We start from the raw sequence: 56,845 nt of genomic DNA, 5'->3' as shown, positions 1-56,845 counted from the left end.
AGAATATCTCATAATAAATGACAAAAAAGATATTCTCAATGTGCAGTTGTAATATCTACTAGGTAAAAATGTGGGAGCAACTTGTGGTAGATTATTCTTTTACAATTTAAATGATAATAATACTTTTGTTGGAAGTATCCATATGGAGGGTCTCCCAATACCTTCATCATCATCTAAGTTTTATCCTAGCTATATGGGATGGGCTAAAATCATCAATTAAGCCTAACAAGGTTCATAATATGCAAGCTTTTGCACTGTATATATTTATATTTATACTCTTTCCAAATTGAGTCATTAGTGTAAATGTTTGGGAGTACAAATAGGCTGAGTGTAAATTATGGTTTACTTTCACTTCCAATTCGACTTTGTTTTATTTGTTTGTAAGAAGTAAAATAATGCAATTTCCACCCAATAGAGACAATAAGAGGGTTATTTGTTTGGGAGTGAGGTAAGCATCAAGATCATGAGATGCCCACTTTATATGAAAAATAATTGATGTAAGAGGAAGTTGATACAGGTTTTGCATCAGTTTTTGAAATACAGAATTTATACTACCACAAAATGCAAATGAAACAAAAAAAAATACAAATTTTATATTAAATAAAATTGCAATTCATAGTTATAAACTAACAGGTACAAAACTTAATCAGATGCAAAATTTGTATCCAATTCAGATTTGCACGGCAAACAAATAAAGCTTACCAGTGTACCATCACAATAAAAGGGAGAGGGGAATTTTAACATACTGAGCAGAAGCTGAGCCAATCATAATACGTCATATTAATCTGACATATGGGCCCCATGCGTACGGAGTTTATATGGTATTTCACGATTGATCGAGTCCTAATGTAAAGAGTGTAGATGATTCGAATTCCTAGGCCCATAGCTCCCATACATTATACAGCAACCCAAGCCCAATCTTGAAAGCCCAAGCTAGCTCCAAGCCCAGCCTGTACGGCATCTTATGCCAGGGTTGAGCAAAGCCTGTTCTAAAGAACTGTTGGGTTGAGCTTAGGAAGCTCTATTGGGCTCTGATTTTGCAACCCCATCAATCTTTTACTCCATTTAACCGCATCTTTTGCTTTACCTATGCATTACCATAGTGCCGATAGTTGCCTGGGCTTCACATCCAAACCACCATGTGAAAAATCTAACACATTTATTTTTCTCTTTCACATAGAGATAGTGGGTCAGGTTATGTCGTAGACTTGCACTAACACGGCCTCTTGTCATTATAGCATTGAAATTTTTGTGCAATGGTTTTTTATTGAGTATGTTTTCACTGCATATGGGTCGGGTTCAATATTCTCTCTCTTTTTCTAAGTCGTGTTTGGGTTGAAATTGCATCAGTTGGGTTCGGGTCAAACCAGACCACGTCAAATCCGATTTGTTGACATCCCTATATCTGCACTCTATTCATCTCTCTTCTCTTGCACATTCCACTGGTTGATGCTTTATATAGTACTAGCGAGTAAAGATATGCAAATGCATGAACTTGAATAGAAATTTGGTTAGATTTGGATTGATAGGTTTGGGTTTTGATATGAATTTGGGTCCAGGTTAGGTTTTATATTTAAAGTTGGGTTGGCTCTTAACCTAACCCAAATCCATCTAATTTATACCCTTTTTATTAAGAGTGTCAAACGGGATTTATAGAGATTTAATGGGAGAGGAGAGATGTTACAAACATGAACTATTGGGGTGAGGGAGTTAATAATGATTTTATTAGAAAAAAAAAAAAAAGGAATTAAAACCTAAAAACCTAAGGGGGATTTAATTGTAACTTCTTACATTTCTTATAATTAAATTAAAAATAGATACTACATGTGAAGGCAGAGGATAGAGAGAAAGAGGGGGCAGAGGTAGGGGGAGTTACAGTCTTACACCCAAAGTCAAAACACAAATGCAACTAACTTGAACCCCATTGGATATACTAAACCCAATCCAACCTGATCCGTTTTCTCCAATGGGTGATACGACCCATGTTCTTTTCTTGACCCGCATCTGAAATGGATGGGTTTGAATGGGTCATAAGTGGGTTGGCTCAGATAGCCACCCTTAGGTGGAAGGGGATTGTAACATATAATACTGTATAAGAAGCAATCGCTTCTAATGGTAAATTACTTGCACAATTAGGTGTATAAAATAGATATTGTCTAACTTTTTAATAAAATAGTAAACTAAAAACATTGGAAGGAACTTAAGAAAATAATTTAAATAGAAATTCTTGGAGAATGAACTCCATGAAAGTGGAATAAAAGAAATCATATGTTAAGCAATTGGCCTTGTCGTTACACCTTGTTAATATATTAATATTAACTTTTACATATAAATATATCTATGTAAGGAAGTATTACATTGTGGATGTGCTAGCTGGGTGTAGGAATATGGCAGGATTCTTATAACAATAAATATATCAATGCACAATGTATCACCCTATTAAATACAAAGGCATCTGCCTAAATGATTGAGGGTGATGTTAAACTACAAGGATTCATATTTTAAGAATGTAGTGAAGTGTAAGCTTAGAGAAGCATCTAAAACCCTTGATGCGATCTAAAGTTGAAAACCAAATTTAGAGTTTAACTACTGTGCATGATACCGGTTATATGTTAAACCCAGATCTCAACCATTAATGACATCGTACTTTTCATTGCTTCATGTTTCATAAGGTGTACATTAACATTTAACACTGTGCAAATTGTTGCACAGTTCAGTAGATGCATCGTAGATTTTGCCCCAAAATTAATGATTATGATAGCGTATTGTGTTATATACAACCATATATAACCAGCTATTATGTAAATGGAATAAAAGAAGTGGATAAAGGGGTAATGAATGTTGATGATGACTTAATAGACACTGTTTCTTTTTCTTTTTCTTTTTTATTTTGGTACCTTCCACTTATATGATGATGACTTAATTTTCATGTCCATTAAGCATTGTTTTGTTATATTGATATAATACATTTCTTTTATACGTTCTTTGTGTTTTAACATGGCGTATGGAAGATATGGTATCTGGAAAAAAAATATTTGTTCATTCACTATTGAACCAAAAATTGACAAAATTGGAATGGATCGAATGAAGATACTTTTTATAAAGGGATAATATCTAAAACTCGCCATGAATTTTTCACATTCCTCTTAAACTCACTATAACTTTTCAAAACCTCTAGAGGGCCCTTTGTCAATGTGCTTTATCATTCAAAACTCACATTCTGATAAAATTTCCGTTAGATCACTATTATTGATCATTAATGGAAATTGTCTAATAAGCATTTAAGTATTTTACATGATCAAACTATCTCTTAATGACCAGTCAACCTTACTAAACATCTTTATGACAAAATTACCCTAATGCCAATATATAATATTTATATATATTCCTTTGTTTAATTAGGATTGGATGGGTTAAATTTAGGGGTGATCATGGGTTAGGTTGGGCTGGGCGATCTTGGGTCAGGTTTTGAACCTATGATAATTGCTATAGCCTAGGCCCAGCCCAACCTGGGTTCCAAACGTGAAACATAAGCCCTAGGCTCACATCTTTGACATATGAAATATTACTATGTAATATTTTATATTAAATTGCATATAAACTTATTTTATGCATTATTAAGGGTAATATGACATAAAACAGCATATATACATATTAACGTGCAGGCCTAATGTAGGCCCAAGCTAAGATCAAGGGTAATTTTGTTATGAAAATATTTAATAAGCTTGATTGTTCATTTACAGGGGCCTCTCTAGAGGTTTTGAAAAGTCATGATGAGTTTAAGAGAAATACTAAAAATTCACCATAGTATCCCTTTCTATCCATGATTTTGGGATCAAATATAAAAATAGCTTGTAGTAAGTCAGGTTGGATTGAGCAACTTGAGGAATTTAAGCTCATGATTTTCAAAGATATTTAAGATAGGTTTAGCGTGGAGATGAGGAATCCCCATATTGAGGTAGAAAAGCTACTTTAGATGATGTAACTTCAATTGGAATAAAGTAATAAATCAAATTTAAGGAAAGGCCAAAGCTTGCAAACCAATTGGGATTGTAATAATTAGGTTTTTTCTAGCTTTTGCATCCTCACTCCTACTTCAATTTCTCTTGATATATTATTGTTGAAGTTAATAACTGCGTTAGAAGCATATAGATTATTTTATCCGTTAAAGGATACTGCAATGACCTATTTATATTTAATCTATTTGCCTGTTAGCAAACGACTCCTTACGTGAAAGCAAACAAACTAACAAATTAAGGCATTTGTAGTAAACACTTCTTCTATTATTATAATAATAAATTGAAAACCTAACAGTATTACCAATAACAAAACCACCTTAGGCTGAATTTGGTATTCTTTATTTTAAGGACTCATCTCCTTTTGTAAGTTAAAAACTGAGTATTCATAGGAGCATTTTAACTATAACAAGAAGATGAGTCCTTAAAATAAGCAATGTCAAATACAAACTTATTGGCCTTTATCAAATATTCAACCTCACTGGCGTTCACCAAACATACAACCTCTGAAAGTTAAACTTTATGTACTAAATTCATAAGTTCATAGCTAACTAGTCTTATCCCTCTTCTAAAAACATCACAAATTGGGTTTTTGTTTCTTGGGTCAGACCTTACTTTTGGATGAGACAAGCATAACTTGTAGGGGGTGCAACTTGAGCGGGCCTAACACAAGCCCAGACCAATTCAGCCCAAATTTTCACATGTTGAGCTTAAATTTTCAGGCCTCAGGTTGGGATTGGGCCCAAGACTTCAGGCTTTTTAAATTTTGGGGCTGGGATTGGGCCTAGCCTTTGGGTAGCCCAAACCCAGCCCGAACATGACCCAACCTTATTTCAACCCAAGCCTGGCCCCAACTATATACATCCATACATACATACATATATAGATATATACTTATACTAGTAAATGCACATGTGACAATTATAGATAATGATAATGATAATAATAATACTATATCCAAAATTTTTTGTCTTGTGTATTTTTTATGTTTTTATTATTAATCAGATGCATATTGCAAAATCCAAATCGGATTTACATAAACACATCATCCAGACATGTGATAATCGAATCAAGTTGTGAAGTTTCAAGTATCACAATTGACAGGCCAATCTGCTTGGATATGCACTTCTTTTTGTAATGTTTTATATTTTTGGTGTATCTTATTCTTTTTTTTTTGTTCATTTATTAAAAAAAATGTAAGATTTAACTAGAGGGAATTGAATAAGGTGAAAAGTAGTAGTTCAATTCACAATTTAAACATTACAATTAAATAGAGACTAAATTCAAAAATGAATATTTTAGTTAAAAGAAAGTTCCACAATCTTATTCATATTTTTAATAAGAATTATAGATCTATTTTTTTTTTCTGTATTTTTGTGTGTAAAAATAATTATGTTATGTCACACTTACTTTTTGTTTAATATGATAAATATATGACATTATACATGTGTCTAAATGTCTTTTTGCAAAATTTATGTATTTTTTTCCATTATTATATTTTATACTTTATTATTTATTTAGGATAACACATTTAACCCAAAAGCTGAATTATTTATTATTAAATTTGATGTTTCATTTTTGGCTAGTTCTAAATTATGTATTTCATTTTCATTATTACTAAAAATAATTATTGTTTATTACACTTATTTTTTTTTAATTTTATTAATAAAAATATTATAAATGTGTCTAATTTTTTCTATATTTTTTTGCAAACTTTTATATTTATTTATATTTCAAAAATTTTATTACCTAACTATGACTTATAGGTTGATCAATTTGATCCAGATAGTTGAATTGCTTAACCACCACTTGGATAAAGAATGATTTTATTTTTAAGTCAACTTTAAAATATATGGTTTTATATTTTTAAAAATATTGACATATATATAATTAGTAGCCTTTATTAGTGAAAAATAACTTAAATATAGGATTTAATAAAAGAAAATGGGATTAATAAGTGGACATTAAATGATGTAGAAAGTAATAATTGAAGTTATATTTTCAATCCTTACAATTAGAGATTGACTAAATACATAAACATGAACATTTTAGTAGCCATTAAAGATGGCATTAAAGCTATAATAAAATTACTTTTATACCCTTTATCAAACAAATAAACAAAGGGTAATTTTAGTCCAAAAATAGTTTTATATTGCATCTACACTTTTATATATAATATAAATATATACATACATATTTTCATACATGTTTGCGTATATACATAACATGTGTAATTTTAGAGTGGATTCATTGATCAATATGAACTATCCTGAATCCAAACCCAACCTAAGTGCATCAAATTACAGTGCAGGGCTCAGCTCGAGAAGATTGGGTTTGACCTTGTGCTCAGTCTAAGTATGTGTCTTAGGCCCAAATCTTAGGATTACACCTGAGTTGACCCTAAACCCAGCCCAGCCCACCCAATTTGCACCACTAATAATTTCAACGCCATAAACTGGGCAAGAAAAGTGCACAGTTGAGATTGAGGCCAATATTGTTTGGGGTTATAAATAGGGGATAACCTTTGTTGGTCTGGATTTATCCAACCAACACCAACCTGGACCAGCTGTCCAATCTTCACGGGTTCTGGAGGAAGAAAACCCAAATATAAGTAGGCCATGTTAGCGCAGGCCTGGCCAAGAGTTGACATCATCAATTGGCTGATCATACCCAACAAAATCCAGCTTAGAGAATAATAAATTTAGCAGTCTACTATTTAGGAAATCAATGATTAAATTTATAAGTGGTAAAGGGGACCATAAATGTGGCCACTGGATCATGGATCTGGACCATCCAAGCTTTTAGTTCATCAAATTGTTTTGTAGCAAGTGATCCAGACGAATTAAGAGCTCATTGTTCCAATCAGAGATTCCATCTAACAACTCACTTATTAATCATGATCAGATTGTTAAATTGTCCACGTATAACAATGAAGTGTATTCTGAACTGTGTAAAGAGGCTGAAGCCCTAGACTCTACCCAATTACTGAGATCCAAACCCGTTATATTAACAGGTTGAGCTGTGTTAGATTAAGCTGAATAGGAGAAAATAATATAAATGGGAGGCTCCTTGGAGATGCTCAATGCAGGAAACCCAAACGTTGTAATTTTGACTATTGTATTGATCCAGGAAAAAAAAATGATGCTTTGTCTAGTTAAATGTACTTGTGCGGGGGAGGTGTTTATGTTTTGTTTTGATCATAAATTTTGCCAGATAAATTAAACAATTGACTATTTTTATTTATAAGGTTGTGTTTGGTTGTAATGCAAATTTATTTGCACTGATGCAAAATTATGGTAGTGAAAATGATTTTGGCAGAAATTATGACTTCTTTTTATTTCAAAATTTACTTTTTTTATACTGTTCGATTGCAGTAAAATAAACTTGAAGCAGAATAAAGAAAAGCTCAAAATAAAGTTAAGCCAAAATTTGCATCATTTTCATTTTCACAATGATACATTTATACTAGTGCAACTAAAAGTGCACTGCAACCAAACACAACTTAAGGTTCATTGTTATGAAGGCCAATTTTGTATGTTAATTTTTTGGCAACTTCCCCTGTGTGGAAAAGTTAGGGGCCGTTTGGTAAGTTTTCTTTGAAATATGTTCTATAAGCTCTGACAGTTAAAAGATGATGTAAACTTTTGTATCAAGATCTTAACAGCTTAAAGATCGTTTGATTAAGATGTGCTTGTCTATAAAAAGATGAATTGAAAAAAATGCGAAAAAACTTCATTTGGAATTTTCCGAAAATAGCCCGAAATAGGTTTTTCACATCTTTTCGGGGCTGAGGCTAAATCTTTTCCCAACCAAACGGGAAAAGACCAAAACGCGGATTGCCGAGCTTTTAAAAAGCTAACAACCCACACAAAAATACTCATCAAACGAAATCTTAATTTATCCATTTGAAAGATGGATATCACATAAAAATCGGTTTACTATGAGACCTACACCAACCTGAAAAAGTTGGTCACATACTTTTTACCCACCTTAAAACCTTTTCCATTTTAATGTGATCAGTATTTCACTATGATAAACCAGATTTGCTCATCACAAAGTGATCTCACACACCAGCCTCACAGTCAATTGGAAACATCTGATCCCTACGAATGATAATATAATAAGAATGGCTGAAAATGTGGTGAGATTGGTGTGAAAATCACTCTATAAGGAGCAAATCCGGATTCTTCACTATGGGTTCAATCCGGGTCTTTGGGTTCTTAGAAATGAAAATGATGGTTAACTAAATGGGTATCGGGGAAATAAAAAAGACAAACAGGTCCCAAATATCTACAATTTAGTGTTTATTAGAAAAGTCCAATGAAGGCGGAATCTTGGGTCTGGAGGAGTGATGACCTTTGGATGGGTTTACGTTTCCTATGTTTCAATTGTCCTGACATGCTTTGGATGTTTCCCTTGTACTATTAGACAGAGGACAAAAGTCCTTTTAATAAAAAGAGCTCATATAAAAAATAATACAAATGTCCAATTTGGATTTTTGAAATTCATCTAATCATGTGTATCCAATGTTTTAGGTGGGATCCATACCAATGTTGTGAAACCGGATAGAGAACCATTTTAGTCTCTGGGTCACGGGTTGAATGGTTTAACCATTTAATTTGTTCAAAGAAAAAAAATTGAAAAATAAGGTTTAAAAAATGAAAGTAATTGTAAATTCATTTTTCTTCATCAAAATAAATTAGGTACAACATGGGTGGGCCCAACCTAAGTTTAGACCGGGAGTTGATAATTTTACAATGGCTGGACTTGGATTTTTTGTATAACATGGGTACAACATACATAGCCCAAACCATATCCTACCATATCATATATATATATATATAATCACTTAATTAGTTACCACTTTTATGATGTTAGTAGGTAGGTTACAATTTTTTTCTGTTATTATAGTAAAAAAATGCTATATATTATAAACTTCATTTTTGGAAAGTTTGGAAAACCATGAACTGAAATTGAAAGAAATGAACTAGTTGATCGGTTTGATTTTAATTTTTTTTATATATAATATATATTATAAATATGTAATATAAATGCTATAAATACACATAATATATTGTATTATAAATAATAAATAATACATTATATATTTTATATATTTATCTAATGCATATATAGTTATTTGTAAGGTTCAACAATGACATTAGAAAGACATTCTATCTAAAAATTTTGTCACCAATCAACTGGTATTGGTATGGTAAAGTATTAACCAATCAATCAGGTGGGATTTATCAAAAATCACGGGTAAAAGCTTACTTGATGAAATATCACTAGCTGTCAATGGGTCAACTATACCTAATAGAACCAAATTGAGCGATTATGTCACTCCCAGTTTCTTGATTTTGTACCAATTAAGAATCACTTATTGATGTTCATAACTGATTATATATAAAAAATCCATCGATTCATTAATACGTAAGATATGTGTTGTTGCATATCTTTTATCAAAATATAAACAGTTTATTACATTAATTCAATTTTATTAAGGTTATATTATCAAAATTAGGTTTTAAATTATCATTACCATTGGTTATCATAGGTGTCAAGTATAATAGGGTCAGACCCAATTGTCCATATTAATAATTGGTTTGATTCGTGGTCCTTATTATTATTATCCCCATTAATAATCAAAGGGATTAGTACATTGATCCATTAATTAAATGATAGGTCCTAAGACCCATTTATCTCCTTGTTCCCCAAGATCCAACTTGCAGAATCCGTTTACCCGAGCCAGGGGTCCAAAGCCTTGGAAGTAGGCCCTACCAAACTAATATGGAGTTCATCACGTGCAACGGATTCCATTACCAACTCTCGTTGGAATTTTTTGGTCATGTTGATGTCCGGCTCATTTGGCCGTTGCCGTCCCAAATCTCCTACGTGGGCCCCAACTAAATGTTGGTCCCACATAACTTCCCAAATTCGGTTCATTTCATTTTAACAATCCGATAACTACTCGCAATCCTGGGATGTGGGGCCCACATATCAGACTGACGTGGCGTATCACAAGCGCCCCAGCATCATCTTGTTCTCGTAGAGGATTCGGAGATACTCGCGCGGTAAAGAAGGTTGATTTGACATCCCTATGCGGACACGTGGCAAAACAAAGTGGCATTTCGGAAGTTTAATTGAAAATAAGGGCATTTTCTAAGGTTTGCTCAGTCAAAAGCGTTGAAATTAGTGGATACGGGAGGGGCTTTCTACGAATAAATTAAAAGTTTAACATTAATTAATTTCCCTCCAGTTTTTCTTTAACTACAATTACAAAGAGTCCGAAGCTAACATGCGCCAGGTTGTTCACCATGATGGACCTGACCCCACTCGATCTCTGCCGGTGGCCTGCGCGAGCGTGACGACAACAACATTACCTGAGTGAACCACCGAACCTTAGCATCCCCGGCGTACTTTAGCCGGTAGTATCAGTGATTGAGCGAGACGTTTATTTAATGCGAGATAAGAAGACGAGTTGACGCAGTTTTGATAGAGAGCGTGCGTGAGTGCGCGAGGTTAGACTGAGAGTAGGTGAGCCGATTCTTCGTATCGGATCGTGGAAGCAGAAGAGGTGGGCTCTTGAAGGCCGATTCGATTGGGAAAAAGATCGACGGGAAAGTGTCCAACTTTGACTGATTTGTTTGATTGGTAGATTGATCCAAAAAGTGCGTCTTTTGCTTTTCTTCGATGTTGATCCCGCGCTGTTTCTCACTCTGCTGCTCCACTTCAACGCTCTATCTGTTATCTAATGGCGTTTCTCAGGATTCCTGGTCAGTTCATTTCTCGGATTTTTGTTTTGCTTCCATCTCTCTGCCAATGTGTTTTTTCTTTGGGAATGTAATGCTCGATGTTTTCTGGTTCACTGTAATTCGTTTTGGCTTGTCTATGCTGCATTTGAAATTTGAACTCATGATCTGTGGATCTACATTGTACTGGCAATTAATTGTGATTTTGTCTCTACTCTTGGTGAGATGGGTTTTCGTGAGTATTATGTGGCTGTGGGAATTTTGTCTTTTTCTTAGTGTATTGGAGTTTTGGTTTTTGGTATCTGTTTATACTTTATTGTACTATACGAGTATCGTTTGCGGCAAAGCCAGAACAGTGGCTTGGAGGTATTGGTGCAACTCGGGTTTTGGTGATTGTAATCGTTACATTAAGGTCTGGATGGAGTTAATGAGTGTTGAGGGGATTTTTTTTTGTAAAATCAGGATGGATGGAGAAATTTAATTTGATTGAGTAGAGAAAAGCAGACTGTCAGGTACTTCAGAAGTGGCTGAAGTCGCCAGGTGGTTGACACTTATCTCATTTTGAGATTATTCAAATACATGTGATTTTTGTTTTCATGCATTTACATATGATCCATATTCTGTTTGATTATTTGGCCCTGGGAGTTCCATTACCGTGCTGCATTTTGTTTCATATGCTTAATTTTTCTTTGTTTTTCAGTTTATATTTTGCTCTTTCGCTTGGTCCCTCTGTTCTTGTCGGGGAGGCAGTCTGAGTAAAGGATTATCGGTTTCAGTGTTTGGATTTCAGTTTCTTTGTAGGAAATTTGTGTACAAGAAGGTTGTATGTGTAATGGGTGTTTTTCTCTTCCTCTCTTCTGTCAACTTTGTGTTTTCAAGGGTTTATCAATTGGAAGGTAACTGCAACTCGTCAAGCCACATATTCCAAGTTGAGTTCTGTTTCTTCAGGTGCTTACCTATTAAGCTTATTATGACAAAACCAAGGGGGGTGTATTTACAAGGGCGAGAAAGGTTTTTGTTCTAATTAACGGAGTTAGAAGATCTGAGGACTGGGGAAATGATTTTATTGAGTATAGAGTTCTTATCAAAATTGATGGAGGATGTAGTGTTTCTTCTTGTTTTATTAACTCTTTTTTTGTAGCCGCAATGAGTTATTTTTTTTTCCTAATCACTAGTTGTCTTGAGTGGTATACTGGTGGTTGTTCTGTAAATGCATTGCAGTTTTTATATGAGTATTTTCTAATGCTCTTTTTCCATGATTTTTTTTTTGATGAATTCCATACTTGATTTACTTTAATACATTTTTTTATTTTATATATAATAAAAAGATGTTTTCCCTTGTATGTTTTGGAGAAGAATTTTCTATCATTCCAATTCTACATAGTTACATTCTTTTTGTGTTTAGTTGGGATTGAACACCTTGGATTTGTTTGTCTTCAGGCTTAACCATTAATCTTGGATCTGATGGTTGGTAGCATATGGTTCTATGAATCTTTAATTGAAGTTTGCCTTTTCATGTCACTCATGCACCTGCACTGTGCTATGCTTTATCTTGCTTTTTGTAATTACAAATTTTGTTGGACCTTATTGCGGTGGACATGGTGAAACTCATTCAAGACTGGTGTGGAACTGGGTTTGCGACCAAGAAACCCTTAGTCCCCTTTCCTGTTCACCATCCTAGTTGATGTGCTTAAAATCTTTAAAGTGGATAATGTGGGCTGATAAAAAGGATGGAGGACTGATAAGAATGGGATGAGGTAACTCACTTGCAATTTTCTGATGACATAGTGTTGTTTTGTTAGGACATGAAAGATGAAAGGGTAAGAAATATGGGACTCTTAATAACTTGTTTTGAGAGAAGTTGTATAGTAGGGTTGAAGTGTTGAACATGGGGGGAGGGGGAAGAGGTGGGGAGGATTGCATCAATTTATGTTTGTTTCTTAAACCATTGACATTTGAAATGTTTAGGTGTTCCACAAGGAGGAAACCTTAGATTGAGCATTTCTAGGATCTAGTTGTGGAGAACTTTTATGAAGAACTAGCTACCTAGAAAAGGAATTATATTAAGAAGGGCGATAGGGCGGGGCAGGGATAGGTAGCCACTCCTCATCTCCATCTCCGTGAAAATCATCATCACCATCCCCGTGGGGATTTTTTTGATCAATTCATCCCCATGAGGATCCCCACTCTGTAGGGAGTGCTCTCCTTGTCCCTACCAACCGGGATGAAAGTTTCCTCATCTTCATCCCCACAGGGGGAGAATTGTCTCCATCCCCACCCCATTTAGGGTAGGTCCCTGCAGGGATAAGGAAAATGGGGACAATTTCCATCCCTAAATTATATCTTTTTTGGGGCTAAAATTAGTTTCATCAAGTTATGAAAAATTTTCTATGGGAGTTTGGGAGATCAAGAGGGACTGTTTATCAACTACAACTAGAGGTGTTTAGTGATGTTGATTGGGCTGCTTATGATACCTTTGGTAACTTGAGCAGATTAATCCTTCATGAATAACTTGATTTAGTGTTGGGAGAGAGAGAGAGAGATAGAGTAGTTTAGACATACGGAGGGTGTAATCAAACAACGTCCCTACCCCTAAGATATGCATTTTATTGAGAGGGCACTTGATATTGGGCAATTAGAAGATTACCTTGGGCAATATAACAATCACATTATAATATGCTACAAGGACTAATTATATTATAATAGCAAAGAGAGAAAAAAATAATAAAACTATACAAATTTATGTATTAGCTAGCCTGTCTACACTCCCCCTCAAACTGATGTATTGACCACATTAGTTCGCTTACAAAAAATTCATGATGAGCCCTAAGGGTTGCCTTGGTGAAGAGATCAACAAGCTAAAGTATCGAAGAGACATGAGGAAGAAAAATTACACCCAAAGAAAGTGATAGTCAACTTCAATATGTTTGGTTTGCTCATGAAAGACTGGATTGGAAGCAATACGGAAGGCACTCATGTTATCGACAAAGAGAGGAGTTGGAAGAGACTTGAGAGGTGTGAACCCAAGTTCTTTAAAGATATCCCAAAATTGAAGAATCTCACACAAGTGACCGACATAGCATAATATCCAAATTCTGTAGAGGACTTAGAGATGGTTGTCGCTTCTTGCATTTCTGGTAGATGAAAAAGTCTCCAAGAAACAATCACCAACCTGTGGAGCGATATGAATGGAGAGAAGGCAATGAACAATTGAAAGGTGAGGTTGACATGGAATATATACAAATTGATTCACAACTTGAACAACATGGGCAATGTTAGGACAAGTTGTAGTTAAATAGATAAGACTTCCAATAAGTTGTCAATATATGGAAGGATCTACTTCCAATAACTAATTAAGTTTCTAATTTCTACACAAAACACCTTGCAGGTGAAGTGGAGAGAGAGAGAGAGAGATGGTTGTAGGTAAAGTGGAGAGATAAGGCAGCGCCTTAAATCCGTTCTTAATACATCTAGCTATGCCCTTTTTGGATCTATTCCTAGCTCTTCTAGCCCCTTCCACTTGTAACAAATCACTTCTTCTAACTAGACACTCTCCGTCATTTTATCACTTTTTGGATCTGCTTCTAAGTTTATACGGGTAGCTTCATTCCTGATCCTATTCTTTATAGTTTTTTCACTCATCCATCTTAGCGTTTGCATTTTCTCCACACTCATTTTTTGAACATGTTTCTTGATTGCTCAACACTCTACTCCATACAACATAACTTTCCTTTCAACTATTATAGAATTTTCCTTTTAATCTAAATGGTATTCTCCTACCACACAAAAGTCCAGATGCAACCCTCCATTTTGCCCATCCTGCTCGAATTCTTTGGGTGACAACCTTCTCATTCTCTCCCTTGCTGTGAATTATTGAACCAAAGTACTGGAAATGGTTACATTGAATTATCTCTTGGTATCCAAGCCTAAGTGTATCCTGATCTACACTCCTATTGTTACTAAACTTACATGTCATATCCTCTTTTTTAGTCATACTTATTTTAAAACCTCTTGTTTCTAGGGCATTTGTCCATAAGCTTAATTTTGCATTTAATCCTTCATTAGTTTCATCAATTAAAGCAATGTCACCCACAAACAACATGCACCATGGAACTTCTTTCTAAATATGTTTAAATGTATCGATAAGTGAAAAAAGTAAAAAAAAGGGGCTATCTTTTTTTTTGATCAGCAAGAGATTTGAAAATTATATTAAAATGAGAATCTGGATATTACAATGACAGAGTGTATCGACCCATAAGGATTTGTTCCAATCCCAACAAAATTACAAAATTTACATTGGTACCCAAAACAACTGTTGCCTATGCCCCTTGCTTTGCTAGAATGTTGGCCATCCTATTTGTTGTCGTTATAACCCATTTGAAAGTCATGTTCAGCTCCTCTGTGATGCTCTCTATTTCCCTAAACTCATGCCCATAGATCCATGGCACAAGCTGCTTACTCTTGGCCCAAGAAATGATCAGCTTTGGATATCCCTCTACTTCCAAGTGCTAAAATCTTGATTGATTAGCAGTTCTTAACCCTTGTAGTTGTGCCATTAGTTCAGCCTTTAGTGAATCTCCCGACCTCAAAGGTCCTGAGACTAAAGCCAAAACCTTTCATATGCAATCTCTAAATACTCCTCCAATACCTGTCATTCCCGTGCTTCCCATGGAACTCCCATCAACATTTAGCTTTATTTTATTGGCCACTGGGGGTAACCTCTCCATAAACACCTTTTCCTTTTCTTTAGAAGAATATGCCACATCAATCCATGCCCTTAGGATATCATTCACCAAGAATTCTTTGAATAAATCAAGTGTCTTTATCCAATGTGTAGTTCTGATTTTTATGGCTTTAAACAATTCCTCTTGCAATCTACTCTTCTCATTGAATATCCTCCTATTCCTTTCCTCCCAAACAGTCTACAACTATTGCGGGCTGAATTGCTTTCTACATAATTCTTCCACTCTTTCTTGGTTGCTTTAGGAAACTTGGACTGAAAAGGCTTACTACACCCTATAGAGGTCCCAAACACAAAGCACAGTTAGACTATAAAAACTTTAAATTGATCCTAAATACATCATATGTTTATCTCTCTGTTTGTCTATCAGTGTGTGTGTGGACAAGCAAGCTCAATGATGAGTGGTCAGTAACTAGGATTGATGAAAGAGGGATTTCATTGTAGCTCTCAGGTTTGAATCCACAAAATTTTACCAACTGAGCTAGCTAGCAGATTCAAGATTCTACCAATTGAACATTTGGGCTCAACTTCTAATGGCCATGTGTAGGTTATCAGCAGGGAATAAGTGAGCTTGGGCCTTGTCAAATCTCGTCATTTAACAATAGTTAATTGAAGAAGTTATATGTGGTGTTTGGTATCATTTTGTTGCATTTCTGTTTTAATTCCGTGTAAGCACCACATGAGGGTTTTGTGCTACTTTGTAAGTTGTTATAATATAGTGGAAGCAGTACTTAACTAATCAGGAGAGGTTGCATCTTGTGCCTCTCCTTGGGACATTGCACTATTCTCCTCCGCTGATTAATAAATCTCATTCATTTATCAAAAAAAAAAGTGCATGAGGGTGTTAGGAAAATCTCAAAACGATGATTCTTGTATCTAGGGGTTGTTCTCAGTTCAGTTGTCCTATGTAGCACCTAATGGGGCCTGTATATTTGAAGTTACAATAAGGATTGTGCAGTGTGTTGTTTGCTAAAACATCTTACTTTCTCTATTCCTGATGTCATGATTCAAGCTTGGAACACAATAGTACTGAAAACCATGATAGATATCAGTAAGGTATTGTGAACTTGGGTCTTGTCAACTCTCATCATTTAGCAATACATACTTGGAGGAGTGAAGGAAGGACTTTACTAGGGTTTCTTAGGTATGATGCTGCTCAATATAATTAATTGAAAAAGAAGGTATAGATAATTAACTGAAAAGCAAGATATATGGGAAGGGGGTTTGTGTAGCCAACCAGTCTACACTAGTTAGTTGGGATGAGATAGTTCTATTGGATTTTGTGAAGTACTTTTTTCTACTTTCTCATTTTTAACTATTTGCTTTGGCCAGTAAATCAACATAATATGTAAACATTGCTGGACAAGTATGGGTTTTTTGATGCTTTGCCATGGCAGGTCTTGATTTGCTAGAGTTAAAGTGACTGACATCATGGGTGGCTCTGGGAAGTGGCTTAGAACAATAGTTGGTTTAAGAAAGTCAGAAAAGGCACAATCTTCAGAGAAGGAAGGGAACGTGAGTATACTTATCTCCTATAGATATCTATGTTCTTATAATGAATTTGTTTATATGTATGTATCTATATCAAGAAGCAGAATAGAGTGTACAAGTTGATTTCATCTTGCATGATATTCAGAAATTTTGCAGTGAGATTCTGATTTCTCTAATGAAATTTCTTTCGTATGATAATTATCAAATAAAAAACTTGTTATGGTTAACAAGATACTAAAATTTGCCTGAGTTGGTCATTGGCTACCCTGTTAATACTTCTCCCCCATGTGATATCTTGGTGCATACAGAATTTCCTTTCATTGTATATCCTTAATATTTTCTTGTCTATCTTTGGACAATGTTATGCTTTCAATTGACTTGATGTTGTGATATACTGGTTTGACCAAGTTGTTTTGCCTAATTGTGGATTCGAGATATTTTTTTGTTTATTGATAAATATGCAGAATTTTAGGCTATGCTTCAATAAGATTGTGCTCTAAAGAATTACTATTTGAAGCATGTGTTTTGAGCCAAAAATGATTCTTTTTTGAAGAAAAGATTTATTCGCAAAAATCAATTGTTAGAATGAGTTTTGAGCCCATAAAAGGAATTAGTTCTAGAAGTTCTCATATATCCAAACTTAAAAAGTGATTCATAGAATTAAAAATTCATTGAAATTGTTCTTTGATTGCATTCCAAAAAATAACCTTACTGAAGAAGGTGAGGAGGGGGATTACACTCCAATACAAGAGGAAAGCACAGAGCTTTCAAAAAACTACTTAGAAAAACACCCCTTCTAAGTTCTAAGTTTCTAACTATCATAAATGATAAGAGATCCACTTACATAAGTTGGAATTCTGCATCCCCTCAAATTATCTAAGGATTAGAGTCCATGAAAATTTCAATCATTCAATGGGCTCAACCACTGACTACACTACACTAATCCCACAAAGTTTCACTTTTTTTTTTTTTTGTTTCTCTCCTTCCAAAGGAACCAACAGATAAGAAAAAAGGAGTAAATTCCATAAGATGTTCCTTATACTAAAACCTTTTGCTGGCGAGCAGGCCACTAATCCCACAAAGTCATCGGGAATAACCTATTACTGTCTTCTCATCTTTAAGTTAATGAAAGTTGCAGTTATTGATCCAAGAAAACCTATTACCATCCTAACAGCTTAGCTAAATGCCATCACACAGAGGCTGAAAATCTGTAATGGAAGTTCTAAACTGTTAATAAGGATGAGGTAATAACACATTCATTTGTCATGGCTTTTCCTCTTGTAATCATATTGATGGTATTCAAGAATTTATTTGGGTAAGTTTTCTACATGAAGAAGCATATTTTGGTTGGAATGTGAGTGGACCATATACACTGCCAAGGGAAGGAGCCATTCCCTCTGCCAGAGCTTGTATTTAACCATGAAGGATCAAGAAGGATTCCTAATCAAGTTCTCTTATCCTCTCCCCCTTGACATACTAAATTCAGCTATTCAAAGACCTCAAAGTATTGGCTTCCCAATCATTAACGACCTCATATGACTCAAAAGCAGTTTCTTCCTTTTTTTTTTTTGATAATTGAAATGATTTTATAAATCAGCAATAAAATAGTACAAAGTCCTCATGGAAAGGTACGAGTTGCAACCTCTCCAGGCTAGTTAAGTACAAATTTCCGAATTAATAATAACTTAAATAGAAGCACAAAAAAGATCTTCCCTATATACCCCCTGTTTGGCTAGAGCATCAGCCAAAGAATTAGCAGACCTACTAACCCATTTTACCTCAACTCTTATATTGCTGGTTAACCACTTCACTTTTTTGATGAGATCTTTGTAGCAGTTTTTTCCTCGTTAGCCAACTAAAATAAACTGGGCAAAGCTTTTCTGGGGTTGGTCCCTACTGTTCACCCTTCTAGAAGTTCACCTGTCTATCTTCTGTTTCATAGAAGACAGGTTTCTGAAAATCATTTACCATGTTTAAGAATACCCTTCTGAACACTTGAACCATAAGGTGCATAGGATTGAATAGGTTCCAACCCAACATGTCTACTCCCATACTTTGCTGCAATAACATTATCAAATCTCCAAGGCCGATTGGCAAGAAAATCCTCATTCATCAATCGTCATCCTTCATTGTGGATTTGAGAATTTAGATTTGAACTCATGTTCATCCTTTAGAAGTTGAATATATGTACAACAATCACAACCAAATGGAACACGAGAAAGAATTCTATTCTTATGCATTTTCTTCTAGCTATTGATCAAAAAGTAAAATGCACTTGCTTCCAACTAATTTCATAAAATTGAATGACTTCTGGCATGTTTATATCCTTAAAATTGACCTGGGCATTTTCTATTCACTGTAATTGCTGTTTTGGTGGATCACTATAATGGAAAATTTGGGCAGTTGGCTATTAGGATTACATTTCTTTTTTCTAGGAAAACTTGGAGGTGTAGGTGGGATTTAATCCCTGCTAGTACCTTAAGATTATGCTTGGGCATTGTATTTGTTTCCTTCCCTGTAGATTGATAGTACATCGGTTGTCCTTTAAATGTAATTTAGATCATGAACTTTTCCCTTGAACAAAAAACTTGGTTGTCCTATAAGGTTCATATGTGGTATGTCTCCCTTCCATTGGGCTTTCTCCTGCTTTTAGTCATGCAGAGATCTGGCAGTCTTATTCAATATAATTTACAAAAATAACTTCTGTTATCTGCATCTCACTCTATTTTCATCATGTTTTGGAAATGATTTTGCTGATAAAAAAAATGTTTTGGAAATGATTCAGAAGACAGCAGCTGGTGGCCGGTTTTGGCACCGGAGAAAGCAGTCTGTGGAGATTGATTTTGATATTCTTAATGATGAGTGTGCTCAAAACGCTGCTCTACTGACTGGTCGTGCCAATGACCAATTAAATTCAGATAGCATCAGATCCCCTGCTAGTTCATTCCAAGTACAATCGGTGCAGGTTGAACGAAATACCAAAGAAGAATGGGCTGCCACACGCATCCAAACAGCTTTCCGAGGATTTCTGGTATGAAAACATCTATCTTCAATTGTATAGCTGTCAATCGTTATTATCTGATTAAGTCTGTTTTAGACTCATCCAAATAACTCTTCTTGGGATACCTCATATTATTTCCTGAAAAAAACTTTGGCAATGAGTTGGTGGATTTGGACCTAGGATACTGAGATTTCAGTTCATCCCTAGTTATTAGTGTCCATCTAATCTAATGCAAATTTTGACTCCCATGGGGATTTTTTGATTGTCTATCTCAATTTTGAATTAACCAAGATTTGTGTTTTCTTATTTACATTTTAATAGTGATCCTTAATAAAATGCAAATCTCATAAAATGATATGATACTTAATCTTGATGTAGGATTGGACATACTGATCCTTGTTAATTAGCCTTTTCAAGCTATTATAATTGAATGGCATTTTCATGTTCTCATACGATGATGGATTGGGTCTGGGCCGGATTGGGGTAGACCACAGTTGTCATGGTGTTTAGGTGACAATGGAGTGCCAAGTCACCTATGTCTAGTTGCCTAAGTGGGGTCTAGGCATTATATAAGTATTGTAATTTTACTTGCACATGAATTGAAAGAAAATAATAATGCTCTTTACTAATACCATTAATTTTCCCCCTAAAACATGGCAAATCATCATATCTAAGAGATAATGACTAGATAATGGGATTTTAAATCAATTATTTTAGTATTTCAAACACAAAACTGAGTTACAAAATTCAGCTAGACCATTTGTTTATCTTCTTGTCCACTTGAAGCAAGCACCAATCTTCCTTGGATTTCCCTTATGGGCTGTCTATAAATCCATGCTCCCAATTCGCCTGATTGCAGCCAATCAATTAACAACTTAGAGTCTCCTATAACTTGGTGTAACACCAATTGTTTGCCTTATCTTACACCTTGAAGCAAATCCATCACCTCCGCTCTCAATGAGTCCCCCATCCCTGTTGTCCCTGAAAACATGGCAACAATTCTCCCATCTCCATCTCCGAATACTCCTCCTATACCTGAAGGGCTTGGGTTACCTCTAGAGCTCCCATCAAAGTTCAACTTTATTCTTTGTTGTGTTGTTGGGGACAATAGTTCCTACACACTAGGTTTGTGGATGATGTAGCTGCCACCACTCCCCAATTCCTAAATATGTCCTTCGCTGAGAATTCTTTAAACAAGGCCATTCAACCAGGGGATAGTCATAATGGTTATTCTTTCTACAATTTCCTACTTGGATTTTTTTCGATAAATAGTTTCCTACTTGGATTTCTCCACTCCTTTTAAAGATCCTATTATTCTTTCTTTACAGACTGACCAGAGTATAGCTGCTCTGTTCGCTCTCCACATTAGTCTACCCACGCCTCTTCGGTTGCATGAAAAAGCTTGGGGCAAAAAGGCTTACCACGTCTAGGGGAGGTGTCCACCTGCAACCAAAGAGAGAAGTGAACTAGGACCAAAGACCACAAAAGGACAAGATGTTAATAGGTGTGTGATCATCTCACTAGAACCCAAGCAGAGGCTACAAACATGGGGTGAAAGGCAAAAATTTGGCCTTTTTCTTTGCAACACATTTAAAGTACTGATTTTTTTGAAAAACCACCTCCTAGCAAAAAGCCCAAATTTTTAGAGGTGCAGAGCTACACCAAGCCTCCTTTGATGGAAAGTTCCTTGCAAGGTTAGTTGATTGAAGGAGGATATTAAAGAAAGAAGAACAAGTGAAAACACCAGAAGGGGAAGGTTTCCAAATTCTATTATCCATCAATGTCATTTCCAACTAGGGGTGCAAATGGATTGGATCATGATCCGATCCGATCATATTTTGTCGAATTCGGATCTTTGGATCAGATAATAGTATCCGATTAGAAATTGAATCGGATTTGGATCACCCCTATCCGATCTGATATATACGCTATTTATTTATTTATATAAGTATATATAACACATATATATGTTATTTATTTATTTATAAATATACTATTTATATTACATTTTTTGTAAATTTATTATATTATTTATTTTTTATAAAAAACATGTATATATATATGACCAAAATAGTTAAAGATACTTGTATTTTTTGTGTTTCTTTATTTAATTTGTTATATTTTATTGCTCTTTTAATAGTTTATTTATTCATTTTTTTTTAAAATCAGATTGGATCGGAGCAGATCTGAAGATCCAGCGGTCTCATTGGATTGAAATTCAAATCCATGTTTATGAGATTTGATCAGATCTCCCTTTAACAATGTCAGACCGGATTTGGATATACCCTGATTCGAATCCAATCCGATCCGTTTGCATCCCTATTTCCAACTCCCTTAGTCCTCTCCTCAATCCCAAGACCCAGGAATTATCAACAAAAACCGAAGAGATCACTTTTCTTTTATTTTCTGACAGTGAATAAATAGTAGGGAACCTTTCACTTAGGGGAATCTCTCCAATCCAAGCATCTTCCCAAAATATTTAATAGTGCAACATATGTTAAAAGATTTATAGAAACTAAGGCAGGCTATAATTTTATACTAATGAAGAAAATTCTATGAGAGGGGGAAACAAAATGGGAAAAAGAACAAGGGACAGCCATTTTTCTATTTAATGTGTGTATGTTGTGTGAGGGGGAAAAATTCTTAAACACAGTATAAATAATATACATAATATATGACGGGATAATAGAATGTATTACTTCACATATTAATAATATGTAGCTGTAGTAATTATATTTCCATAAGGTACCTGCCTTGTGAAATTTGTTGCCTATGTGGGTGCCTTGTCACCTGGCGACACCTTGACAATTATGAGGTAGACCCATTATGGATTAGCTTGGAAACTATAGAACCAGAATTGGTGCTATTTAATCAAGCTTATTGGATCTGACCAGGTAATAAAACTGTAAATTCTACATGTACAAGTTATATTATGATAAATTATATTACATTTATATCATTTTTTATCTTCATTGAGTTGGATTGAATATTTTTATGTTTTTGTATTTTCTGTTTTTTAGCATCCCTGATCATATTGAAATAGGAGTCCAAAATATCTTTTCCTTTTTCTGTTTGGCAGGCCAGAAGAGCATTGCGAGCTTTAAAAGGATTAGTAAGACTTCAGGCTCTTGTCAGGGGTCATGCAGTAAGAAAACAAGCTGCAATAACCCTTCGTTGTATGCAAGCTTTAGTGAGAGTTCAGGCTCGTGTCCGAGCATGGCGTGTTCGTATGGCATTGGAAAGTCAATTGGAAGAGCAGAAATTTAAGAAACAACTTGCACATGAGGCTCATGTTCGAGAAATTGAGGTAAATCAATCATCTGAGGACAGTATAAAGTAATGTTGCAAGACTCAGATTGGACCGAATGGTTGGACTGTGAAAACTGGGAACGACAACCATTCTGTTTTTGTTTAATATTTATTGTATTTCAGTAATTATTTATTGTTTTTGTGATAAATATATTTTCAATGATTATGTATAAATTTATTTTGTTTTGTTATTTAATAGAAAACTTTCAATAATTATTGGAGATTAAACTACTATTCATGAATTTTTAAATTTAATTTATTGTACTTATTGTATTTATTGCATTTTTGTTATATCTTATTGATTAATATTTATTAGAGATTAAACTATTATTTGAGATTATACTATTTATTGACTAAGTTAATATATTTTTAGTACTTATTGTATTTTTTTCATTATCAATATATTTTCAATAATTATTTGAGATTAAACTATTGACTGAGTTGGTTCGATTTGGTTGTAGGCTATTTAGCCAACCAAATTTAGCTGGTTAGGTTGGGGAGTTAGTCAGCTGAAATCGATTGACCTTTTGTAAAAATTGATCCACTCAAGTTGTATCAGTTTGGGTCGATTTTTTGGTTTGGTCAGTCGGTTCAAAAGATTTAAACTTAAAAATTTAATTAAACTTTAAAATTTATAGTGCAATTATTAAAAAGTAAATTGAAAAATTAGATTTATGTTATAAAACATTTTAGATTAGGAAATATGGGAAATTTCCCAATTTTCCATATTAAAAATTATATTTAAAATATAAAATATTAATATATATCCATGGTTTGGTCATTCGATTTTGGTTGGTTTACAAATGGCCAAAGTGAAATTGATCAAACTTGGTCAAATTGGGAAATTTTTGAACCAAAGGCGACCTCAATTACTAGAAAACCGACCAACTCATGTCGAGTTGATCGGGTTGTCGGTTTCATCAATTTGATGAATAAACCTAACTTAAATTAATTATTATTAATTTTGTATTATAAAAATATATTAAAAGTAGTATATAAAATATGAATAATTATTAATTATTTAAAAAGTTAAAAATATAAAACAATTGTACACTTATGTGATTCTATTAGGGTCATTTACTAGAACACATCTTATAGTTTTACATATTTACGTAAACCTACCTTATAGTTTTCATTTTATTAAAACATCCCATATATTTTACTTAATCAACCTTTTATTAACGAGTGTTTGTATTTCCATTACAGTGGTTGCTTGTCTTATAAAAGGGCGAAAATGGTATTTTTATTTTTATTTTCTTTTGATTAAATTTATTAAAATGAACATTAGGGTCAAACATTATCATTTTCCACTGTCATCTAATGGAAGATTGATTAAATCCATTGCAAATTATAAGTGGTGTTTAAGTAAAATTTTAACTATAGGGTAGATTTTAGTAAATACATGAAACTATAAGGGGTATTTTAATAAATGACCCTTTCTATCACCTACTTTCTACCAAATTATCTCTAATTCCTATTTATCTTCTAAATTATCTCTAATTCCTATTTATCTCCTAATTTATCTCTAATTTAGTAGAAAGTTTCTCTTATAAATTATCTCTAATTCCTATTTATCTCCTAATTTATCTCTAATTTAGTAGAAAGTTTCTCTTATAAATTATCTCTAATTCCTATTTATCTCCTAATTTATCTCTAATTTAGTAGAAAGTTTCTCTTATAAATTATCTCTAATTCCTATTTATCCTCTCCCCTACCTTTTATCTATATCTATCTAAAGAAAGTTTGGATTAAAAAATTTAAGAATGATTTAAATATTCTAACAAAATTATATAATAACTTTAAAATATTTATTAAAAACACAAAAGTAATTTTATATTTTTACAAAATATATCACGAAATTATGCACTGACAATTTAAATTATGTTTTTTCGGATCATCAATGTAAATGTTTTTCAAATATTTAATAATATGTAATACCTTTAAATAAATAAATTCAAATAACAAAAACAATTTAAATATTTTATAGATTATTTAAATATTTATCATAACTAGATTTTAAATAGTTAAAATAACAGAATTATGTAATAAATTAAAAAAAATCTTCAAAGTAGAAAAATAATTATAACATAATATTGAAATTAATAATAATTTAATATATTGCAAAATTAATAATGAAATTATGTAATAATAGTATAATTTATGATTTTATGGATAATTAAAATTCAATAAATAATTAATATTTTACATATTATTTAAGTATTTAAATGATTAAATGTTTTAAATAACAAAATATTTAACAAAACTAGATTTAAATAGTTAATATAATGAAATTATGTAATAAATTTTAAAAAATCTGAAAAGTAGAAAAATAGTTATAACATAATATTGAAATTAATATCAGTTTAATATTTTTACATAATATTGTAAATAACTAATTTCACTTATATCAAGTAATAATTCGAGAAAATAGCTTTCATAAAAATTATTATTTATTAATAATAATTTTAAACTCTTAATCTGTATTTGTTATTAATTATAGATTCTAAAATTAATATTTATTGTATTTCAGTAATTATTTATTGTTTTTTTGATAAATGTATTTCCAATGATTATGCATAAATTTGTTTTCTTTTTTTATTTAATAGAAAATCTTCAATAATTATTGGAGATTAAACTACTATCATTAAAATTTTTAAATTTAATTTGTTGTACTTATTGTATTTATTATATTTTTGTTATAACTTATTGATTAATATTTATTAGAGATTAAACTATTATTTAAGATTATACTATTTATTGACGAAGTTAATATATTTTTAGTACTTAATATATTTTTTCATTATCAATATATTTTCAATATTTGTGTATTTTCTCTTTAAATTTTCAATACTTATTGGAGATTAAACTATTGTTATTTATCAAAGATGAGGCTATTAATTTAGCTGAAATTATGAGTGTTCATGAGTTGTTTTGGTTTGGTTTGGTTGTGGGCTATTTGGCCAACTAAAACCTGGTCAGTTTGGGGAGTTGGTCAACTAAAACCGACTGACCTTTTGTGCAAACCAATTCACTCAACTTGTATCGGTTGGATCAATTTTTTGGTTTGGTCAGTCGGTTCAAAAGATTTAAACTTAGAAATTTAATTTAATTTTAAAAATTATAGTGTAATTATTAAAAAATAAATTTAAAAATTAGATTTATGATATAAAAACATTTTAGACTAAGAAATATAGGAAATTTCCCACATTTCCATAATTAAAATTATATTTAAAATATAAAATACTAATATGTATCCATGGTTAAGTTGTTTGATTTTGGTTGGTTTATAGATGGCCAAAGTGAAATTGATCCGACTTTGTCGAATTGGAAAGTTTTTTAACCAAAGCCGACCTAAAATAGTAGAAAACCGACCAACTAGGGTCGAGTTGATCGGGTTGGTCAGTTTTATCAGTTTGATGAATAAACCTAACTGAAATTAATTATTTATTAAAAGTAGTATATAAAATATGAATAATTATTAATTATTTAAAAAGTTGAAAATATAAAACAATTGTATACTTTTATAGTTTTGTGCTTTTATTAGGGTCATTTATTAGAACACACCTTATAGTTTCGGGAAAGTACGGAAAGGCCCATGGCAGAATTCTGATTTTCACTGTAGAACTACAACATTTCAAAATGTCAATTACCTCCACCCTATGCACCATTGCCCACCCATGAATTGGCATCAATTCCGAGCTGGCTTCTACCCCAACTGTACTTTGGGCCTATGATTTCTGACGCTGGGCTGAACCATCATTCTCCCTTATAGTTTTACATATTTACTTAAACCTACCTTATAGTTTTCATTTTACTAAAACATCCCATATATTTTACAACTTATATACTTAATTAACCTTTCATTAAGGAGTGTTTGTTTTGCCATTAGGCCCATAATTTTTTATTCAAAAAATACCCTTAACACTTTTTTGTACAAAAAACAAAATTGACTAAATATAGCCAATAGACTGGTTGCCCGTGTCTTATTAAGGGCAAAAATGGTATTTTTATTTTTATTTTTTTGATTAAATTTATTTAAATAAACATTAGGGTCAACATTGTCATTTTCCACTATCATCTAATGGAAGATTGATTAAATCCATTATAAATTATAAGTGGTGTTTTAGTAAAATGTTAACTATAGGGTAGATTTTAGTAAATCCATGAAACAATAAGGGGTATTTTAGTAAATGACCCTTTCTATTATTTAGCTTTTGCTTAATAAATCCCGTGCATCACACGGGTCCCCGCTAGTATATATATTTACATGATGTATATATAATGCAAGTTACAAGGCTCACCCTTGATCTCTTGTATTAAAACCAAGAAACAAACCAGCTAACCACGACCTGCGGATATATTATGTTATGCATAACCATCGGTCAAACTGTTTGACATTCATATGACATCCAGGTTACTGGGTTGAGCCAGTGGTCGAGCTGTGTTTATGTTATTAACTCTATATGAGCATAATTTTGCTGCTACATAGGACTACTAAGCTTAAAGTATAACATTTGTCTCATATTCTAAATACTTTGGAGGTTTCAACATTATTCTTTATAGATAGGGGAATGGGATGCCTAGAAAAATTTGTATTTGTAAGTGAAAGTCTAGAAAATATTTGCCAAAAGTAATTTTAGTAAGATCTATTCTTACCTTCACCTATTTGCTCTTTGCAATTCTTGATCTTGACACGTGGTTGGAAGCTAGACCCAAGGACTTGGTGTGGGGCCTAGTTGTACCTTGATAGGGTTGTTGAATATTTTTCAATACCTTTTCTTTATTATGAAAGGAAGAATCATCTTCAGTGTTGTAAATGCCTTTTGTATAAATGTCTCTTCATGGGGTAGTTGCAAAAGTATTACTGAACTATTAATTATAATGCACTGGCAAGTAGTGAAGCATTGCAGAAGCACAACAGGTTAGGCCAGACAACTGGTTATATTTTCATATCTCTCTAAGAAAAAGATAGTGTATCATCTACTAGGTAGAAATAAAACTTCTCTGCCAACTTTTGGATTTTTTATTTTGTGAAGTTGACTTAATTGTATGGCTAGTTTGATTTGAGTTCTGGTGCAGGAAGGATGGTGTGATAGCATTGGATCTGTTGAAGAGATTCAAACTAAGTTAATAAAGAGGAAAGAGGCTGCAGCCAAGCGTGAGAGAGCCATGGCATATGCTCTGTCTCATCAGGTGATTTTCTTTCTTTTCTTTTTTTTTTCCTCTTTTGTCAATAAACTTGATGGACATAAAATCATACTTATATCTGTATTATGATGTTTTTCTCAATGCTTTAAAAGCTGGACTGTGCATTTACTTGGAAAGGCCTCCAGTGCACAGTTCAAATGGTTCCACCATGGTTTGATTGTCACATCAGCAGATTCAGCACAGCTCTATAAATAAACTGATAAAACAAAAATGAGAAAATGGCGGGAAAAAACAGGAACTAGTTAAATGAGTTATGGTTCAACAGTGGTTTCAACCAAAGTTAACAAATTCTGGATATAGTCTGGATGGTCCAGATTCTGGACTTGGAAAATTCTACTTCGACTTAGTTCAATTGACCTATCCAGTCTGGGTTTCAGAAGCTAGTTCTTCTTTGCATCACTAAAAAAACCATATGTTATGACTGAAAATTTTTTTAGTTGTGGGTACATGAAAAGCAGCAGGATGGTCATCCTCAACTAACCATCCATAGAAGCAAAACAACTCCCACCTTGTTCTATAAATTCCCATTATATTGAATTTGTTGTAAGTTGTAACCCCTTGTGTTGCCAACTCACCTGCTAGACCATTAGCAGACCTTGGTATCCACTGTATGGCTGCTCCTGGTTCCTTTATGATTTCTTTAGCTTCTCTGATTTCATATCTGTGTTTCCATGGTCGCTCTTCCTTGCTTGCCAACCAACCTGTTATGACCTTCAAATCCCCTATTTTTGATAAATAAATAAATCCTTTTATTAATTTAGAAATATTAGCACATACAGGCAGCCCTTGAAGAGGTGTGAGCTGCGAACTCTCCACTAAAGAAGAAAACAAAAACAATAAGTTACAGTTGTGCCCAATACAAAAGTTCCCTAGCTGCCCCTTGCTTGGTTAGATAATCCGCCATAGCATTTGCTGATCTCCCCCAGTGATTTAATCGGCGTGTCTAGGTGCACAGGCGAGGCACATTTTAGGGTATACGCCTCACCTAGGTCCTAGGTGCAGGTGTGCACTTGACGCACCTTGCACCTCAGCCCAGGTATGCACCTTTTAAAATTTTGATGCTTTTTTTTTTGCTTTTTTTGAACCTAGTGGCTAGGCTGAGGGCGAAGCCCTTGGACCCTCGTTCCATGCCCCTTGAGGCAAGCCCAAACAAGTCCCTATTTGGTAATGTTGTTCATTCATTCATCCTAATAAAATATATTTTTTAAAAGCAATTAAAATTATAAAATCATTATTTTTGTGTGAGAACTAAGAATTTAAGACCCTAACATGAACTTGTTTGGGCTTGCCTCGAGGGGCATGGAACAAAGGTAGCTCGTAGAATCAGGACTGTAATATGTTTTACATCACATTAGCTACTTGAAGTATTGCAATTGAGGAAAAAAAGAGATTGTGGGTTTTATATGCTTCAAAATGTGTTATATGTTTGATTTTATTTTTAAATTCTAATTTGGATATGCTTTACATGTTATGTTTATGTATTTTAATTTTAGATAATAGGTTTTTTTACTTTTTTAAAACATTTATTTTAAAATTTAAGTTTATATTTTTTAATAATAGTATGCTTAATATTTTTTGATATTTTTTTGCATTTTTGGTATTTTTTTTTTGAATTTTCTGTCATTTTTTAATTTTTAGCATTTTTTAAAAATTTTTGCGCCTTGCTTGAGAAAGGCGTGCAACTCGGGCACAAATTGACCCCTGCGCGTTGTGCTTTTAAAACATTGATCTCCCCATCCATTGTATTCTTAGGCACATGTTTCTCGTCAGCAACTTAAACTTCTTAATTTCATTCCTGAAATACCAAACTACTGACTCTGGGTTCTGCAACCAGCTTAATCCGACCTTGGAGTCACCTTCAACTATTAGCTGTCCCACCCCTAATCGAGCTTCAAACTGTACACCTTGCAAGGCAGCAAACAATTCTGCTCGAGTTTCCCACTCCTAGAGGGCCTGAGAAGATAAGTATCACATTTCCAACTTCATTCCTCAACCCCCAACTAAGAGGGGCCTGGGTTTCCTTGACTGCTTCCATCAAAATTCAACTTCAAGAAACCCCTGTAGGAGGTGATAACCAGCTTGTTTGTACTCTAATCTTGGAAGATGAACAACTTGCCACTGCTGCCCAACTCCTCCAAATATCATTAAAGGAGAATTGGTGGAACAAGTCCAAAGATTTCAGCCAATGAATCACCCTATACAAAACACAATCCTTATTCTCTTGATGGTTTCTTTCCTTCTCCTAGAAAGTTCTAGTATTCCTTTCTTCCAAATTGTCCAGATCAATGCAGCTCTTGCACACATCTGCATAATTTAACTCTTTTCTACTGCCAAACAAAAGTAGAGGGATCAAAAGCAAAATTAAAATCTGCTGGCAAGTTCCACCTGCTCCCAAACAAAGAGAGGAGCCAATCCCATAACTCTGTAGTAAAAGAACAAGAAATTAGTAAGTGATAACAGTCCACTCTGAGATATGCAAAAGATGTACTAGTTGGGGGAAATACAGAGAAAAGGTCTTCTCTTTTGTAGATTGTCTACGGTATTTACTTTCCCATAGTACACTAACCAACAAAAAGCCATAACCTTAGGGGGAATAGGCATGCACCAAACTTCTTTAAAAGGAAAGGCCGACTGTGGGTTAGAACAATGGCGGGATTTGAAGAAAGAAGCACAAGAGAAGGACCTTTTTGATCGAGGTGTCTAAATTCTTTTGTCAGGTTCAAAGGGGTTTAGACAAATTTTCAAGAAGGCTCAATAAATTGGCTAAACACTCGATTCCCTCGTCCCTTAAACCTCTACAGTACCCAAAATCCCAAGTTGGAGCACAAGGAGTTTCCAATGAGGAGCAAAATTTTGAAACAACTTTTTTTGTATTGAGAAATAGAGAACAAGGAGGGGAAAAGGATCTTCAAGGGGACATCTCCATCCCAAATGTCCTCCCAAAAGAGGATAGAGTTGCCATCACACACATCATACCTGATATCATAGTTGTCAAGGCAACGCTTAGGCGACAAGGTGCCCTTTGAGGCTCACCTTGCCTAATCACCAAGCAGTTTTGTAATTTCTATTATAAAATACTTGTTTATTCTTTATTTTTTAACATTATAATTATAAAATAGACATTATTAAACTAAAATATTCATTTTGTGTGTTTATATACTACTTTCTTTTTATTATTTTCTTATTTGTTATGGTTTATTCAACACAAACACTGCTAAATGCTGTATTGAACCCTCAAAGACTTCAAAACCTGAACCAATAAGGAAGAACTTAAAATTTTGTTTAATCAACATATTTTCTTCTTCTTCTTCTTCTTCTATTACTACTACTACTGCTACTACTACTACTACTACTACTTTTTTCTTTTCTTGTTTTCCTATATAAAATTTAAGGGTTTAACTCCTATATTTTTTCATATATATTTTTTTGTTCTTCTTTTTCTTCTCATGAATATGTTGCTTTTCTATGCTTCAACATGAACTCTATACTTTTCTGATGAAACTTATGAATAATTATTAAGGAAATATGGTTATGTTACTAAGGGTATTACCCTAGGATCTATGTTTTATACATAAAAAAAAATCCATTGCCTAGGTGACGCCAAGGCGAGGCTAGGCGACAAGGGGGTAACTGAGGAAGAATATTGTGCATTGCCTTCCAAGGGGTTGCCAAAGTTGCCCTCTTTGATACGACAACATCCCATCCATTCTCTGAGCATCCATGAATGCTTCTGATCACCTCATACCACAATCTCTCTCTTTAGAGGCCACCTCCATAGCCACTTACCCAGTAGGGCTGTATTTTTTTGAATTAAGTTTTTTAAGCCCAAGACCCCTTCCTCTTTACTCCTACACACCACCTCCCGCTTAATTAAATGATCTTTCCTACTTTCCCCTAGTCCCCAAAGGCCTCTCATTAATTTTTCCAACTTCTTAGCTTCCCAAGTTGGGATCCTAAAGACAAAGAGATAGTATGTTGGTAGGTTCGCAAGTGTAGATCTTACTAAGGTGATTCTACCCCCCACCCCCACACCCACAAAGAAATGTAGTTCTTTTTCCATGAAGCCAATCTCTTCTTAAATTTCTCTACAACTGGGCACCAAAACCAACTCTCCCGAGGATTTGCTCCAGGATGAAGCCCCAAATAGGTCAAAGGCCATGTAGAGATAGAATACTCTAATCATTTTACAATAGCCTCCACTTCTCTTCAATCCAAATTGACCCTTACTATGCAACTCTAACTACACCTTCTCTATCAGCCTTAGAGATTAATTGACTAAGCACATCAGCAACTAAGGTGAAAAGAAAAGGTGAGAGAGGGTCCCCCTGCTTGATACCCCTTCCAGTTGAGAAGAAGTTCTTCACCACTTTGTTCACCGAAATTGAATAGTGACAGGAACTAAAACATCCTAAGATCCAATTACACCATCTTTCTCCAAAGCCATAGTTTCTTAAGACTTAAAAAATGCATTACCAGTCCACCATGCCATAAGCCTTTTAAATATCCAACTTACACACAAAGCCTTTTCTATCAGATCTCCGCAAATCTTCCACACTTTCATTGACGGTCAAAATTTGGTCAATTATTTGTCTTCCTTGAAAGGCCACTTGGGCTTGGCTGACTAAGGAGGGGATAACTTCTTTAAGCCTCAACAACAAAACCTTACCTTGGATTTTGTAGATGCTTTTCACCAAGCTAATTGGTCTAGAATCCTTCGGGTGACTAGCATCTGGTTTCCTAGGGACTAAGGCCAAGAAAGTGGTGTTTACACCCTTGCTCACTATGTGGTTGTCTGCAAATTCCTTGAAAACCTCAAACAAATCATACTTCAGCACTTCCCAACAATCCTAGTAAAACGCCATTGTAAATTCATTTGGGCCAGGTGCTTTAGATCTATCCATTAGAAATGCCACCTTTTTTATTTCAACTTCTTCAAAACTTCTTTCTAACCACCTCACTTTTTTTCTTGATCAACAACACAAAAAAAAGATTTCATTAATTAGAAGAAAGTAGGAGAAGCTGTACCAAATCAATCTTACAAACGAGCCCAAAACATATTAGTTCTCTGAACTCCTTGCTTGGCTAAACTATCTGCCAAGCTATTGACAGTTCTCCTCACCCATCTCACTCGGACTGACATGTCCTATGACAACCATTTGACTCTTCTGAAATCATTCCTCAAATGCCATGCCACCCCTCCCCCTTGAGTAGCCAATTAACCACAGTTTTCGAGTAGTAGAAGTTCAGGACTGTTATCAGTCTTGAACCCTAATGGATTTCAGGATCGAAGATAAGAAGAAAGGTAAGAGGAAAGAAGAGGAAGAGGAAGGAGAAGCAATAGAACACAAGGGTTGAAAGGAGGAGCAGAAGCTTAATGTTCTGCCGCCGCCACTTTAATTAATATTTATAGGTTATGCTCATTACATGGAAAGGACAGATCTGCCCTTAGTCTTTACATAACAAATAGAGCAAAAAATAAGGCTGAAATAAATAACAACTGAAACAACCAAATGATCAATAGCTAACCCTAGGCAGACTAGAACATCTTCTACCCTACGAACACAGTGGGACCGTAGTTGTGGGGCCCACATCAGTGTTCTCTACATGAGTCTCCCTCAATAATCAGCCTACTAATACCCAGTTCTTTTGCCTTCTCCACCCCATAATTTGCAGCCAAAAAATCTGATCTTGCCACATCACCATACTCCACAACCCACAGGGCCGGAGTATAAAGCCATTATATTCCCCACTTCATCCCTAATCACCCCCATATACTTGAGGGGCCCGGATTACCCAAACAGCTCCCATCAAAGTTCAGTTTCTTCCAACCATTTATTGGGGGAGCTCAAATCTCAACAGATTTTTGTCTTGTAGTTGAGGATACAACAACCAAGCTCTGAAGAAGTTTTCGATCTTGAAATCTGAAAGCAACTTCAAACTTTTTGCCCAATGTGCTGCTCTCCAAGTTATTGTTTTAACCAAGGAAGCACGATTCCCTTGCTTCTTTCCTTTTCTGCTAAACAAACCATCTAGTCTATTAGGAGAAGACCATTTGCATCCAAAGAGAGAAGTAAACCATTCCAAAGAAAGCTAACAAAAGGACATGATATTAAAGGATGAAAGGCAGTTTTACCATTCAACTTACAAGGAACACACCAGTTGGGGGACAAACACCAATTTGTTCTTTTTCTTTGAAGAAGATCAAAGGTATTAATGCAACCATGAAACACTTCCCAACAGAAAGCACTGATTTTAGGGGGAATGGGAGAGTACCAAATTTCTTTGACTGGGAAAGAAGGGGAAGTAGAGGTGGCAACCAAGGAATGTAAGGACTTACAAGTTACAAGAAAACAACCCATCATAGTTGGGACTTCAAACTCTAGAATTTGAGCTACCTTCATTCAAAAGAAAATGAATTCAACAAGCTCAAAAGTTCAGTCACCATAGGAAGTTCAGATTCTCTAAGGTACCTTATGAAGCCAAAATTCCAGTTTAGACCTGAAGAGAGGTGATGCTGGTTTATGAAATGAGAAATAGGCCTACCCTTAAACTTGGAAAGATCAAAAGGAGAAGGCTGTCATCCAGAGGGGTATCCCCAATCCACACATCCTCCCAAAACCTGATTTTCTGACTAGAGGCCAAATCGTACTTGATATGATGTAGGAATGTAGGAAAAAAGTCATGGATGGCCTTCCAAGGGGCAGCCAAGGTTGCTTTACGAAGACATCCAGCATCCCATCCATCGCTTGATATGCCATGAATATTCACCACAGCTTTGTGCCATAGCTTCTCATTTTCAATGGGAAATCTCCATAACCATTTGCTGAGTAAAGCCTGATTCATCAACTTAACATTACCAATTCCTAACCCTCCTATTTTCAATTTCATCACCTTTTCCCATTTAACCAAGTGATCCTTTTTTTTTTCCCCTGGCTCCCAAAGAAAATCTCTCATGATTTCAATTTTCCTCACTATCTTCTGTGGCATCCTAAACATTGACATGTACACTGGAAGATTTGCTAGGGTAGACTTAATAAGGGTTAACCTCTCCCCCTGGATCGAGATATAATTCCTCTTCCACCCAGACAATCTCTTCTCAACCCTTTTCACCACTGGGGACCAAAAACTAACTAATCTAGGATTATCTCCTAGCAGTAGGCCTAAGTATTTCATGGGCCAATCACCTTTCTCTCAACCTAGGGATTCTGCCATGCTTCTCACAACCTCACTTTCTCCTCCCCCAAACTTGGCCAATCCAACCCTTCCATAGGCAATATTTCATTCAGAGGCCATCTATAAAACGATTTGAAGTGAGCTACAGAGGTTCTGTCTATTTCATCCTGATTTGTAATGACCTCCCCTTCTACCTATAACTTGGCCACAAAATTTTTCCGCATTCTTCCACTTGCTAGATCATGGAAAAATCTAGTGTTTCCATGACCTTCCTTAATCCATTGGTGTTTTGACTTATGTCTCCAACAAATCTCCTCTCTAAGTAAGTCAATCTTCAAATCCTTTTTTAATTGTCTTCTCATCTCCCTATCATGTTCATTCATAATCCTTTGGGCTTTCTTCTCATCCAAATCCTTAATTTGAGATATTAAATTCAATTTCTGTTCCTTAATTCTACCAAAATGGTCCCTAGTAGAAACCCCTACACCAGTTTGCCTTGGTCTATTACTACTTGTGGGCCTTGCTAAACTCAGCTTCCCATTGTGACCAGAAATGTCCAGCACGTGACCACTTAATTTGTCACACCCAGACCCAAATAATGATGGTTCAGTTCCCTCCTTTTCTTGGTTCAGGTTGGTTCAGACCTACCATCTTTCCTTCTTTTGATAACTTTTGAACCAAATAGTTGCCACCTTTGACCACCTGCGATAAGACCTGCTACACACCAACCTGTTGCCTTGTTCACCACTCTTTTGATCTTCCATCTGCATCAAACCTTCCAGCCCCTTCAGTTCCTGTTTACCCTTTTTGGTGAAACTTCCATTCCCATTTGAAATCTCCAATCCCCTTGAGCCATGCAATGCTTCTTCTTCCACCCTTTCATCCTCCTTCCACAAGCCTGCTTCTATGGAGGAAGCCAGCTATGTCGAGTATAAGCAATCCTCCACTCTTAAGTCTATTTTTCTTGGCAGATCTTCTGGCCTTACTCCACTTAATAATATAGCAGCCAAGAGGAGATCCACCAGAAAGAGCACCAGTGAGATGCCCTCCACACAACTGGGCTTGGATTCAGCCTCTTCTTGCCTCCATGGGTGGAAAAGCAAACCCAAAATACGTACAAGCACATCATCTACAACAGAAAACTCTTTAGAGTTGGACAGAGGACACCCTCTGAAAATTGTGAATATTCCAAGATCTGATTGAATGCTGATTGAATGGTAGTTGCAGAAAGGTCTAATCTATCTTCAACCAAATCCAGCAATGTCTTACAGCTATCAAAAGGGGTTACAACAAAAGTACCTATCAATTTCAATCTTCGTATCACCAAGTCTGCAACTCTCCTCCAGTCACTGACTTGGTTTTTAGCTTGGAGCTTACTCTCCCATTCTTCCCTCCTTGAGAAACCAGCCATCTTACAGTGCCCATTAGTCTTCACCATAACAACTATCTCTTGTCCTAGATCTTTAGTTTTACTACTGTTTTCTTCAATCTCTTTCATCTCTATTGGGACCTCTGCTTGTGCATTTGTCAGGCATTGCAAGAACTCAATAAGCATTCCAGTAACTTTCCTCCAACCATGGCCCTGTCTTCCTTCAGGGAAGCAAACAAGCTGCTTCTTACCCTTTATAAAATATTCCAGCAAAACTACATACGATCCTTTAATATTCCTTTTGCATTCTAAGACATACCTCTTTCCTTCTTCAGTGTCCAGTTTTTTTGCTTCCCTTTGAGACTTGCTCCAAGTACAAAGTCCTTGAACCATTTGATCACTCCAACACCTTCCAATATCACAGTAGCCTTCTTAGCTTCCTAATCTTCAAACCCAACATTCTAGATCTCCATTCTTTGAACAAAAACTCTTTTGCTTCCACCTTCAGTGCCCTTCTCCAGCGACCTGCCACCATGAACCTCTCTTCTGCCATATATTAGATTTCTGAACTCTGAACCTCATGGCTTTAGCCTTCCTCAACCATACCAGAACAGCCTTCAACTCTGCTCAAGTGGAATCCCCTACACCGATCAGAATAAAGCATCATAATATTTCCCCAAATGGGCTGAAAGCACTGGTTGTGCTTTTGATTGGTTAAAGGTTAGAGGTTAACCTGAACCAGGATTTTTAATTGGTTTAGTGGTCCACTCACCTGGGTCAACAATGGGCTGAAAGCACTGGTTGTGCCAGCATTTAAATTCCAGAAGTGTTTGGCTAATATATTGTAGGAAATGTCAAAGAACATAGTACAAACTAAGAAGCATGGTTTAAAATGCTGAATATTTCTGTTTCCATGGGTGCTGACATGAAATATTACTGGAATCAACATATTCCCTAGTGAAAACTACTTAAATGGTGGAGTACATGAGATGGTATTATAAAATCACAAGGCGGAAAAAAGGGCAAGGGGCATTTTGTGCCCAAAGTGCAAGGTGATGCTGTGCCTTTATGAAGTAAGGTGCAACATTTTTAAAAATTCAAGGAAGGCAAAAAATGTAAAAAAATAAAAAAAAAATCAAGAAAATATTAAAAACGGTATTAATTAAAAAATGCAAACTTTAATTTTAAGCTAAACATTTTAAAAGAAAACCTGCTCAGTCTATTATATATAAGATCATTCAGTGGCTGCAAGAAATCATGTGGCAGTTGATGCCCAAGGAGTGTAATATGCTGGAAAAATTGGTAATTCAGATTCTTAATATCAACCTATTAGCTGGTAACACTCCTAAGGTTAGCTGCTAACCTCCTGTGGGAACCCAGGTGCCAGTGGGGTGGGGGTGTTATAAGGTACGATCATGGCATAGTTTTCAAAGGCGTGAAGGTGGGGCTAGGTGACAAGGGGCACCTTGTTACCTAGGCGTCGCTTAGGCAATGGATTTTTTAAGTAAAAGTTATAAGTCCTAGGGTAGTTCCTTGGGTTCCATGGCAACTGGCAACCTTATTTCTTTAATAATTATCCATAATTTTCATAAGAAAAATATAAATTTCATGTTAGAATATAGAAAATCAACATATTCATGAGCCCCTAAGTGATTTCTTACTACTTCAATCCCTGTCCTTTTTAGTCCGCTCCTAGCTCTTCTAGTCCCCTCAACTTGAAACTGATCATTTCATCTTACTGGTGCTGTAGATTGGTCTTCTCTGTGTATGACCTAAGGCTCTTTTATCATTTCATAAAGTGTCATTGTATATTTCCACATTCCATTCCAAAATGTTTCCACCATATTTATAATTTTAACAGTATATTCATACAACATTTCTGGCATGTTTCTTATGTTAGGATGACTGACATTTCCATCAACTCTGACATTTTAAACCTTCAATATAAGAGCAATCAGACTAAAATGGGGAAAATTTGGATTTTGATATAAACTAAAGAAACAATGTACATGGATCAGTTTAAATCATTTAGAGAAGTTGAATGAACTCCTTTAATGAAGAATTTTTGCTCTGTTGATGTCTGCAATGGCTGCTTGCAGAATTAGATATAATATGGAAGGGGAAAAAAGAGGGAGATAACATGGGATCACTCAACAGGGGGCCTACAATCACTTTGGGGCGTTGAGGATTACTCACCATTCTTAATAATATAAGCTATGAGAAATTAACTGAACTTTATTCATGTGCCATTTAAAGGAGATATGATGTCTTCTGCTGTGTCCTCTTTGCAGAATATACTTCGCTTCTTATCAAGTGATCTCAGGGAAGGGACATTTCAACATTTAAATTGAATGTCATGGAACCCAGGCTCGAACAATCCAGCTTATGCCATTTGACTTTTCAAGACATAGCTTCAGTTGCTGATTTAACTGTCTAATTCCCTTTAGTCATCAGCACTTGAATAACCTATAGACCAATGTGATCTTCTCACCTCCGGGGGGGGGGGGGCAATATCCCTTGCTATTTGTATTGATGGATCAGCATGGGTATTTATTGGTAACTATAAAGGATAGGACACTACTTACTAGTAAACTGTCACCATTCCTTTTGAGTAAAAAGAATATGGAGATGGGTTTAAGCTCTCCAAGCCATTGTTAGATCCTAACTAGCATCTTCTACGTGCACAGCAACTATTTGCCAGAAAAAAGCACTGACTTGGTCCTTGTCTACTATTTGTCTGGTAATTTACTTGATTTCTCAAAGGCCTTTTCTTTTCCCTCAATCATTGTGTGCTTTTCCAGATATCGTGGTTCTCCATCATCCATCTTATCTTACCACTACATTTTATATTATATTGAAAGAATTTGGTTTTCGGATTAGGTGGATTTTCAGCTAAATGATAAAGATCATCCATTTTTCAATATCTGGATTACTATTCTTTGCCCTTGCATCTCATCCTGCTGTTTTTTGTGGTTGTCACTGATGTCGATATGTCTCCCATTCTGCAGTGGCAGGCAGGATCCAGGCAACACTCAGCCCCTGCAGGGTTTGAACCTGATAAAAGCAACTGGAGTTGGAATTGGTTGGAGAGATGGATGGCAGTCCGACCATGGGAGAACCGATTCCTTGACATTAATGTCCGAGATGGAGTGATCATCCATGAGAATGGATCAGTAGATGGAAAGAATGCCACCAAAACCCAATTTAGATCTGCTGGGAAGAAACTTACCACATCAAGCCTACAATCAAACATTCAGAAAACAGTTACATCGCACTCAGATGGTAGTGGATCTTCAAGCAAGTCTACTAGTCTGCTAGCAACATCCAACATGCTGTCAGTAAAGCCGAAGCCTAAGCCGCCTCAGGAGGAGCCAATTGAAGAAGCCAGTTCACAACCTTCTGGGGTTGGGCCACGGTCATACAGCAATCCTAAGGAAAGGCCCACACAGCAAGATGCTCAGGCCAAGAAGCGTTTGTCCCTGCCATCCAGTGGTAAGTCTTCTATACCTGGATGATCTGTTCTGTGGGTGCCTTGTCCTTTATTCTTCCATGTATAAACAACTTCATTGAAGTTAGACTGCAGTAATAGTGGCCATGGGGAATCTAGCCTTTGGCTTTTCACCTCCAAATTGGTCCTATATGGCTCAACTGGTCTATGTAGAGAACACTGATGTGGACTCCACTGCTGTGGTCCCCACTGTGTTTGTACGGCAGCATAGCATATGTTTTTTGTTAGTTGTGTCAGTGTTAGTTGGTAGTTATTTCAGTTTGTTGTTACAGCTTGCTATTTCAGCTTTTTTATTAGTTTATTTGCCATGTAAGCAATAAGGGCAATTCAGCCCTTTTACAATTAGTCAACATATATAAATATTAAGAGTGGATCGGCAGATCATTATGATTGACCCTCTCTCTCTCTTCTAAAAACCCATTGTGTGCTTCTTCCTTTCTCCCTCTCTTCTTTTCTTCTGAAATCTTTATTTTTGCTTTCGAATTCAAGACTGATTGTAGTCTTGATCGACTACTGTCTAAAAGGTACAGAACGAATTAAAAGTTCTAGAAAATTTCTGATTTCTAATACTGTGATTAGCTGAGTGGTCAACTTGATTGGTATTTTTCTGTCCCCCGATGGAAGAAACCCTTTTTGAGTTCACATTTGTTTGTGAAGCCTTGGTTTGAATTACAACAACCCGCACTCATCTATGCAGATGATTGCAGTTATTTAAATGTTGCAGACTTATGATTAAATCAGAATCATGATTCCCTTTTTTTCTTTTTTATTGTTTGTTTACTTGATTTGGTGGCACCACTAACAGGTCTTGGACCAGAAACAGCCAGACGTCCAAGTAGATCTGCCCTGAGCAGGACACCTGTGTCACAAAATACCATCAAGGAATCAAGGGTTAAGGGAAGGCATAACTCAAGCCCCACAAGTGCTGCTCCGCAGGGAGTTGAATTGCAGATTTGAATACTCACTTCGAAGGTGTTATATTCAAAAAATCAAGGTACCAACAGGAGGATCAACTGTTTTTGTCTTGGTTTGTGTATATATAATGGGGGTTCTTCTAGCTGCGAGGTGCCATAGTGTTTCATTTCTTATACTTGGTGAGGTGATATCACTGTAGCAGCAGTGTTGAGGAGACAGGTTTGTTTTTCATTCAATCCACAATAATATAGGGGGAGTTGGATTCATCTACTGTAATTATTATTTTTAACTGAAAAAGATGTATTGATGTAGCATTTATCTGTTTATTGCCCAGTTTCAGAACCTTTATCATGTATTGATGAGTGTCAGTTAAAAGTGTTGACCTCACATGCCTCATCTAATACCATCCAAACCCTACTTGTCTCAGTAATTTCCGTTGATTTAGGTGTACACTTGCTTCTGCATATATGGACCCTTGATATTCATGTGGATTTGATCTATTGGTTGTTTAAGATTAAGTAGCATTTAAGTTGTTACATTATCAATCAATGGCTGTTGGATTTTCAACCAACTATATATCTTATCACAAGAACGTGAACCTGACCTCCACAGTGTTTAGGGCCATTTACTTGCCACGTGTCATGCCCAGAGGATCAGGATCTACCAGTGAATGCATTTCTCAGAATACTTGCGACTCTCTTTTTGGGGCCCATTCAATGGCGTGTCATGCTACTTTGAGCAAGCGAAACGTGGCAAGTTATCGGTTGATCATCCTAAGGTTTCAAGCGTTCAACCATGTAGGTCAATGCCAAAGGCCCAAAGCACCTGCTTGACAATGAGTTTTTCCCCCTTTGATCATGAATTCATGATATATAAGCTCTGGACTCACTGAGATTCTCTTCTGGACGTACCTTGCATTGGCATGACACCCAGTTGAACCGAGCTTCTGAAAGAATAAACCGTAGCTGCGTGGGTCTTTCGCTGCAAATCCCACAACAAATCCAAGGAGCAAATTTGTATTGTCCACTAGCTAGAAAGCATATTTGTGTATCTACACTACACTAATCAGAGTGTGGACAAAACAAGGGTCATAGTCAGATTCGGCGGAGCATTTCTGAAAATTTATTAACCCAGAAAAGAAGTAAATAAAAGAGGCAGAGCTGATGCTACTGGGCACCTGGCCGGATGCTGGTGGATTGGTGCCTTGGTGGGTGGTGTATCTCACCCACTTTTGCTCAACTCTTATCTGATGGAAGACAAATGGGCTCTCTGTCTGTGTTTGTGAATTTGTGATACACACCAGGCGCTTTGTTAAAGCGTCCCCTAACATTGCTTGTATGTAAAACGACTAGTGATTATTTTTTGTGCTAAAATACGCACAGTGCACTTTGTGGGAAAAGCAGAGAATCCTAGGAGAATAGGCTAGGGATCCTAGTGATATTTTTGCTCTAAAGTGCAGTGAACTTATTCCATTTACTTGAACCCCCCTCTCTCTCTCTCTCTCTGCATACAAACAAAACAAAAGGATAATGTCTCCAACTAACGCCGTGAGTGTCAAGATGAGCTGATAAGTAACAAACATTCCTGTTTAGGGTTAACGGCGTTAGTTGGGGTGTTTGAATGTTTGTTACTTATCAGCTCATCTTGACAATTTGATCCAACTCTCTAGTTGCCGTCACTCACGCCGTCAACACCTCCTCTTGTCGCTTACCAAGTTACCAAGTTACCTCTCCTTTCATTCTCTCTCCTCCTCCATCACTCCGTCCCTTTTTTTAATTCCAAAACAGAGCTACTAAACACCCAACACACCCCACCCTGTTTGCTTTTCTATCACTTCTTCTCAATGCCCCTCCAAATTAATACAACAAAGCAAAAGAAGAAACCCAATTAAATTAAATTGAAAAAAATGGGGAAAGAACAAACAAACAAACAAACCCTTATTCTATTTCCTTGTGCTCTCATCAACCCTAAGGTCTAATCTCTCTCTTTCTCTCCCTATTTTGATATCGGCTATTTATTTTATTTCCTTTTTTTTATGTACATGTCTTATCTTTATTTATTTTTTCATTTCTACAAAAACCCTTGATCTCCCTTGGTTCAGAAACCGAGGAAAATAACAAAAACGAGAAGGGGAAAAAGCAAGCAAACTGCAAACCCCAATCCCTCCATTTCTTTCTAATGTCGTTCTGAGAAACCCTGTAAAAGAGATCCCCATTTGTCTCTGTTCATTCAGTTCCTCTCTCAGATTTCTATCTGACCATGTTTTCATCCCCATTTGTTCTATCATTTGCTCTCTTACTCTCCCTACCTCTGCTGTTCCTTCTCGCCCCTCGAATCCTCCCTCCCCGGCACCTCCCGATCTCTCTCCCTGACGAACTCGACGACCTTGCGCTCTTCCGCCGAGCTTCTCTCGCCGACTCCGCCTCACATTCTTCCTCTTCCTCCGCGTTCACTTTTTCTCATCTGGGCACCACCAATCCTCCGCCCAAGATCGCCTTCTTGTTCCTCACCAACTCCGACCTCTTCTTCGCTCCTCTCTGGGAGAAGTTCTTCAATGGCAACCACAATCTCTTCAACATCTACATCCACGCCGACCCATCTATCAAATTGAATCCTCCCGGCGGAGTTTTCGAAGGCCGATTCATCGCTGGGAAGAAGACCCAGCGCGCCTCCCCCACTCTAATCTCTGCTGCCCGTCGTCTCCTCGCCACCGCTCTGCTCGACGATCCCGCCAATTCCTTCTTCGCTTTGGTGTCTCAGCACTGCATCCCACTTCACTCCTTCCGCTTCGTCTACCACTCCCTCTTTGCTTCCGCTCCCGTCGAGTCATCCTCCGCCGATTCGGACACCTCCTCGACTCGGTACGATCAACCGAGGTATCCAAGCTTCATCGAAATACTATCGAAAGAGCCCGGTCTATGGGAGAGATACACGGCGAGAGGGAGAGACGTGATGATGCCAGAGGTACCCTTTGAGCAATTCCGAGTTGGGTCTCAGTTCTTTGTGCTTACGAGGCGGCACGCCTTGTTGGTGATCAGGGATCGGAAGCTGTGGAGGAAGTTCAGACTTCCGTGTCTGAAGACCGAGTCGTGTTACCCGGAGGAACATTACTTCCCAACTCTGCTTTCAATGGCGGATCCAAAGGGTTGCAGCCACTTCACGCTCACAAGAGTGAACTGGACTGGAAGTACCGGCGGGCACCCACATACGTATCGGCCAGCCGAAATATCGCCTGAGCTAATTTATAAGCTCCGTGTTTCCAATTCGACTTATTCCTATTTGTTTGCTCGGAAGTTCTCGCCGGACTGTCTGAATCCATTGTTGGAAATCGCCGACACCGTCATTTTCCGGGACTAACGCAAGCCCCAGGTAATTAACACATACACACTCACCCTTTTTCTCTATTGTGGCCATTTTTCTTGCTCCATTTTGCTCTTCGACTATCTGGTTGGGTTCATGATGAAACCGATTTGACTCGGAAGCAGGGCGAGTCGGCCCCTGTCATAGGTAACTATAAAAAATGTATTCATTGTTATCGACGATTCGGGTATTTCCGAGTCAATTTGAGTAATCCCCATTTGCTGGCTGTTTCCCTGAAATCCGGATTCGAAACTTTGCTTTGCCTGTCAAAATGGTAAGCCAGATAACGAGTCGGTAAACTCGTTTTGTCGGTGGTCTTAACGATAACGAGTCGGTTGTTCGACTGGAATCGTTCTCAACTGGGCAATGCACTTCTTCCCTTTTGCCTGTTGTGATGTGATCGTAGATTCGTAATCTCATGACGCATAGTCTGAGCATTTGTGCTGCGTACAATCTGAGTAGCGATCTGACTCGTCCGAGTTTGATTTTCTTTTGCAGGTAGAATGAGTGAAGGGAATAAACGTACGGTGGTGGAAGAGGCATGAAAAAAGGTGAAAGGCCCAAGCCCAGAGAAGAGCCCAACTTCAAACTTAAAAAAGAAGCAAAAAAGAGTTGGTCTTTTTGTTTTTGCTTTTTGTTTTTGTGTGATGTTTGTAAATACGAGTAGCGTGGGTCGTCGATGAAGAATCATCGACCGTATATACCTGATGAAAAATGCTAAATCAACGGTGGATGGTGCCCAGAGCGGAAAAGAGAGAAGCACTAAGGAGCCAAGGAGGCCCCACTGCCTTTTCTTCCCTTCTTCCTGCTCTCGTTTGGCTTTAGCTCCCCTCAATTTTCTTTTTTCTTTTTTGTTTTTCTTTTTGTTTCTTATAATGGCGCTATGTAGACATAAAGAAAGGAAAACGTATCATCGCCGATGGGAAAATGAAGGTCTGTTTGGATCTCCGTTTCACATGTCATGAGTCTTGTTTCCCTTAATTCCTGTTTTGACCATGGAATATATAATTAATACGTGCACTGATATCTTTTTTAGGGTTTCTCTGGATCTAATTTGATTCATAGATCTACAATTCCACACTGGTGGTGGTGGGTATAACTGGGCTGGAGGGCTTTCTTTATTTGATGGGCCGGATTGGTAATTATTTTAATGGGTTGATGATGAGAAAGATGATGCAGTCTTCAGTGGTTGGGTCCAAAAGAGCCATGGCTGGACCCCTTATATTAATGGGGTGTTTGGATTGTTTGGTACCTAGCTATTATTGTAGTGTAATCATTTCAATTTTGGTTTTCAATGGCATTTGAACCCACAACCACAATGGCTGGGCCGAGTTTGTTTGTAACCATGATTTGCTCTCCTACACAATTACAAACTTTGCACTTTTTGTCCCACTTGTACTTGCTGCCTTGCTGGCAGTGTAAAATTTGCATCTTAAATACTGATGCAAAATTTGCACCAACTTCCTCCTACCTCGATTCTCTTGTATAAGTGGAAATTGCATTATCTTGCTTCTTAGCGTCCTACCTCATTTCATTCACTTTCATAAAAGGTGGAACTACGCTGTTGTATTTCTTGTTTTTTTTTCTTGGACAAACAAATATGGCAAAGTGAAATCCAAGACAAAAGTAATTTAGAATTTATTCAGCCTATTTGCACTTATACATTTACATTGGTTTTAATGAAATTTGCACTGCAACCAAATGCAACGGTAGGGTTTTAGAATGCCCCCACAATTGGGTATTTTCACAAATTAATTTTTTTTTATTTTAATTAGTATATAAGTACCTTATTAATGCTACTATTAAAGGTATGAATGAGAGTGAAGCTTTTGTTTGACTAAAATACTTTTATTTTTGAATTACTACTTTTCAAATTATTTAATTTCCTCTCATTAAGTTCTGTATTTAAGGTATTAACTCCCATCATCTTTCATTGAATCCTGTTCTTAACTAAAATATCATTTTCAAATTATTTAATTTCCTATCTAATTGTGAGGGCAAAATATGTAATTTGAACCACTTCTCATTAAGTCTTATATGTAAGGTACTAATTCCCATTCTCTCACATTAAATCCTATATTTAAACTAACTTTTCTCATTAATAAGTTTTATCTTTTTTTTTTTTTTTGCTTCAAATAAATTATGTCAATTAGATCTTTTATCCAATACTTTTAGCAATATAAAATTCATGTTTTAAAATCAACTCAAAATGACACCATTTTTTATCATGGTAGTGGGTAAGTAATTCAACCAACCAAGCCAAATGGTGTCATTTTTGAGTTGGTTTTAAACATGGATTTTATGCAATATGACTGTTGCCTACTTTATACAATATAACTTTAGATACTTGGAGTCTTGGACTAAAATAGACTTACTCCACACTAACCCCACGACACCACATACAATAACTTCCCCTAAATGGATTCTAAGGCTTACGTGAGACCCACAACAAACTCAACAACCTACTAGAGGAATTATTCTCTTACCTGGTTGGGGTACTTGTGCCAAATGCATTTTTTCACTTGAAATTAAGTGTTTGAGGTTAGGGCTTAAAGATTTAACGATTTAGGGGTTCAGGGATTAGGTTTTTGGATTTAGGGTTTGGGTTTATAAGTTTAGGGTTTATGTTTAAAATTTAGGATATATGTGCTCGATTTATGACACCTCCATGTCCATGAACTACCCATTGCATGAACAATGCAATGGGCTAATTGGTTTTTTGTGTATTCTATGAATATTATCAAAGAAGCTGCTTTTTAGAAATTTACTTTCTAACATGACATCCTAATGCTCTCTCTCTCTCTCTCTCTCTCTCTCTCTCTCTCTCTCTTACTGTCAAAGTGGTGTTAGTGAAAATCATAAAATTATCAACAAATCGTAAATGATTCACCTTGATTCCTTTCTTCAAAATCGTTATTTCCAGTTCTTTGGATTTAAGAAGAACAAATTATCTTTCTAATAGTGCATGATAAATAGATAAGGGGATAGCGGGTTTTCTTGACAAAGACAGTCTAGATAGCCTTATCTTACATACCTTATTTTCATTAATTAAAAGAGAGAAACCAGTAGTTTCAATGCATTCCAAAATGCTATTGACACACATCAATCCGCTCAGCCCATTTGCAGTCCCTTGCATTTACACTAGTGCAATTAAAATCTACATCACGAGATTTATTAAGTGAAGGCTAAACAATAAAAACACATAAGAGTATATAATTGTTTTATACTTTTATTTTTTAAATAATTAATTCTTATTTATATTTTGGGTTCAACTACGATATATGAAATATATAATATCTGAAATTTTTTTTACCAATCAACTAGTATCATAAATGTGGTAGCCAATTAGGTGTTATTTATCAAAATTCATGGGTGGATTTTGATTGATGAAAACTCTTTAGGTACCATATCTTTCCCACATCATAGATTTTCCCTTATATTTTATATACTATTTTTAATCATTTTTTTACAATACAAAAATAATAATAATTAATTTCATCTAGGGTTGTTCATCAAATTGATGAAATCGACTAACCTGACTAACTTGAACCGAGTTGGTCGGTTTTTTAGTATTTTCAGTCAACTTTGGTTCAATAATTTCCCAACTTGACCAGGTTGGATCAGTTTTGCTTTAGCCATTTGTAAATCGAACAAAATCAAACGACCTAGCCATATATTATATTTTTAATACAAAAGTGAAAAAATTCTCATATTTCTTTGTAAAATATTTTATATCATAAATTTATTTTTTTATTTTGTTTTTTAATAATACTATTATAATTTTTAAAATTAAAATTTAATTTTTAAGTTTAAATCTTTTGAACCAACCAATCAAACCAAAAAAATGACCCAAATTGATATAATCCAAATTGTCTAGTTTTCACTAATGGTTAGTTAGCTTCGGATGACCAACCCCCCAACCTGGCCAGGTTGATTTGGTTGGCCAAACAACCTACAACAACAAAAAAAAAAAAAACACAATCCATTAACACTCTTAATTCCATCTAAATTAATAGTTTAATACATCTCTAATAAATAATAATAGTTTGATCTCCAATAATTATTAAAAATTTATTTTCAAAATACATAATTATTAAAAATATATTGATAATTAAAATACAATAAATGCTAAAAATATATTAAAATAGTCAATAAATAGTATAATATAAAATAATAGTTTAATCTCTAAAAAATATTAATCAATAAATTATAATAAAAATACAATAACTACAATAAATTAAACTTCAAAAGTTAAACAATAGTAGTTTAACCTCAAATAATTATTGAAAAGTTTATGTTAAATAAAAAACAAGAATAGATTTATACATAATAATTGAAAATATATTTATCACAAAATCAATAAATAATTGATTAAAATACAATAAATATTAAATTCAGTATATATTAATATATAATAAATATAGATCATGATTTTAAAATTATTATTAATAAATAATATTTTATTTTGAAAGTTATTTTCTAAAATTGTTAATTAATATAAGTGAAATTAGTTATTTACAATATTATTTAGTTATTTAAATAATTTCATTAATTAAATTTGAAAATATCAATTATTTATTGAATTTAATAATCCATAAAATTATAATTTATACTATTATTACATGATTTTGTTATTAATTTTGTAAAATATTAAATTATTATTAATTTGAATATTATGTTACAATTATTTTTCCAGTTTTAAGAAAATTTTTTAATTTATTACATAAGTTCATTATTTTAACTGTTTAAAATCTAGTTATGTTATATTTTGTTATTTAAAATATTTAGTTATTTGAATATTTAATAACACAAAATATTTAAAATTTTTTGTTATTTGAATTTTATTTCTAATGAAGTTATTGCATAATATTAAATATTTGTTATATGATCATTTAGCTATTTGTAATATTTTGTTATTTAAGATATTTCGTTTTTGAAATATTTAAATAATATTTTATTTTTTACTGTTAAATTTGTATTATTTGAATAACATTTAAATTGAATAATCTGAAAAACCCTAATTTATATTATTGTTAGTATATAATTTCGTGATGTATTTTATAAAAATATAAAATTGTTAATAAAATGAATATTATTAAATCAATTATAATTATTTTTTATATTTTTAATAAATATTTTAAAGTTATTGTATAATTTTTAGGATATTTAAATAATTTTAAAATTTTTTAATTCAAAATTTCTTTAGATAGATATGGATAAAAAGTGAGAAAAAGGATAAATACGAATTAGAGATAATTTAAGAGAAAGTGAAAAATAATGAAGGAGATAGTTTACGAGAAATTTTAGGAGATGATATTATTTAGGTCATTGAAAACGTTCATATGTATGTGGAAAGATAAAGATGTTAGGCAATATTTTATGGGAGGGGCCTATGCTAATCACGGGCAAAAAGCTACAAACAATTTTGTAATAATACAATGAAATAAACATGCAAGTATATATGGATGATAGGTTAGGACATGAGTATTTTGTTTCAACATGATGCAGAAGATCATAGTATAATAGTCATGCGTTAGAATAATTAAAGTGACCCAAAGAAAGAAAAAAAAAAAATAGTACATGGTGCTAGATAACAAAAAATAGGAAGAAAATAATAGTGATTGAGCCATTGCAATATATGCCCGCGATAAACGACTAGCTACTTACAGAAGGAAACTGGAAGATTAGCGTATGGTATACGTGTTTGATAGAAGTCCAGAGTCCGGTCAATAATGAAATCAAGTGGGTCCATATTATCTACCTGGCTCAGAGATGATGGATATTCCAGGTCAAGATAGTTTTCACTTTTTCACCTCAATCCTCTGCATCATATATATAGTAAAAAACCAGACAATTCTCGTTCTATTCATGGATGAGAAAGTGATCGAGATGCAGTAACGTGTCTAGCCACGTTACAGTCACAGAGACAAGCAGCGCCAGTTGTGACAGTGCATGGAGAACCACTTTTGGCTATTAAAGGAAGGACAGAACTGAAGCAGCAGGAGAAGTTCAGTGTAACAACACTCTGTAAAGAAGAATTAAAGAGACAACATTAATAATGACGACTCGACCGAACGTCCCCGGCGAACCAACTCAAACCGGAACGGCCTTGCTGGAGACAGCCACCGGCGCCATCCAATCCTTTGCACCCATCAACAAAATCCACGAACATCAATGCGCGTAAGTCTCACTTCTATCTTCCTGTATTAATTCTTTTCCTTGCTTCCTTCTTTTGGTTCTGATGATTCTAGTGGTTAATTGGCCTGTTTAATTAATTCGCAGGTTTCATTTCTATGCGTACGACATGACTCGTCAGGTGGAATCCCACCACTTCTGTTCTCACCAGAACGAGGAGATGCGGCAGTGCCTCATCTATGACAAGCCCGACGCAGAAGGCCGACTCATCGGCGTCGAATACATGATATCGGAAAACTTGTTCCTGGCGCTGCCGGACGAGGAGAAGCCGCTGTGGCACTCGCATGAGTACGAGGTAAAAAGTGGGGTGCTGTTCTTCCCCGGCGTTCCTGGTCCGGTGCAGAGAAAGGCGCTTGAAACGGTGACCGGCACCTACGGTAAGACCTTCCACTTTTGGCAGGTGGACAAGGGCGACGAGCTTCCTCTGGGTTTGCCCCAGCTGATGATGTCTCTAACCAGAGATGGCCAGCTCTACGATAGCCTTGCCCAAGGTACCTACGTCACCCCATTATTAGTCTATATAGTCTATATAGTCTTGGCCTCAACAATTTGCCCGAATACAACCCGGAAAATTTTTGGATCGGGTCAGGTTGAAATCCGGGCCAGGCTAAAATATGAACATGATCTTATAGTGTTGGGGCCTTTACCAATCATGTTAAAAATATATCTTAATCTTAGACATAAGAACGTTTTAGTAAAATGATTTGAAAAATTGACCCGACCCGATTCCAACCCAGTTAAAAGTCCGATTTGTGTTTTTGATAATGAATCGGCTATGTAACCAACTGAAAAAGTTAGGTTGGTTGGTTAGTTTTAAGAAGGGATTAGGGTTAACCGTTAGTCAGGGTGGAAAAATATGACCCTGACTCCAAGCCTAATCCAACCCTATGTTTAGGGTTAGGATAGGGTTCAATTTGGTTTTGTGGTTGGGTTAGGGCTGATTTCGACCTGATCTGACCAGGCCACTGGTCTGATCTCTTGGTGGAGAGAACTTGGGATTGGGGTGATTAGGCTTAAGAGCTTATAATTGATAAAGTCAAGCCCTACTATCAATAAAAATAATTTTTTTAACATAATTTCCAAAGTTTGTTCCTCTTCTAAACCACATTTGCCTTAACTTGCGAACTTCAATTACCACTATCACCTATTGCCGCCCACCTCCGCCTTGCCCACTAACGCCAACGCTGCCCACCTCCGTCCGCTTCAAACCAAGAAGTTGAAGATTTCTAGATCGACCCAACCTCGCAATCTTCTTCATTATGTAGAGTCTTTTAGAACTATATTTCCTCCAGAACTGATTCTTCACTTTCCAGCCCAGTCCCAGCCCCAGCCCCAGCCCCAAGATTAGTGTAATAGAGTCATACCAACAAATTGGTATTGTCGGAGGTGGGAAGGCGGTGGCGGTTCGTAAATGGTAGTCATTGAGGTTTATGGGGCTATGGCGTATGTGGTTTGGAGGAGGTTTGTGGGGTTATGGCGTATGTGGCGGTTCATAAATGGTAGTCATTGAGGTTTGTGGGGCTACGGCGTATGTGGTTTGGAGGAGGAAGTAAGGTTCAAAGTATTGTTACGTATTGGCCTGTATTAGCCGATATGTTCTTACAATGAATGTATCGAGATCTGACCGGTTCAGGGTATAGAGGAGTCTTAACCGACTTGAACTAGTTTTGAAAAAAAAAAAAAAAAAAAAAAAAAAGGTATTGAAACACTCAATACGTTCCTATCAACTATAGTCCCTTTTTATATAGTCTTGGCTTGCCTCGGACGAACTGGACGGAAGGACCCCAGCGGTGCTTGGCATAATATCAAATATTATACATTATATGTGCAATTTTATGATATTTATATACAATTTTGAAACTTAATATTTAGTATATTTAATATATAAATAATATATTGCAGTATGGGCCTTAAGTTTTTGGGTTTGGGCCGGTTGAAAATGATCACCTTTGCAATTGTGCCAGTTAACTCAATTGGGTTGCATCAGATTGAAAAGTATTAATCTAACTTAACTTTGGATTGGATTAACCCAAAACCAGAAAGCTGGATTGGGTTGCATCAGATTAAACTTTGGATTATGTTAGGATTGAAAAGTATTAATCTAACTTAACTTTGGATTGGGTTAACCCAAAACCAGAAAGCTGAATTGGGTTGCATTATGTTAAGATTGAAAAGTATTAATCTAACTTAACTTTGGATTGGGTTAAAGGTTGAAGTCTGGCCAAATATTATATAAATATATGAATATAATATAAATATATATTAATTTAAGCCCACATGTTAATGCACATGTGAAAGGAAAGATAAAAATCTAAAATTGAATTAGTGTTAGACAATGATGATAGTAAATTTATGATTCAATTTTATGCATTGGATGCGTAAGTGATTGCTTTATATGTGTTGATAACGACCTGAATTTGTGGATCTTTTAAAAACAAATAAAAAAATTTGATAACGACCTGAATTTTTTATATGTGTTGATTTGGGTGGTGTTTTGTATGGTTTTCGTTTATTTGATAATGGTTATCTTATTGTTAAATCGGTATTTATATCATCTTGTCTATATGTATCTATAGATATTTATAAAAGTTGGTCTTGATTTAGGTGTACATCAATCGTCTCAACCATGGTTTTTAAAACTGATTCAGAGACTAAACTGGTCAGGGGTTCAGTTACTGGGTCGAAAGGTCTGACCATTTGAACTGAATGGTCAGTCCATTCAAATAAAAAATAAAAGTAAAAAATAAAAAAATGGTTAAAATCGTTTGAGCAGTTCGAATGGTTAACTGCCCAGGTCAGTGGCTTGCTGAACAAAATAAACGATTTTTGAAGAAAATCTGGTTTGGGGGAAAATTGAAACCGATCACTTGACTGGTTCCTGGTTTTTCTGATCTGAATGGTTGAGCCTTTATTTACTATTTTGAAAACTATGGTCTGGTTTTGAAAACTATGGTCTCAATGGTTGAGCCTTTATTTACTATTTTGTTGATGTAGCGTCTAATGACATTTAATGGTACTTAGTTATTAATAAATGGTTTATCAAGTATTTTTCTCGAATTTAAGAACAAATTAAATATAAACATTTTTCTAATAAACAGAAGCTATATCACACATACTTGGTATATGGTGCAGACATAGAGAAGCGTTTCGGGATATGTTTCAAAACAGAGAGCGAGAACAGAGCTTACATGGCAGGACCTAAGCAAGGGATTCATCCATTGGCCAATGGTGCAGGCAAAGGGCTAATGACAAAGCTGAGGGAGACGGATTGCAAGCCAGTGGATACTGCTGCTGCTTCTGGGGTTGTTTGAGGAAACCTAAGCACCCATTCCTAATTAGGCTTGACTGGACAATAAATGGAATAAAGTCATAGTTTTTTAACTTTTTTTTTTCCACGTATAAATATATAAATATCATGTAGCTCATGGATAGGATATTGCTTTAATTTCTTAGTTTTTTTTTTATATTATTATTATGAAGCGCTATATCTTGGTTCTTAGCTTAATTGAATATTGATTTTAGGTAGAGGTGTCAATTGGGCCGGATTTTGTCTAATCTGATTTGGTTTAATATGAATTCATTACAATGGATCAGGTCTAATTCAATCGGATGAAAACTTTATACTATTTGGACCAGTTTAATTTAATTTTTGGACCATTTAATCTGTTATAATTGGTTTGGTTTCAATCGAAATCTTGTTCATTGATAGTTGTGCTCTTATATATCTTCCATGGATATTAGTTATTTTGGACCATTAAGGCTGTATTTGGAATTTATGTTAAAATGCATTTATGAACATTGAGTTTTTATCTAAAAAAAGGAGACAAGTCTTTAGAATAACAAATGCTAAGTGCTCCAATCCAAAACCGGTCCATTGGCATTTCTAATTTTAGGCACCCCTAATTTTAAGCACTACACAAGTCTCGTTGAGAAAAATTTTATTTAACAAAATTTAATAAAAGATGTTTAATAAATCATCATTAAAATATAGAATTTAAGAAAACTTAGGGCCTGTTTGGTAATGTGTTTTAAGTATAAAAAATGCCACATAAAAGCTATCTTTCATATCATGGTTTTTCAAAACCGATTGGACCGGATGGTTAGACCAAAAAACTTGGGAACTGTTTAGGCAACTGGATTCGTTTCACCTTAAAATTGTTTTTGACCAAAAACCATTGATTTAGTCGGCGGCTTGTTGACCTAGGCAATCGAACCATTGAATTCTTTATTCAGACAATGGTTTTTGGCTGTTTTTTTTTTTTGTCAGCCATCCATTCAAATTAGACTTGGAAACTGGTCTTCAGAATGGTTCTCTGTCCTTCTTATTTCATGTGAAAATCCATGCTCGGGTTTTAGAATCCTTGTTTCATATGAAAATCCATGCTGCAGGGGAGATGTGTTATAATGGGAGAAAGGAAATCAGGGCATATGGCTATTCTGCTTATAATAGAAAATGAGACAAAATGAAGGCCTAAGAGAACAATTCAAAATGACAAACCACGGTGGATCAAACCAAGAAATAATAGAAGAACCGATTTGTATATTTGTCAATATTAATAAGTGCACACATGCTTTGTACGTGGTAATTCTAGATGATGAAAATGATAGTAATAATGTATTTAAATTTTCTTATAAGCTTTATGTATTTTTTATTTTTATTTTTATTTTTATTATTAATCGGATGTATATTGAAAATACAAATTCAATTACATAAACACCTCATCCAAATGTGATAATCAAATCGAGTTGTAAATAATTCATTGATAGGTTTACTTATTTGGTTAGATTCTTTTTTTTTTATATAATATTTAATCTTTTTGGTATAATTTTTTTGTTTACTTATAAAAAAAATATAAAAATTAAATAGAGGGAATTGAATGGGGTGAAAAGTTGTAGTTTAATTTATAATTTAAACTTTATAATTAAATATGAACAAAATTCAAAAATAAGTATTTTAGTCAAAATAAAGTTCCACAATCATATTCATATTTTTAATAGTAGTGTAAATATAAAATTATAAATATGTTCAAAATTTTCTATAACTTTTTTATATTTAAATTTATAAAAATAAATATAATATATCATACTTACTTGTTAATATGATAAATATATGATATTATATATATATTTAAATATATATTTTTTACAATATATATATATATATATATATATTTTTTTTTTTTGTAAATGGATTGACGGATGTGTTTTAAGTAGTATTTCATATATATATAATACAATTAACTGAAATTAATTTGGGTGAGGGGGATAATGGGGAGAGTTGAAAAGAAATTAGATAGGCAACTGGATCATTAAAAGCCCTGGGCCTGATACCATTCCTACTTTAGTCTATCGAAAATTTTGTAAAATAATGGGGGTGGCCATTTATGATTATGTAGTGGAGTTTTCTAGAAATTAAAAAAAATATATGTAGGGGGACCAATAAATCATCCTTTTATAACTCTAATACCTGAGATCCCCAATTGTACAATAGTTGAAACATTTTAGGCAATGGGATAATGTAATTGTGGCCCAAGGATTGTTTCATTATATGAAAACCAAAAAGTTAGATAGGGGACCTTATAGCTATTAAATGAGATATTTCTTAGGCATATGATGTTTTAGAATGTGATTATTTCTTTGGGTTCTCAAATCATCATTAGGTTTTACAAATGACTAGTGCCGGTTATCAAGGTGTGCATTTTTCTCAGTCAAATTTCCCATGTTGATAGATGAAACTCTAAGGTTATGTTTGGTTTGAAGGAAAAGGTAGGAAAGTTTATATGTTTCCCTTTCTTTTTCTACTTTTC

At 35.0% G+C, this 56,845-nt stretch overlaps 3 protein-coding genes across 6 annotated transcripts; all 3 read left to right on the top strand.

The window, feature by feature from the left end:
* Nucleotides 1-10,326: 10,326 nt before the first annotated feature.
* Nucleotides 10,327-41,913, top strand: LOC148847652 (protein IQ-DOMAIN 5-like). Of its 4 annotated transcripts, none has more exons than XM_088951977.1 (7): nt 10,327-10,792; nt 16,907-17,024; nt 19,786-20,031; nt 23,081-23,308; nt 28,390-28,503; nt 40,069-40,552; nt 41,374-41,913. In XM_088951977.1, the coding sequence occupies exons 2-7, from the start codon at nt 16,941-16,943 to the stop codon at nt 41,523-41,525; spliced, it is 1,308 nt and encodes a 435-aa protein (XP_088808103.1). In that variant the 5' UTR covers nt 10,327-10,792; nt 16,907-16,940; the 3' UTR covers nt 41,526-41,913. The 4 variants fall into 4 exon arrangements, with proteins under 4 accessions (XP_088808103.1, XP_088808104.1, XP_088808105.1 ...); XM_088951978.1 differs by lacking the exon at nt 10,327-10,792 and adding an exon at nt 11,066-11,308; XM_088951979.1 differs by lacking the exon at nt 10,327-10,792 and adding an exon at nt 11,369-11,664.
* Nucleotides 41,914-43,480: 1,567 nt separating this feature from the next.
* LOC148847651 (glycosyltransferase BC10-like) lies at nt 43,481-45,771 on the top strand. Its single transcript, XM_088952106.1, has 2 exons — nt 43,481-44,852; nt 45,342-45,771. The coding sequence occupies exon 1, from the start codon at nt 43,743-43,745 to the stop codon at nt 44,838-44,840; it is 1,098 nt and encodes a 365-aa protein (XP_088808232.1). The 5' UTR covers nt 43,481-43,742; the 3' UTR covers nt 44,841-44,852; nt 45,342-45,771.
* A 4,675-nt stretch (nt 45,772-50,446) lies between these two features.
* On the top strand, nt 50,447-54,643 carry LOC148847650 (oil body-associated protein 1B-like). Its single transcript, XM_088949753.1, has 3 exons — nt 50,447-51,023; nt 51,126-51,529; nt 54,171-54,643. Exons 1-3 carry the CDS (start codon nt 50,902-50,904, stop codon nt 54,347-54,349), a joined length of 705 nt encoding a protein of 234 aa, XP_088805879.1. The 5' UTR covers nt 50,447-50,901; the 3' UTR covers nt 54,350-54,643.
* Nucleotides 54,644-56,845: the final 2,202 nt, after the last annotated feature.

Source organism: Nelumbo lutea, chromosome 6 (assembly GCF_056320005.1).
Source record: "Nelumbo lutea isolate HS-2025 chromosome 6, American lotus-T2T, whole genome shotgun sequence".
In the NCBI taxonomy this organism is placed as follows: Eukaryota; Viridiplantae; Streptophyta; class Magnoliopsida; order Proteales; family Nelumbonaceae; genus Nelumbo; species Nelumbo lutea.
The sequence above is the reverse complement of the archived record's forward strand: the minus strand, read 5'-3'. Positions and strand labels throughout refer to the sequence as shown.

Bases quoted from the DNA above. Each gene is read 5' to 3' on its own strand.
- LOC148847651 (XM_088952106.1), top strand. From the start codon at position 43,743: ATGTTTTCATCCCCATTTGTTCTATCATTTGCTCTCTTACTCTCCCTA.
- LOC148847652 (XM_088951977.1), top strand. From the start codon at position 16,941: ATGGGTGGCTCTGGGAAGTGGCTTAGAACAATAGTTGGTTTAAGAAAG. The intron at 17,025-19,785 runs GTGAGTATACTT...GAAATGATTCAG, and splicing joins CTTCAGAGAAGGAAGGGAAC to AAGACAGCAGCTGGTGGCCG. The intron at 28,504-40,068 runs GTGATTTTCTTT...CCCATTCTGCAG, and splicing joins CATATGCTCTGTCTCATCAG to TGGCAGGCAGGATCCAGGCA.
- LOC148847650 (XM_088949753.1), top strand. From the start codon at position 50,902: ATGACGACTCGACCGAACGTCCCCGGCGAACCAACTCAAACCGGAACG. The intron at 51,024-51,125 runs GTAAGTCTCACT...ATTAATTCGCAG, and splicing joins ATCCACGAACATCAATGCGC to GTTTCATTTCTATGCGTACG. The intron at 51,530-54,170 runs GTACCTACGTCA...TATATGGTGCAG, and splicing joins CTACGATAGCCTTGCCCAAG to ACATAGAGAAGCGTTTCGGG.